The 72089-nt window shown below is 33.5% G+C and overlaps 4 protein-coding genes and 1 long non-coding RNA gene across 5 annotated transcripts; 4 read left to right on the top strand and 1 right to left on the bottom strand.

Moving 5' to 3' along the window:
• Window positions 1–15025: 15025 nt before the first annotated feature.
• Window positions 15026–17650, bottom strand: LOC128164937 (multiple epidermal growth factor-like domains protein 10). Its single transcript, XM_052829049.1, has 3 exons — window positions 17507–17650; window positions 17205–17414; window positions 15026–16584 (listed from the first exon to the last, which is right to left on the bottom strand). Exons 1-3 carry the CDS (start codon window positions 17628–17630, stop codon window positions 15116–15118), a joined length of 1803 nt encoding a protein of 600 aa, XP_052685009.1. The 5' UTR covers window positions 17631–17650; the 3' UTR covers window positions 15026–15115.
• Window positions 17651–35284: 17634 nt separating this feature from the next.
• LOC128164936 (multiple epidermal growth factor-like domains protein 10) lies at window positions 35285–41715 on the top strand. The gene is made up of 7 exons (XM_052829048.1): window positions 35285–35444; window positions 37471–37596; window positions 38826–39014; window positions 39173–39373; window positions 39959–40936; window positions 41042–41135; window positions 41355–41715. The coding sequence occupies exons 1-7, from the start codon at window positions 35366–35368 to the stop codon at window positions 41710–41712; spliced, it is 2025 nt and encodes a 674-aa protein (XP_052685008.1). The 5' UTR covers window positions 35285–35365; the 3' UTR covers window positions 41713–41715.
• Window positions 41716–43690: 1975 nt separating this feature from the next.
• Window positions 43691–46401, top strand: LOC128164940 (GTP-binding protein SAR1-like). The gene is made up of 6 exons (XM_052829054.1): window positions 43691–43883; window positions 44119–44235; window positions 44627–44692; window positions 45162–45265; window positions 45410–45538; window positions 45878–46401. The coding sequence occupies exons 1-6, from the start codon at window positions 43844–43846 to the stop codon at window positions 45983–45985; spliced, it is 564 nt and encodes a 187-aa protein (XP_052685014.1). The 5' UTR covers window positions 43691–43843; the 3' UTR covers window positions 45986–46401.
• Window positions 46402–57578: 11177 nt separating this feature from the next.
• On the top strand, window positions 57579–59243 carry LOC128164942 (uncharacterized). Its single transcript, XR_008241008.1, has 3 exons — window positions 57579–58164; window positions 58303–58366; window positions 59084–59243. It is a non-coding gene; the product is annotated as an uncharacterized LOC128164942 (long non-coding RNA).
• A 5253-nt stretch (window positions 59244–64496) lies between these two features.
• Window positions 64497–66680, top strand: LOC128164938 (doublesex- and mab-3-related transcription factor A2-like). The gene is made up of 2 exons (XM_052829050.1): window positions 64497–65061; window positions 65650–66680. The coding sequence occupies exons 1-2, from the start codon at window positions 64686–64688 to the stop codon at window positions 66351–66353; spliced, it is 1080 nt and encodes a 359-aa protein (XP_052685010.1). The 5' UTR covers window positions 64497–64685; the 3' UTR covers window positions 66354–66680.
• The last annotated feature ends 5409 nt before the right edge of the window (window positions 66681–72089 follow it).

Genomic DNA, 72089 nt, shown 5'->3' with positions numbered 1-72089 from the left:
TACAGTGAATCATAACTCATCATGGTTACAAAAATCGAAGAAATTTCAAAGTTCAAAAAACAAATTGGCCTTTCTGGTGCAGTGGTTCTTAAGAAGATTTTTAAAGACACGCACCCTATACTCACTTTTTCGCAATTATCTCCCTTTTGAAAATGGCTGTGCCCTTTATTTTAACAATTTATAATTCCCTTGTCATAAGGTTGATTTGTACCAAATTTGGTTAAATTTGGCCCAGTGGTTTTTAAGAAGAAGTCGAAAATGTGAAAATTTCACAGACGGACGGACGGACGACGGACAACGGGTGATCAGAAAAGCTCACTTGAACCTTCGGTTCAGGTGAGCTAAAAAAACCTAAAAGAATAGAATAGAAGATGCTCATATTCATGTTCGTAATAATATCTAACCTCCAAAGTTTCGTTAAATGGCCCCTATAAGGAGTTAAGGGTCGGACCCTAAAACAATCTTTCCCAAATACATGTATCTCAAGAACGGTATCGATTTTTTAAACACTTTTTGAACAAAATGTGTTTAAAATTATAGGACCTTTTATTAATATCAAGGAAAAAAGGCTGGCCCCTCAAATTAGGGACCATGGGGGATATAAATGTTTCCAATCAAAGCTCTTATGCATGTATCTAAAAAAAAAAAGGGTTAGAAGTCAAATACATTTATAATTTATTTATATAAAAAAAAAAGATGAAAAGGACATAGAAATAGAAAAAAAAGAGTCTGTTTAAAATCAAAGGATCTTTTCTTCTATTTCCAAATAATGTTTAGCAGTTTAAAAAAAATAGCAAAATAAAGGTAAAACATGTATTTCAACTTCTAAAATTGGACAGAAGACCTCCTCGTTGCTCGCAACGAGATCGTGTCTAGTTATTATTTATTCTTTCGTTTTTTGTGCACGCGATTCCTCAGAAACGGCTCGGTCGATGTGAATCAAATTTTCATATGTGATATATATTGGTCTGAGCCTATTAGCAATTTTTTTTGCATTGATGACGTCAAATCCTTTTTAAGATATTGAGATTTTTCCAATTTTATATGAGTATTTTGTCTGCTGACATTCTCCTAAACTATAAGAAATATTGAGCTCAAATTTCTTTGGTTAATATATTTTATATGCCTAGCACTAAATGCGACAAAGGGTTTATTCCCACGTAGCTAAACGTCTTACATTCTTATTTCCACCTAGCTAAAATTGTGAATTCACACCTGAGTTAGCATTGAGTATAGTCTGTTTTAGGTGTGAACTACTTGAGTGTATAGAATCACCTGTGATATATAGTTACATGTATATATTCTTGACAATATTACAATACAGTGTTTTAAAAGATTAGATTTAAGTTCTATCAATTATTGAAAGGTTTATTATTTATAAATTGAATAAATAAAATAAAATTTAAGCAAAAATTAAATAATTCAATAATTTCAAATTTATAAGGCCTGGTTAACAATTGCTTTAATAAACAACACACCACAGAAATTGGTGGCTTCATTAGATCATATGAAATTTCAATCAAACTATAAATTTTGGTAAATGCTATACCATTAACTATCTTATAAATCAACATTAAATGAAGTATAACAATGTTGTGTTCTTTTAAGATGTAAAGGTTTCCAGCCCAGTCCATCCTACAAACATGATCTAGATGAAATAACTCTAGGCCCAGTAATAATTCTTGCAGCTTCTACCTGTACCTTTTTGAAGCATTAAAGTAAAATAGATTTTCATAAAGGAATTTCAATCTATGTTTCACACAGCGACTTTCTCTGTTTGTGAATATGATTAAGTTGGGGAATAGCTTGGTAGGATGCTACTCGGCTTTCTTCTGGTCGCTAATGGAAAAGAGAAACAATTCCGTAAAATTAAAACAAGTTCTTTATTCTTTAAACGTCGGATGGAAAGTGCTTTAAAACAAAAACATATTTCGAAACACCCTGTAGTCAAACACAGCAATGCGAGAAAGCGAGATCGTTTTTACGCTTATAATCTAAGGATCAATAATTCCGCATAAGTATGAAAATGCATAACGCTTAAAAAATGCAAGAAAACTAGAAAACAAGATATAAACTGTTGTCATTCAATAATTAAAGAGGAAATAACTTACAAATATTACTTAGCTGACGAATTTCTACCGATACGTAAATTCACCTTCTCGCACTGAAGAGTTCACTACAGGTTTACAATAATTACGCGGCGAATTCAAACTTTATAAAAACAGCATTTAACAGCATAGAAACTCAATAATAAAAATCACACATTTAAACGAAATGAAGCAAAATTATGTATCATGGCATAATAAACATTGACGCGAAATATCTTTTATAGAAATGAAAACTAAAATTCTGGAATGACAAATTCATAGTTCCGCCGAATAATAAGAAATTTATAGTTAATCATTGTTCTTAAGTATTTTAAACAAAACAAACTAAAATTTATCAAAATTAGCAACAGAAAAAAAAATATAATAAAATACTGTAATGAAAACCTAAATTACTGAAAAATAGATAACATTTCATTCAAGCTTACCTAATGGAAAAAAGAAACAATTCCGTAAAATTAAAACAAGTTCTTTATTCTTTAAACGTCGGATGGAAAGTGAATTAAGTAAATTCACCATCCGGCTTCATTTGGAATTGCTCTCATTGACCAATCAGGATACTTGATTTAAATGCTAGCGGGCTAATTTCACAGAATTTCTTCTACGAGCTAACACTGATTACCGTAAAGGCCAAAAAGGTGATAAAGTCAATTAGATGAATTTCGATGTACGTATGTTAACAAAGAGAAGAATAAGTAAAGCCGAAACGAGTAAATAAGTTTTCTGACGTAATGAAAATAGAATAATCTTCGCGAGTCGCTGAAGTGTCGCTCTGATAACACAAAGAAATTATCTTCAAAGGTTTGCCTGACGAGGAATTTGTCAGTTTATTTAACAAATTAACTTATTGTCCGACAATCTGTCGTAACTAAATAATTTCCAGAAAAGTGTCAAATTGTTGAGATGCCATGGTTGTACAATTAAAAGTAAAACGCTACCAATAAATTTTCTCGATTAAGAAATAAAGTAAAACTTTTCACAGTGAGAAAAAATACAAAGCATTTAAAATAAGTAAAATTTAAATGATTTTGAGATAAAAATTGTAACTCTAAAATGCTAAAAATAGAAAAATTAACTTGTGCTGAGTTAACACTCAGAAATTATAACCTGTTAGATAGTTTTAAATTCTCTGAATTTTAAAACTTTAATGTAACATATGACATGTTTCAGTAATCTAAGTATATTCAGCCTCTTACATGTCTTTTCAGTCCAAGTTCCATCAACCTGAAAATGAACTCCTACATGTTGTCACCTTGACCGAGCCTCTGATCAGTAACAACAACAATACAATATACACTAAAATATTTATAAACAATATTTACAAATATACAAAAAATGTCAGCAATATACGACGCGAGACGGTCCCTAGAATCCAATCCTCTCGTCTCCGCCATTGAGTCGTCTCCACCAGTTCACCACCTCACCTGCTCCAGGTAATCAACTTCCGGAAACTCTTCCGGTCGTCTACCATAGACCGTCAGTCATCATCAGTTCAGTTTATTTCACTCAACACCATATAATGGTACAAGAGGTACATAAGAAGAACAATCATATTTACATATATACAATATAGTTGTAAAGTTCATGAAAGTAAGTGGGGTGAACGAACAGTATGATTAATTTTTGAAAGAAAGAAACACAATTTTCTTAATGTGATATAATCGACTGAAGACATGATTTCATAGAACTTTTTAGTGTTCGGAGAAGAACAGTAATATGTATCTAAAAACTGACTTCGTAATTTACTTAATGTCTTGCATTCTAATATAACATGAAATTCATCACCAATTTTGTTACAATTACACAAATTACAATAACGTTTACTTCTTTCAACAATACCCCACCTTCCTATTTCAACAGGAAGATGATGTTTGTACTTCTAAACTTAACTAATATTTTTCTTAATTTACTGGGTAACAAGAGTAAGTAGCGTTCACATTCAAAATTTGTTTTATAAATTCTATATATATAACACCCTTAGTCGATTCATGAATATCGTTATGCCATTTTTGTAAAAATTGATCTCTTAACCTTTGGTTAATAGTTGTCTTAATCCAAACTGGGGTTATAATGGTACGATTCATAGTCACACCATAAATTTGAAAGCCCGCATTTATCTAAAAAAATTTTTAAAGAGCATAGCTTTGATATTTGTCCCTTATCAACAAGAATACGTACATACATATATATGATTTTGCTTAACTTGTTTTCACTGCTATTGATAATGTTGGCCCAGAATGAAATCATTCTAGTAAAAATGGTTATATACAGAGGAAATCGTCCAGTTTCACCATATACCATGTAACTAGGTGTACAACTTTTTCAGATTAAGTATATGTTTCAAATATTTTAAATGGACACGTTCAATAATCTCAATATTTTCATAACCCCAAACTTCGCATGCATACAATAAAACTGGTACAACAATTTTATCAAATAAATCTATTTGACAATCAATAGGTAAATTAAAAGCTCTTATCTTCCTTATAACTCCTTACATGGATTTCTGTGCTTGCTTACATAGCCGTTTTTTTTTTTGCTTTGAAAAATGAACCTGTTCTTGAGAAAATTATACCGAGATAATTAAATTCATTAACTTTTTCAATAGGTAAACCATTATATGGAAAGACATATTGGGGTTGACGACCATTAGAAAATACAACAATTTTTGTTTTACAAATATTAACAGTTAGTTTCCACGTATCACAGTATCTATAGAATTCATTAAGGGCAAACTGTAAATCGTTTCCAGACTCAGCTAAAATAACAGTATCGTCTGCATAAAACAGGATAAACATTTTTAAATATAAAAAAAAGTTCCTTTTCAATGCCCTCAGTAATTGTAGACAGTCCAGTTACGTTTTTATCTAACAAATAATCTTCTAGATCATTTATATACAAGAACATATATATATATATATATATATATATATATATATATATATATATATATATATATATATATATATATATCAGAACCTCTCATCAGGCCAACTCACAGAACCTCGCCCATGCATAGAATGTGACTAACCCTGGGCACCTTTAATTATAATGCTTACGTAAGTACAATGTATTGATGACCCTAACCGGTCTCCGTATAATACATTTAAACAGAGTGAACTCTCGACACTTAGATATATGTTTACACACCGTAGAGAACGGCACAGGTAGTTAAACTAAACTATATACTAAATATCGAAACAAAACCTGACACAATTAGACTATAATGCACAAATATTGCGATATATACGTGGCATACACGTGGCACTGTTAAACATACAACGCTAAGGTAACATTCACGTAGCAACTCTTGTCCGCTATTTATAGTAATATAAAGACATATGTTTACACACCGTAGCGAACGACACAGGTAGTTAAACTAAACTATATACTAAATATCGAAACAAAACCTGACACAATTAGACTATAATGCACAAATATTGCGATATATACGTGGCATACACGTGGCACTGTTAAACATACAACGCTAAGGTAACATTCACGTAGCAACTCTTGTCCGCTATTTATAGTAATATAAAGTAGCACTTATAAGCTTTAAGATTTTCAGAAATGAAAATCAAATGAATAAAAGCAAACTTACTTTCAACAAACTTGGAGATTTAGTTACCAGGCAATTACAATACTAAATATACGTGGTCAGGTCCGTGTGGGGAAATCGTGCGCTCTGTCCAGAACTGCAAAAAGCCCTAACAATCACCCCTGCGAATGTGTTCGGAATGTTTTCTTTATCGTTGCTAAGTATGTAATAAATCCAGAGGTGCTCGAATGAAAGTTCACGAGACTTCACCGATATTTGTTCAGTTCCTGTGAAATTTCGAGCGGAAGTACAAGTGTTCGGATAATATTCTCAAAATACGTAAGTACTGGTCGTTTTTCATATCATATCCTACTTTGTTTTATGTTAAAACGGGAAAAGCTTTCAAGATGTATGTCTTATTTCACCATCTAGCAGTTATTTATATTAAACAATAATATTCAGAATAGAGTTATCGTTCGTGTTCAACCACGTGTAGAGTGGTTGAAAATATAAACATTGGGTTGCTTAATAAAATCATAGCCATGTTTGATGCCTGTGGTGTGCAATACGATGTTTTAAAAAAAGTAATGGGTGTCTATTTTGTATTAAAACTTGGTATATCGAGCCATTTTCAAGGAACATTCTGCATAAAATGGTATAGTTTGTTTCACTATTGATGTTATTACTAGGTCAGGCGCGGATCGAAAATTAATCCTCAGGAGAGATCTTTTTTAGGCATGTTAGTTGTTGCAACAGCAGACAAAAACTAATTTTTGTATAGTCACATTTATTTCTAGAACACATTCTATTCACCAGTTAATGAAGATAAAGTTTAAAATCAATAAACCTCTAGATTTTATATATGACTACAAGAACCTAGATCTGCTGTGAAATAGACTTTATACACGAGGTACGATTTTTACTGCGAAACTGAAAGGGTCAAATAAAACCACGTGGTCTAAAATTTGAATGACAATAACATTCGCTGGGTGACAATGCGGGTAGAATGACCCAGGTTGAGTCTATTTTGCTGACTAATGCGAAACTGAAAAACATGAGGCTCCATATGGGATAAAAATAAAATGTCTATCAAAACACTGGGGTTCAGTACGGGATAAATCCACTATATATAAAAACAACTTGCACTACAGTAATTTGATTTGATTGTGACACATGTACATGAGCATTTGATCAACAGCCAAACTTTGGACCATATAATTTTTATTTTTTCAAGATCCTCAATAAGGGACATAGAAGGGGTAACAATTTCATTATCAACAATTGAAAACAGGGGTATTGTATCATCAGCAAGTGATCTAATGTTATTTTATATGCTATCAGCAGTATCGTTAATATATATCAAAAACAAAAAAGGGTCAAGCACTGATACTGACCCTTGTGGTACATTGTATCCCAGATTCATTTTCAATCTCAAAACCACAATGGTATTAAGGGACTATGATATACATAAACATTTAAGATTTTCTAATTAATAAAAATTATCCCAGCATGTATAGTTTTATAAGTAGATGTAAAACCTTCTAAATTCACTCTTTGTTAATTGTCTATCGGTAAGATAAGCTTCAATCCACCCAAGGATATTTGCACTAAAAAGTAAATTATATCGAACTAACATGCTAAAATATTTATGTACATGTATATGATATTCAAAAACAGTTATAACTACAGAGTTTGTTGTTGAGTATAATTGCTTTTAAACTAAACGTTAATGCAACTTTAATGTTTAATGTAAAAGAATAAATATTACGTAATTTTACATAAAATGTTACATAAAAAAAAATTAAGCAACGATCAATCATAGAACAAACCCTTTATAATTCTGAAAATTTACTTCCATTTAATATATTCAATTTTTTTTAAACATAATCTTTAAAAAATTGCCTGTTATTTTTTTATTCAACTAAACATTTACTTAAGGTCAATAATTGAACAGACTATAATTCACCTGCAATTAATTTCCTTTGTTCTTTGACACACTTAATTGTGCACCATTTCCACTTAGCTAAAATCAGTCACCCATAAACTATTCAGAATTTTAGTTATGTGGGAGGACACCCGCCAAAGCTCGGTAATTCAATTCAATAATTGAATTAACAAAAGCGGCGTGAGTTTTCGTTCTTTTCTTTGTTTATCTCTATTCCTGAAACTATTTTGATAGAACATGCAATGCAAAAAAGTTTAAATTTACAAGACCTTTCATTTGATACCAAGAAAAAAAGGGATCACCCCTTAAATTAGGGACCAAGAGGGCTCTGACGTCTTTTATCTGTAACGAGGGATATTGAAATAAATATGTTTATCTTACAGTTATGCAGCCCAACAGTATAATGATTTTCTTTTGTGTTACTTAATTAGGGGTTATTAGGGGTCAACAGTCCAAAACTTTGATCACCTATATTAAGCAACCTTCAAAATTTTGTTCAGCTGTCCCAATAAGGAAATAATTGACCGCCCCTTCAAACGTTCTTTCTCAAATAGCTCAAGAACAGTTACTGTAACGACTTTCTAAACAGTTGTTGAACAAAATGTCCTAAAAATTGAATGACCTTTCATTTGATTCCAAAAAAGGGGCTGACCCCTCAAATTAGGGAACTAGAGAGCTCTAAAGTCTTTTATCTATAACCCTTTACTGAAGGATATTTTGTAACAGATTATAGAAGTAAACATGTTTATCTTACAATTATGTAGCCTAACAGTATAATGAGTTTCTCATATGTTAAGTTATTTTGGGATTAAGGGATCAAAAGTCCAAAACTTTGATCACCTATATCTCAAAAAGAAAAACTATTTTGAAATGCAGTATAGAAGATGAGAAGCTCAAAATGCTGTACTTAACAATATGCAACCTTCAAAATTTATTTTGCTCAGCAGCCCCAATAAGGAGATAAGGGACCGGCCCCAGTTTCTCATCTGTTTCGTAATTAGCAATCCAGACTCTGCAAAGATAGAGATAGTTGTGTAATGTTGAAATCATCTAATATTTATTCGTTTGATGAGATATCGGCGCTTCTGATTGGTTGAAAAATTTCTTTGATACCTGCATCAATAAAAATTTTGCCGGATCTACTTTTCTCAACTGTTCTGATCTAACACTATTTATAGAACGGGAATTTCCAAAATAAACACTGTCAACAAAATGTAAAGTTGTGTCTGTTTTATTGTCAGCAAACAAAATGCAAACTTGTGAATATAAAAACTTGAAAGTTTAACCTTCAAAAATAAATAAAACACATAATTTGATTCACGAAATAGAAAATTAAGCGTCTTCTCACGATTTCGTCTGCTTGAGATCAATCAACATTTACAGCGAGGTTGGCTGTTCCTTTTCCAGGAATATTATAACGAACATATAGGCCTATAAACTTTCACGGTAACACTGCTGTTCAAATTTGGTAACGATAATTTTTAAATTTACACACGTACATGATCGGTCATCAGAATAAGCGTCGTAAAGAAAAGCAATGAGTAATGCATCAACTCCTTCGGCGCATTCCAAGTGGCAGGTATACTATTTAAGTACATCACTAGCTATCTAGTTACCACAACGTTTACAAAAGTTGCTTATACATACTATTCTTTGTCGACATATCAGCTTTTTTCCTCCACGATCGCCTCACCTTGGATGGTTATGTCCAGTTGCATATTCCAGCGATGAAAACTAGTTTTATTACGAGTTTTTCTGCACAGTGAATAATATCACAAGCTATCGCATGTATTTTCCTTTCATTTTCAATTCAGCCGGTTCAGATTTTAGCTCACTATTTGTGTTTAATTCATTAAATTCAGCTCAATAGCTCTGCATCAGCTGAAGGCGCATCCATTTTGAATATTGTTGCTGTTGTTGTTTTGTATTCATACGCGCCGCTTCATTTACATTATTTACATTTTTGATCAATGACACTTCACATTTTTTTTATTTGAAAATGTTTTATCAAATGATAAGAAATGAAGATAATAATTTTTCTATTAATCGACGTATCAAAGAAAAAATTGACCGGAAAACTTTTTCATCAATGCGCTAAGCGTATTGATGAAGTTTTCCGGTCAATTTTTTCTTTGATACGTCGATCAATAGAAAAATTATTATCTTCATTTCTTAAATCAAATTAAGTCTTATTGAATAATCTCTCGGCATATCATGGATTTAAAATATTATTGATGACAAATGCTGTCTCAATAATAAAGCTTTTTAGTCCAAAGACACCTGACAAATCCTCACATATCTTGTGCTGAAAGCTGCTTGGTCCGGTTTCATTATAAATTTATGTACGCTGACATTTAACCAAAATCATTTTCTTTTAAAACATTTCCTTTGAAAAAAGAACCAATCAGTTTTCCTGTTTGACCACCATCAGATAAATCTACTAGTAATATACAGCTCAACTAAGTGTGATAAAAAGTTCAGCTGCATTTGCTGATCTTTAATGAGATATAAAACGCTGATATTTTACCAAAAATCATTTTCTTCAACAACATTTTCTTTAATAAAAATAAAAAATAAGTTTACAACTATTTCCCTGTTTGACCAGCATAAAAAATGACACACAGCTAAATTATGTTCTCTGAAAATCACAGCTACAATTTACCGATCTTTACATAGTAAAGAAAGTAATGGACGAAGAATTTACATATAGCATTCAATTTGAAATGAAACACTGTCAAATTGAAGTAAATTCATTATAAGCATTTAAATGCCTATAAAAGCCTCCCCAAAAACAAAGTAGTGAGAAAATACAAGACATTCTTATAGAATATTTCAACAAGAACATGTCGAATCATTGGATTATAAAGATATTGAGAAAATTGTGAATTCAAAATAATAAAAATATTATCAAAATAAGTACGTTAAAAAACTAAGAGTACATGTACATGTAGGTCTAAAAACTCTGAAAGTGATACATGTATAGCTAATAATCATCCTCTCAATCAGAAACCAGAAAGGCAACAAGTTAAAGCAATATGAGCTGTGTTTTTAGGATTATGTTTTTAAAGATATCGTTAAAATTACAACACTTAGAAATTTTGTATACGACTTTCGGTTCGTGATATAAATATTTCGAACCAAAAACGTAATATTTTGTAAGAAGTACACCATGTAAAGGAAAGAAGCAAACGTGTTTAGAAATGGGGAATTGGAAGGATGTCCAAATTGAAAAACTGAAGCAAACAGAAAATTAAGTTTACCCTAATTTAATCAAATAAAGCAGCCGTCTGAGCCGAATTTCGGGCTGTATTAAACAAATTACATAGAGAAAAACAGGTATATAATTCAAAAGAAACTTTAACGAATATCGTCTCGGGAATTCATTGCATGTTAATCGCTGTAGATACTTTAACGAATGTCGAATCGGGAATTCATTGCATGTTAATCGCATACGTTACTCCTCTTAAAACATTGGGGTTAAAAATACGACAATCATGTTAACTCAAATTTTCTCATAGAGCAAACTATGAATCGCCAGATCTTAGCTACACATCATTTTCAATGTGAAACTTAAATTTACAATCGGTGTTGGATTATCATTATTACAAAAGAGTCATCAGTTTGGATTAAAACAAATATATATTTATACAGCTGGAATGTTTACTGGAGGAACTAAATCGCCAAAGCGGGGTGTGACCCGATTTTGTTCAGTTAAAAAGGGATCATAACTCGCGTGTCGTACTAAATGTACATTACTACATTTAACAATTCCTAATCAAGTGTGTTTCTTAAATCGTTAGATTTCTTCCAAAACATCCGATCCAAAGTATAATATACGTATGTATGTATGTAGCTGTTACAAAACAAATGTCAAAAAATTCATCTGACCCCCTCCCCATGGATCTTTCAGTCTGCCAATGGATGAGTTCATTCGTTGCGTGAACGGTAATAGCAAGATTTTGCGCCATAATGTCTCATTCATAGGTTTTGCGAACCGATTAGTTGACGAGTCCGTTGGGATCATGCGAATACCCCAGAGCACACCATGTGTTTACATCACAAGCACGGAGCATCGGGGGTTCGGGGTGAGGGGGGCTGCTCCCCCCTTCCTACTTTTTTGGCAGCTGACACTTTTCATGGATTTGCGACCCCCCCCCCCCTCCACTTTTGTAGGAGCATGCAATAAATGACACTGCAAATAAGGAATTCTAGTTGAATTGAAGTTACAGTTAGGGTTTTTTTTCATGAATTTGAGAATTCACCCTTTTTAATTGCTTGTCAAGATGAGTTTGATAAAGCTGTCCACACACATTCAAAAGCAGTACGTGTTTGTATACCTTTTCATATTTCATATGGTTTGAAATTTTTAAAAAATGCCTTTCAGTTGATTTTGCATCTTAATATAACAAAGACAATTTTAAAAACAAACGACTATTTACTCTCCAGCTTTCAAGCTTACATGCACTTATATGATATGTGTACATTCCTAAAAAAATTGAGTTAATAAAATAAATGAATTTCAAGTAATATATATGTACATGTTCTAGTTCGAAGAGGAGACTGACATTTCGTCTTAAATTTGCACGTTCCGTTAATAAATTTCTGACCAGCAGCGAAAATTAAAATTCATTTCTGATAAGATAACTTAATTGATACATGCATACTTTCACTGAATAATTTTGTTTAGTCAGGCAAGCTTTTTGGAAAGCTATTACTTGTTTGCTCTATCTTTACCAAACTTAAATGGATGCATATTGTGATACTTGAGCACTCGATGGTTGGATGCTGAATCTGAGCCATAGGTTGTGGATGCCGGAGGAGGGTGGAGTTTTTAGAGCGGGTGAAATTTTTTCGAACGGGTGCCCTATGAGGTTGATATCTAAGTTATTAATGGTTATCTTACTCTATTTAACTTGCATTGAAGATTCACTGGACGGGCTTGAATGATGAATATAAATCATAGATTTCAGATGCTACAGGAGATTAGGGTTTTTGGAGCAGGTCGAATGTTTAGGTAAGTTATAGTACCGACTTATTTGTAAACGAACCGCTTCAGATACTGATAATGATCTTAATCATCCAGATAAAAACAAAAGGCCAGTTTCAGGTACAAAACCCTATCGCCAAACCAAAAATACTAAGAAAACTTGGTCCTACTCAACAGAACTTGTTTGATAAATGAGAGATTGTTATAATATGTCATATTCCTATTCTTATGATATTTCATCAAATGAGCAGTATCATATTGTATCATATCGTATGATACATGCATCATGCATATGAAGGCTCAAACCATTCGGCAAACCTCGGCCGATTCCGTAACCTACATCCTAGATGAGATACGAATCGGCCGAGGTGTGCCGAGTGGGCTCAAACTGAAAGACTAGAAAAAATAAGGGTTTTGAGCTATTCGTGTTAGAGACACTCGTGAATAAACATTGTTGATTAAATCAGATATGCTTTGCTTTTTTTAATTGGTCGAACGGCTTTAGTAAACCCCAATCAAAATCCAGGGGAAAATCACGACTTCTGATACATGTAGCACGATATGCCAAGGGTTTGTGAGAAGCGGTGCAGGTAAGAAAACTTTGGCTAGCGAAGAAGCCTCTCTCACATTATATATTTTTATCAATTTTTTAGGTGGTATCATGTCAAAATCATACATTACCAAACATGACACAGAACATGTCTGTCACAATAATTTTGATATTAGTTATCATCGTCCAAAAATTGTACATCTATGACGTGACTTAAATGGACCATTTCCCAGAATTTGCATACCATGAATATATAAATATAGTCTTATTGTCTCCGTATTTTGCCTTTGCAAGTACAGAGTGCAGGTCTACTCAGGTACTATTTTTACATGTTTTTGTTCATATAATTATACCGATCGTAGAAGAAAAATGGTACTTGAACAAACATGGATTTAATGTTTCCTAATCGATACAACGTCACAAAGCACACATTTTCCCTCAAAAACATTATTTTAAAACATTAAAAATAAGATGATCTATTTATCGTCATAATGATTTCTACGTGATGATGCCATTAGGGTAATATACTTTTCTACATTTACTTTGAATATAATTAAACAATAAAATGCTTTCTTTGGTGATTTATTCGGGATAAGAATGTAGCGACGTTGCAGAAAAAGTACATAACCCGTGTTGGTGGGTTATGTAATTTTTTTTCTGCAATGATCGCTATTGTTTATATTAACATCTTTCTTTTAACTAATTAATTATTTGAGCGTAAAAAGTAAGTAAAATTCACTATACATGTATGTAAATTACTGTTAATGTACATAAGTACGATAGCTAAAAGAAACAGCCAAATCGTCTTCTGTGAGACTTTGAGTCTGGCACCATCATGATTATTTCGTGCAGTCCGTGATTTTTCTTAGGTAAATGTAGGTCTCGACCAATCGATAATCAGGGCGTGTCAATTTCAGTCCTGTCACTTTCTTGTCAGTTTCAGCCGGTGTTCATTTAGACCGATCGATAAACGTACATGTAGCGTATAGATTTCAGTCTCTGTTTCTATAAAGCTACGAATTTTAACTATAAGTTTCCGTAAGAAATAGCTATGTATATAGAAGGAATAATACTTGATATATGTAAATATTTATTATTAACCATATTTTTAAAGGTTTCTTTAGAACTTTACATTTTGGGGCGAAAATGCATAATACAGCATGTAGTCATTTTGCTAGCCAAGTAATAGAACTATTTCGATTGTTTGAGTAACACTACCAAAAAGGGGCATCGTGCTTGTCACTTAACATGATTTTGTCAAGCCATGTGTTTCTTAAACGGTTTAACATGTTGTATATATATAGGCCTATTTTTAGGAGTCCGATTCAACCCGATATTGACACCTTGAATTTCAGACTTCGTTTTCCGATGAGTTCAATATTGTTTTAACTATAGTCTGTCCCAAGTTTTTGCTTCCATCGCTTTTTGATGATTTTTAATAAAAATACACATACCTGTGAAAGAAATACAGTTGAAATCTATATCCAAGATATCTTCATTGAACAATTATCATTTTTCACTCATAAAAGTTCACAGGAACGAAAAAACATTTTTTACGGAGATTTATTATGGGAGATGTTTACATCTTTTCTCCATTCGGAAGTACTCAGGATGCCTCGCGCAATTTTTCAACGTTATCATTCGGGCTTTTTAATGACTGATGCAATGCAAAATCCCGTTAGATTTTCTATTTTGGGATGTGTATTGAAACATGAAGCGGTAAAGGGGGCGTTTCAAAACAGATAATCTGGACATTTTTAATATTAGTGGATGAACGTAGTTAGAAAAAAAAGGTATTTATGATTATCGAAATATCAAGCAAAAAGTGGTGGATGCAAAAACTCGGGACAGTGTATAAACTGAAAAAGTCTGAATTTAATATGTATTATGACCCTTTAAATTCATTTTCAACTCGTTTGAATAAAGTAAATTTGACATTACGATTTTACGACAAATTATGAATATTCTGGCCAGATAAGTTATGAAGAAATTAAATATACTTACTTCTTAAACATACTGTGAGATTGGTACACATTTTGCAGCCAATCGGACATCTTGAATAATTTTCACATTTTTCATAATTTTTTGGACACATTTGACACGATTCTCCAAAATATCCATCTTCACATTGCAAACACATTGTTGAATTGTGACAAGTCTTACAATGTTCCAAACAATTTTGGTCACATCTGACGCCATATCTACCGTCTTCACATCCCTCTTTACAATACCCTGTCATGTCACATGTCTTATTTATACAGGCTGTGTTACATGTTGAGTTGCAAGTCTTGCCATGGTAAAAATTGTTTTTACACTCCAAGCATTCTTCATCTGATATACAAGAAGAGCAATTTTTAGGACATTCGAAACAATTTGTCTCCATTATGTACCATCTATCGCTGCATTGTCGACAAACCGGAACATTTTCTATCAAATCACATTGCCCACAGTTTCGAATAGCGCGGCCACATTTATAATCACATTGTGCACCAAACCATCCATCTTTGCAACCAAACACGCATGATTGATTTCTAAAACATGTTGAATTCATACAATTACTGTTACTGTAACAGTGTTCTGAACAGTTGAGTCCATACCAACCAGCTTTACAGGTTCGACAGTTCCCCGTGCTCTGATCACAAATTTTGTTTGAGGCACAATTATTACTACATTTCTGAGTGCATTCATTCCCATAATATCCAGCAGGACACTCATTGCACATACCTGATTCAATATCACAGGACCCATTTTCACCACAACCGGGGGGACAATTTAACTCACATTTAACACCAAACCATTTATCAACACATCGTTTGCATTCGTAACCGTTTTGACTGCAAATCTCACAGTGTTCCGGACAGCTTTTATCACATTTTTCTCCAAAATAACCTTCCTTACAATTTTCACAATAACCAGTGCCTCTTTTACAAACCCCTGCTTCACAATTTTCAGGACATGTTTGATTACAATAAGTACCATATTTATTGTTAGCACAGGTTCCACATATGCCTTCTTTATTACACTGACCGTTGCAATCACCCAAACAATTCAGGCCGCAAAAGTCGCCATATGTTCCATTATGACATGCCAGGCAAGTTCCTTTTTCTTGATGACACTCATTATTTAAACACTTTGATGGACACGTCAATGAACAATTTGACAAATAGAATCCTGATTTACATGAACATATTCCCGATTTCTTGTTACAAATATTTTGACACCCAAAAGAACATTCTTTGTCACATTTCACTCCATAATATCCAAGAACACAATCATTACAATCGCCTGTGGTAGAATTACACGTATTTTTATCACAAAACGAAGGACATGTCTGATTACAAGAGTTTCCCCAGCGACCGCTAATACAAATACAGTCACCAGTATTTTTATCACACTGTTTGTTACATCCGTCTGGGCAAATTTTACTGCAATTTTCCCCGAAAGTGCCATTTGAACATTCTACGATTGGAATGAATAACAACTGTATATATTATATTGCAGGATAAACAAAACACACGATAAATTTCTTGAAATATCAGCGATATTTAGGCTCGGGTCGAAAACGTTAAGAAGGTTCGGTAATCCTCGCCCTAGCTTTGTCACGTTTTCTTACCCTCGTCCAAATATAGCTTATATTTCATATTCAAGTTTTTACTTTACATTAAAATGGTCGATTTATCTTCGAAATGACGTACTAAATTGAATTGCGCAAGGTCACAATAACCGCTTGACACAACGTTGCAACACCGTTTAATGTTTGGAAAAAATCAATTCGGGTCATATCAGGGGCTGTCTCAAAAGCTCATAATATAAATCTGACTGTATGAGATAAATAGAACATCAATAATTGTGCTTTATCCAACTCGTTAAAATGTTATATTCGCTCGGCAAGCCTCGCGAATATATACACCATTTCAACTTGTTGGATAAAGCAAAATATAGATATCCTCTATTTTTATCTCATGAGTGATATCCGCCGTATATTGAGATAAACATGTGATAATAAATCAAAACGGTATTAGGGATCGTATAGTTTATCATCAATATAACGAAAAAATTATTAGAAGTTGTGAACATACCGAACCGCTCAATTTCAAACACTTGTAGAGTTGTTTCTAAGGGACTCGAGGCAACAATTTCAATGTATTTTCCATGAAGTGGTCGGTTACATGTCACTGTAACAGTTCTCTCGGTACTAACATCGCTGTGTGTGAATTTGTCGCAAATCTCCGATTCAAGAAATTTATATGGAATTTGCTGTACAGAAACTGTGTAGTTTATCCCATATTCTACCAAAATATGTAAATTACATTTACTTAATAAGATGTGAGGAGGTATCTAATAAAATTCACTTTAGTATAAATACTTTATGCATACCTACCTAGCAAAAGGGTTATGTCTAGTTGATCAATTTTTGCAGAAGTATTAAATTGAAATAGAATATATGGGTCATGACCTTTGAATATTTTGGAAGTTTTTGAATCACCGTCAAAGAGTTCATCCATTGCAAGTAATTGAAAGAAAGTGTTCGCTGAAAGAAAACGTAATATTTTATAAAATAAGTTGTACATTTTCGTACGATGGAAGTGCCAGATGAAAAAAATAAAATTATTGGCTCGGACGAATTAGGATTTGTTCGGACGAATAAGCTATTTCTTCGGACAAATAAGTTATTTGTTCGGACGAATTAAGATTTGTTCAGACAAATTAGGATTTGTTCGGACGAATTAGCTATTTTTTCGGACGAATACGTTATGTTTGTATATAAAAACAGAACTTTTTGAGTAATTTACAAGACTATCTGATCTGGCAATATTGAAGGGGGAGAGGGTCTGTGATCAAGATACCCCGAGCCTTTCCTTGAATGTTGTTATTCCTTCAAATGATAGCACCTACATGTTATACATGCACTAGTCACTGGTATATTAAGGATGTTTGAATAGGGGCGGCAAAGGCGGTACCCGCCCCAATAATTTTGCCAAAAAATGAATTTGAAAAATTAAGACTGAATCGAAATCTGATAACGGTGATCTGTATTCATTGGAGCGGCGATGATAATGGCGATTTTTGTTCAATGGAGAGGCGAAGTGTTAACTTTATTGTTTACACGGTCAAAAATGGGGTAAATTTACATGTTTTCTGGCGTATTTTGAGAATCAGCAGTGCATTAGTTACATAGGTTCGACATTGAATAATAACTGTTCTTCAGCTTTGATGATCAATTACAAGTTGTAACTTAGAAACATATAATATGTACATGTAAGCACACGATTCAAGGAAAACCATTAAAGGATTTTGAACGTCTTTGAATATCAACAGAGATTGATAAGTTGAATCAAATTTACGTGGACATGGTGCTTATACTGTCATACATGCACATGCGCGGATCCAGAAAATGTTTCGGAAGGGGGGGGTTCTATGGGATATCTATGTTTACCGGGGGGGGGGGGGGGCTGGGCCTATTTTGGGTAACTTTACCATGTAAATTTAAAAAAATTGAATTTTCTAAGGGATACGGTTAATGCACATAAACTTCTTTAATATAAATGTGAGTTGCGTTATCTTGATTAGATACACATATTATGTCGTCAAAGGTAAGAAATAAGGATAAAGTACAACTTTGCTTGGTTTCTTATATAGTGTCATCAAATAAGGGACCAAATGATATATCAAATTGAAGAATAACTTAACACACTGTAGAATAACAACTTAAATCTGTTTCAACCCCCCCCCCCCCCAATTTATTGATCAATTTCGCTGCCACAGTATGAAACATCTTTCTATGCCCCTATATTTATACAAAATCTGTCATATATTGTTGCCAGAATATAAGCTGTAGTCTTAAAATCTGTAAAAATTTTGCATGTCAATAAATATAATGGCAGGAGTAATATTATTTGTTATGGCATAGCGCGAATTGTTTTTTGTTAGTTACTATAATAAAAACCTGCGCTGCCTAGAATGGGCATCTCCAGGGGATGTATCTCGAGATCTCAAGGGAAGTGGAGGGGGGGGGGGCAAAATTATCTTTAATCCCTCCAAACCCTGACGGGGAAATTTTCCTGGATCTGCGCATGATCTCGTAAACTGATTTAAACTTTTCACATCTGCAAATACATGATTATGAGATTTCTCTCTCTCTCTCTCTCTCTCTCTCTCTCTCTCTCTCTCTCTCTCTTTCTCTCTCTTATTTGTTCCAACAAATAGCAAAATAGCAAAGTCCTCTGAACAAATCCGAATTCGTCAGAATAAATAGCTAATTCGTCCGAACAAATAACTTATTTGTCCGAACAATCCTAATTCGTCCGAAAAATACTTAATTTGTCCGAACAAATCTTATTTCGTCCGAACAAATCGTAATTCGTCCGAACAAATAACATATTTGTCCGAACAAATAGCTAATTCATCCGAACAAAAAATTTCTTCGACCGAACAAATCCTAATTCGTCCAAACAAATCTTAATTCGTCCGAACAAATCTTAATTCGTCTGAACAAATAGCTTATTCGTCCGAACTAATAACTTAGTTGTCCGAACAAATAACTTATTCATCCGAACAAATAAGATTTATTATTTACTCATCTGGCCCTTCTACGCCGCCGTGTTTTCGTTGTTAAACGTATACAAATATGTTTAAACCATAATATTTATCACCATATACAACTTTATTGCTTTGATATATCTTATATGCAAACCCTACATTTTTGACAATAATTTGTTGTAGATCCGCTCCATCCAGGTAAACAAGCGGTACATCCGTTAGTACAGTTTTCACAGTGACAGACACATGTCCCATTGCTAATACATTGACCTAATTAGAAATCAAACACTCAAAAAAAGCAGCAAAAACATGCGATTTGTAAACAATATCCCTTTTATAAATTTGCCTTACACGACATGAAAATGCATACAAAAATAGTTTATGTAAAACTTAAGCTAAAATAAAATTGTTATGCATTTTTTTTAGATTTAAAAACCAATGCACTTACATGTACTTTGATTGTACATGTACCTTTCTTGTAATTGATAATTTGTGTATTAAACTCAACTATGAAATTCTAAATTACTAATGGTCAAATCTATCTTACCTTCAATTAATTTGAAAATGATGAAAAATTGAAGTATAAATAGTAGAAAAGTCAATTCCATCTGTAAATAATATTTTGGTTGGTTGATAAAACAATATCTTTCACAATTGATTATTATAAACATGTCATAAAATTAAAAACTTTCTTTCATTTTAATTTCACGAAAAATAAGCAGCAATTTGTGACCATTGGATATTCAACCTACTAGTATACTTATAAACTAAGAAAATACTCAGGCAGAATGGCATGGAGGTGAAAACATTAAAATAAAATTTTCTGTTATATACGTTAGTGTGGTCTTATACAGATTTAATTTTGAAGGCAGCGATCATACATTTTTTTTGGTTACAATAATCTACAATAAAAACCACGTGTACCTTCATAAACGCATAGGCCAGCAAAAAATAATGTTATTATGTAAATGAATATTGATTTCGCCAAAACAATTATTCAAGGTATCATTAGATCCATTGGAGAATTTATATTTGATATGATAATATGTGGACTATTCTAAACAATAGTGATTGAAGAGAGAAAAAGAGAGAGAAAAAAGAGAGAGAAGAATATCCATCGTTTCTCTTCTGCAGAAGAAGATATGCATTAATTTATAAGTAACTAGCATAATCAGTTTATTTATGTCTTATCAAAATGAAGGGTTTTTTTTTTAACAAATTTGAAAAAAAAAATTGGGACAGACATTAGACCTTATCGAATAAGGTTCTTTGCCTAGTGCTATCAAATACAAAATACATTATGAAAAACATGATGTACATTTTACTAATTAGCAAAGCGGCCACATTGTTATCACAATGACGATTTTCAGTAAAATAGAATATATACAGTCATGTAGAAAGGAATGAGAAAAATAATGAATTTTTAAAAAGTATTTAGGAAATATTTTCGCCTCATTTGGTTTTGTCATTTACTACCTCCGGGATCGGAATGTGTTTGTTTTGTTTACATGAGATGTTAAGATGGCAGTTTCTTTTGAATCTGAAAAATCGAAGCGGGGCGTTGTTTGAATAATGTGTGTTTTATTGATGAAAGACGTCATCAATTTTGTAATTGTTTTTAAAATACATGCCATTTATAGGTAAAGCTGTTCTTCATATATTTATTAATTTTTTAAGTGCAAAATAATTGTATCAGAAATCTTGACTCAAATTAAAAAAGTCTTGTCGGTTCCTTTTAATTTTTAATTTAGCATTTTTCAAGATTTTTTCCGTATGCTATGTGACGTGCAACTAGGCAATTAGGCTTTATATTGAATCAGTATCGCATATTTCTATAAGAATTATCATTATAAATCGAATGAGATTTTTCAGGTTATAATTCTATTTTATTCCAAGCTGACTTTTTTAACTGTTTCTTTATTTAGTTACTCATATTAGCCGGTATAGTCCTACTTTTAGACAATCTTATGGTTAAATAGGCAGGCATTTAAAGTAAATTTGAAGTGTGATTCACTGATTGTCTTGCAAAAATATACACAGATAATCTATGCATTGCCCTAACACGAGTTCTCATTTTTTTAAAAATGAAAGTTTTGATGTAATCACGCAAATTACATTAAAATTAAGGTCTGTAATATTCATTCGTAAGAGACACAATTTGAAGAAATGAATATTAATGAGAACAGTGTCACGTCGAATTTAGCTCATGAATAAAGTGTACGTGAATTCTTCATATATTCTGGAAAATCCAATAAAGACGATCTTGTTTAAACAGAATTCTACAAATACAAACAGCTTGTCCCTTTTTGTGTTAAGTTTGTTCGAAATTGGCTTCGTGGTTCTTCAGAAAATGTTAAATGTGAAAAGTTTACAGACAGAAGGACGCCGGACATAGATGATAAGAAAAGCTCATTTGAGCATTCAGGAGGCTATTAGGCATATTACTAGTACTGATGAAGTAAAAAAGAAACAAACATGTTGACGCCTCTGCAATAGAAAATTGTCACACATTTATTAATTATTTGAACTATTTATCTAATCTATTTGGAACTTGGCGTAGGAATATTGCACTACATGTACATATTTAGTTAATTTACATATTTTGTCAACAGAGGATGCTTACTCCTCCTAGGCACCTGATCCTACCTCTATCTATCTAGAGATCCGTGTTGCTTTGCTTTGAATATGTATTTCGTTTTTTATTCTACCCATTAATCATGCAAGTGCAGATTTTTTTACATTGATTTATATGCAGACATATGCCGAGGTTTGTTTGCATAACAAGAATAGCTGCATTTCAATTTTTGGTTTACCTTTACAAAAATACCTTATCAAAGCAATGCAAAAAAGAAGAAAATACTAGTATTAAAATTTTAATTTCATCTCAAATTGTTCCCATGCCCTTCAAGTAAAAATAATGAAAACCTAATTGTTATTAGGTTGAAGATCCCGTAGCTCGTTTTAATGCATCAATTTAGAAGTGGAAGAAAATTCTCTCTCTCTCTCTCTCTCTCTCTCTCTCTCTCTCTCTCTCTCTCTCTCTCTCTCTCTCTCTCTCTCTCTCTCTCTCAAGATTCATACTACTATCGCTCCCTCGCCTTCGCGCTCTAGCCTTCGCAACTTTGCGCTTATCGCCTTCGCCTTTTTTGATTGCATAACAAGTTTCGGTTGATTACATAGAAAATTCGCACTTTCGCCTTCGCCTTCGCCTTTTCTCGGTCGATTATATTGAAATTGATGCAGGTAACGTACAAGCCCGATATTTACAGAACACTCTCGGATCTTATTGGTACGCATGCGCTAGGCCATCGTACTTACTATGAATGCTTATTTATATTTACTTTGTTATGTGACATACCTTGTATATGTTTACCAGTGCTGGCTATGCCTATTCATAATATATTCCACTGTAATATTTTAATTTCAGACAAATGTAAAGTCTACAAGTTTGTAGAATTTTGACATGACCTTATATGGAAACAGTGACGTCACTGATAGAAAAAGGTTAGCTGCAGGTAAAGGCATGCCGTAATCGCCGGAATAGGGACGGAATAAATAAAAAAAAATATTAGGTAAGCCTATAATCATATTATCTCTGGATAACAACATTTCATAGAGTATTATTTTTCGGAAAATTAAATTATGAGATTGGTGTACATTTAATCAAGAGAATGTATAAAAGATGCGAGTAAAGAATTCGATCGGCTTCAGATATCCTCTTAGAACTGAAAAAAATTACATTTAATGACTTTGTTTGAATACACGTGTATAAAGATATATACGCATTTTTATTCATAGGCGTCTGAACCGGGAGGGGGGGGGGTAGGGGGGACTTAGCCCCCCCCCACCCCACTTTTTTGCCAAGTTAGGCCTAACCATTAGGAACATGGCAACAAGGAGGACTCAACCCCCCCCCCCCACCCCCACCCTACTTTTTCCTCGCAACAAACAAAATTGTTCCTTAAAAGACCTTTAAGAGAATGAATTATTAATAGTTTATTGAAAATTAGAGTCATAGTAGGTATACTAGCCCCCCCCCCACCACCACCACGGATTAGGAATTTCATGATTTGGGGGGGAAAATTGGACAGGTAAGATTGGAGTTATTGGTATACCCTCCCCCACGGATTAGAATTTTCATGATTATGGGAATTCTTGTCAATATTTTTCATGATTAGTTTAGCCCCCCCCCCCCTTCAATTTGCTTCCGACGCCACTGTCATTAGAGTACATGCAGCAAATTGTTAAAGTATAGGCCTCGGCTGAATTAAGAAAATATCTCCAAAGGCATCCTTTTCGCTACCAAATAGTTGTGACAAGACACCCCCCCCCCCCCCCCCCCCCCGCACGCGAAAAATTACACGGGGTCCGTCAGCTGAGTTGCAAAGGTATCGTGAAATTAAAATGTGTATAAATTATTTTAAGAATTGTTTTTTTGCATGGTCGGCAATATATAGGAAAAAAAGCCTATCATGAAGGTAAAAATTGACATTTTTAAAAAATTATTTTAAGCAATTATTACGGGATTGAGTATGACGTCCTGAATGTCGGTTCAATAAAGACTCACTTTGTGAAGTTGGCTGATAAAAATGTTCTGGGGAGCTAGTATAATACAGCTTTACAGCCACTTGTGAACTAGCTGCAGGTCTGTAGCTCCCTGTTTAAAAATACAGATGGACGATCTTTGAGCTACAGTGCCTCCCATAGTAAAACTTCAATTTACGACGCACAAAAATGACTAGTATGCACTAGTTTTTTTTTTATTAGTATTGAAGATTGTGTTATTATTTATCTTTCACTTACACAACAACAACAAGTATAAATACACGTAAAGTAACATAAATTTTTCCGCGAAAAATTACTAAATCCTTGCAGGTCGTTTATTCTAACTAATTCAAAAAATTACAAGAGTAAAAATGGGGTACTCTATATGCAATGTTTTTGCCCAAAAATGACTAAGTTCAACAGCTGATATTTTTATAAATTATCGGAAATCAAAATCCTAGCAATTTGCATACTTCTGGTATATACGTATAAATGATCTGCAAAAGAACAACTTCCTATCTTGAAAACTGTTCGAGGAGTTATCGGTACAATAAGGGTACCTTTTTGACAGCCACTCGCCCGCCTGCAATTTTTACTATTTCAATAATCGGAAACCCGGTTAAAATTTCACTCTCGAAATTCTTAGAATTCAGAAGCAATGGAGTTACATGGGACCTCACGGCGGTCTTCGAACCCCATACCGCTCAAAATATATTTACCCCCTTAGGAAATTTCTTGATCCGTCTCATTTCTAGAAAAGAGTACGCATTTACTTATATTCCAGTTTAAATTACATGTCAATTTTTTTTAGAGATATAAGATATTAGGCATTTCCTTTTATAATACCATAAGAATTATATTACGGAAATTAGCGCATTCGTCAAATCGGCAACGATTTTTTTTTCTACATGAACCTCTTCCTGTTTGGTCCAGTTTCAATCATACCTCAATTTTTTTTTCTAAATATGATACCAGTGTTTTTGGTAGAAAAGGTGTCGTTCATTAAAAGCTTGTTGCAACAGTTAAGCTGAATATTATGTTTATTTTTCGTTCATTCCGGTCCGGCGGTTACGGCATGCCTTTTCCCGCAGCAAGGCAGTTGCCATATAAGGTCATGTCAAAATTCGACAAACTTGTAGACTTTACATTTGTCAATTTGTATCATGTCAGATGTGCTATTGCCGAGCCTGAAGTTACAAACGCAGAAACTACGGATTGAAAGTGTGCAAAGTTGAAGGTTTAATTAACTAATGTAAACAATAAAGTTGCAAAATGTGCATCATGCGAAGGAACTGAGTCAAATCTTACACGTGTTTATGCCCGAGTTTTATAGGTTACACGATCAGAATTACACATATTCATGCTCAGGCTCACACATCAACACGATTACATATTCGGATTCACAAGATTACATATCTGGATTTTTGAACACGATTACCCTCCATATTATGATAATTGCGCGGCGCTTAATCAAGACCTACATGAAAGTTCTCTAAACTCACTCGATCAATTTTTGGAGAAATCGATTACTTTAGTACATCTCAATGTCCAAAGTGTTAGTAATAAAATTGATATTATTCAAGCAGAACTCGGGGGTTTGACATCATAACATTGAATGAAACGTGGCTGGACCACAATACTGACTCCGAAGATTTGATAATTCAGGGTTTTCAAAAACCAATGAGGCGCGATAGAGGTGACAATAGATACGGGGGCGTGATGATATACGTCAATAGTAATATCGTGTGCAAGCGCAGAACCAACTTAGAAATTACCCAGGTAGAATGCATATGGGTGGAATGTATTATATATAAAAAGAAATTTCTTATTGGAACGTTCTACCGCCCTCCTAATTCTGAAACAGAAAAATGGAACTTAATAGCGTATTCTATGGAGAAGGCTAAAGATACAAACATATCAAATATTATTATTACAGGGGATTTCAATGACAACCTTATCAATTTAAGAACTTCCAAAATCAATGATATCATTAAAGATCTAGGATTGACACAACTTATCACAGACCCTACGCATTTTACGGAAAACTCTGAAACATCACTAGATTTGTTAATAGTAAACAATATAGAAAACATCGATTTTTCTGGGGTGGGCGACAACATTCTTCCAAGTAGCACACGCTACCACTGTCCCATCTACTGCGTCCTAAAATTGCCCAAATTATACGCTCGAACTTTCACTAGAAAAGTTTGGTCATTTTCGGAAACCAACTTTTATGATTATAAAATTTGCCTACGTAAACAAAATCGGGATATGAAAATCTCTAATGAAATCAATCAAGCTTGTAGCGAAATTAGAAATAAAATATTAGAGGCTGCCACCAAAAATATACCAAACAAGTTCATCACTTCTCGACCTAATGATCCCCCTTGGATGCATAATGCTGTCATCCGAGCTATAAGGCAACGCAAACGTCTGCACTCGAAGGCTAAAAAATCCCAATCCTCAGTGGACTGGGCTAATTATCGAAAGGCAAGAAATGAATGCGTAAATAAAGTAAGGAATGCAAAGCAAACGTACTACTTAAAACTAGCTAATCAACTAAAATCAAACAATTTATCACAAAAGGAATGGTGGTCATTGTTGAAAAAAGTTACAAATTTAAAAAAATGTAATAAATCTACTTATCGCCCAATTAAATTAAATGATAACAGCACACTTTGAGAAAGCAAATATATTTAATGACTACTTCTGTCAACAATCGCAAGTAGATGATGACAATATCGATTTACCCGTAAACTAAGATAATAATGACCCGTATTGTAACCTAGACAGTATCATTATTTCTGTTCAAGATGTAAAAGACAACTTGCAAATCCTAAATACTAATAAAGCTACTGGTCCCGATAATTTAAATCCTATGCTCCTCAAACAAGCTTCATCAGAACTTGCTTACCCTCTAACAAAACTATTCAATCTTTCTCTGCAAAGTTCTACTGTTCCTAATAAATGGAAAATCGCAAATGTAACTCCTGTATACAAGAAAGGCTCAGCATACACAGTGAACAACTATAGACCAATAATATCCCTGCTTAGTGTCTTTGGGAAGTGTATGGAAAGATGTATTTTTAAATACCTATACAATTTTCTCCACTTAAACAACATATTAACTCCATCTCAATCCGGTGTAATGAAGAATAATGACCCCCGTAGAATAATGACCGGGGGTCATTTTTCGACGTAGAATAATGACCCCCCGGTCATTATTCTACGCAGAAAAATGACCCCCGGTCATTATTCTACGCAGAAAAATGGCCCCTTTGCCTGAAGAATAAGTGTCATTTTCATAAAAATGAGCACACACCACATGAAGAAAAGTGACCCCTGTAAAATAATTACCCCCTTGTACATTAAAGTTTATCAGTATATTTTTAGTATTTGTGAAATAGTCTTTACACTATTGTAATTTTTACTGCTGCAGTTTACAGAAAATAACAGAAATTATAATTCATATTCAAATAAACTTAAAGTGGAAGAAGGGGTATAGCTTAGAAAATAAAAATCCTTCCATTATAACAAGAATTGACGTATTGCATCGGGGTATGGTTGTCATCTTAAAGGGGCATAGTCACGATTTTAGTCCAAAAATGTTTTCCGATCTTAATGTTCACAATGCTTTAGTAAGGCATTTTTAAAAGGCAACCAAAATTTGAGTGTTATTCGTTGAGTTAAAATTAAAGAGCTTGCAATTCTTTGCTATGTAAACAAAGCCTTTGTTTACATTTTGAATGTTGAAGTGAACATTCTAATTTTAGACATAATGAATGTGTTAAACGTAAGGAACTGTTTATTTGTGCTTAAAATGAATAAGAAGATAGACAAATCAGCTTGAAAAAGATCTTTTACTGGTATATTGAACCTATATAAACAACAACAGGGCACGAGCCTTGTTTACATGACAAAGAATTGTGAGCCCTGTATCTTGCTCATAACTTTACAACTAATCCTCAAATTTCATTTGATCAGTAGAAATGCTTTCCTTAAGCATTGTAAATAATGAAAACAGAAAAATAGAATTTGACCAAAATCGTGACCATGCCCCTTTAACAATTACATTTACATATATCTATGGTGTTCCGATAGGGCCACTCCGACCTTAGGGGAAAATGCGAAGTTACAAAGGCGATAGTGCGAAGGCGAAGGAGCAAAAGTGCGAAGATGCGACGACGAAGCGCGAAGATGTGATGCCTAAAGTGCGAAGGCTAAGGGGCGATACTACTATCGCTCCTTCCCAACTTCGCACTCTTGCCTTCGCATCTTCGCACTTTCGCCCTCGCCTTTTTTGATTGCATTCAGCAAGTCTCGGTCGATTACATAGAATTTAATGCAGGCACCGTACTCGCCAAGGTTTTTCGATTAATCCAGGCTATTATTGGTACGCATGCACTAGGCCATCGAGCTTACTATGAATGTTTATAAATATTTTAATGTGTACATGTGACATATATGATTACCAGTGCTGGCTATGCCTAATCATTATATACTCCACACAAAATTTAATGTCCACCATAATGTGTACATATGCATATCCAGACTCATGTCACTTACCAGCCGTCTGTTTACCGTGGACCAAGCACAGTAACATTCTAATTTCATTATGTGACACTTCTTGCTCATGCATGGATCTAGAGGGGGGAGAGGGGGTCCGTCCCCCGGGAAAATTCAATATTGATAATTCCAAGCAGTAAAAGGGGAGAGGGGGTCCGGACCCCATCCCCCTGGATAATTTTATTTTATTAATTTTATAAAAATAAAATTTCCAAAATATGCCTCGGAACACTTAAACGATAGAGAGCTCCGTAATTATAAAACATAGGTAATCACAGATTACAAAGCTCACCGAGACGAGGCATCACCTTTATAAGGCATCACCTTTATGAGACCACCTTTATCATATTACATGTATATGAAAACCATCCTTTATGATCTTGGATATTCATGGATTCTGTTTTGACACATTATCGTATATCATCTGTTAAAAATTGTATTATAATCATATGATCATATGTTAATCAATACAATAATATAAAATTAAAAATTGCATCCTATCATACTTACAATATATATTATATAATTCCATAAAATACCGTACAAAAATTGTGAGATATGATATTGTAACGTATAATACAATATCATTAAACCTAAAACAATATAGTATTATATGAAACAATATCATAATGCAATAATACATCATAACATTGACACATGTGTTATTATATTGTATAATATAGTATGATATTGTATTGTATGATACTCTATCATATTTGATCAATAATATGTTTATTGTATTATATGATACAATATAATTTGATACACCATTGTATCATTTCATTTTATATAATTCTATATTACAGAAACAAATATCATATCATACAATACTGAATGATACAATATCATAGAATAAACAATATCATATCATAGGTAGCAATATTATAAATTGCAATATCATATGTAATAGTATCATGTGATTAAATAATTGATTAATAAAACAATATAATATTATACAATATTGTATCATAAAATACAATACAGAACAATATCATGAAATATCATATCATTAAATAAAATAAAATGATACAATATTATATCAAATCATATAATGTTTTACAATATAACATATGGTATTATATTGTATCCTATTAAACAATAGTGTTTCATAGCATACAATAATATTGCATAGGAATCATGTTATATCATTTAACAACAACAACATCTATCTATAAAGCAGGTTTGAGTGAGGTAGGAGATTTCTTTAGCATCCTTGATAATGGAGATCAGGCTCTGCAACTGAAGCAACATCTGCGTTTCATTTATAATATAGTTAAATCAACTATGTAAGCTATCATCTATAAAACATGTGACCTGTTCCGAAAAACTAATCCTCATCAAGCATCAAAAACCTATGGCTCGGACTCAGCATTCAAGCCTGTCAGGTACACCTGTATCATAAGACGCACCATCCATGCAAGCTTGGTGAAGTTAGGACGAGTAATAACTAGTAAGATATCATCATGAGAGGGCACCAGCAATTAAAACCTTTACCTCCTCAAGCATCTCCAACCTATGGCTCTGATTCAGCATCCATGCCTGTCAGGTGCATCTGTATCATAAGACTCATCACCCATTCAGGTTAGGTGAATTGAAGTTAGCAAGTTTGGTGAAGATAGGACAAGTAATAGCTTAGATACAGGATCTGCACCAAAAACTTTAACCAGCTCCGGACGCCGACGCCGGGAGTATAGCATAAGCTCCCCTTGACTTCGTCTCGGTGAGCTAAAAAGGCGAAAGCGCGAAGATTCGAAGGCGAGAGTGTTAAGTTGCAAAGGCGAAGAAGCGATAGTAGATTAATAAGAAATAATTTAATGAATATTTTAAAGTACTGAGAGTACTCGTACAGAAAATATATTTTACTTTATCGTCGGCATACTTTAGTAAGTTTAGTTAATATCAAGATGAATAATACATCAATAGTTTGTATGAGCATTAATAACTTTGGATACAATAAAGATCGTGTGATCAAAATCAAGGGGGATATAAACCCCTAACATGGGCCCTAACCTCTTATCAACGCTTTTAGAAACAATCTTTTCTTATTATAATCGATCAGTGTTTAATTAGGCCTATCTATTAAGATTTACTTTAGTCAGGTACTCTTCACACATTTGCTCTAAAAGAATAAAGTCTATTCATGATCACAAATACAACATTACAACAAATGTTTAAAATATTGATGTTCATGTATTACGTAGAAGAAAAAAAACTAACGCAAAATGATTTTTTAAAAATCACTTTCCTCAAGAAATGTAAATAAGAATTCATATTCCTACGTTACCTGTCCCCTTAGTCTTTTTCCATAAAGATATATACATGTATCATTCTAAGATCGACAATTCATTCACCAATGAATATTGCTAATATTATTACAACAATTATTTTTTCATGATTATTGTTTGTTAATTATAACACAATATCCTCATTGTGTACGAATCTTTCTTTATTTGGGTCATTTCCCGCCGTATGTCGATGAGAGAAGTGACGTAACTATTAACAATCAATTTGTGGCAATGTATGTGTGTGCCTGCTACTGATATGAAAAACTATATATAGCGATGTATTTACAAATTCGGTGTTATAACTTCAAAATCAGTTGAACAGAGTGAAAAATTAAGTAATTTCAAAGTCATATCTCGGATACGGTGTAACCAATTTCTATTTATGGGAGGGGGGGTCATTTTTCTTCATGTTTAACATGAAGAAAAATAACCCCTGGGTCTTTTTTCTACAGAAAAATCCAATTATTTTTCAGTTAGGGGGGTCATTATTCTACGTCGAAAAATGACCCCCGGTCATTATTCTACGGGGGTCATTATTTTTCATTACACCGGCTTCCGGCCTAATGATTCTACTGTCAATCAACTGCTTAGTATAGCTAGTGATTTTTATCGAGCTATTGATCAAGGCAAAGAGATAAGGGTAGTGTTTTTTTTATATAAGCAAAGCGTTCGACAAGGTATGGCATAAAGGTCTCCTATATAAACTTAGTAATTTGGGAATACGTGGCAATTTATTAAAATGGTTTCATAGTTACCTTCATAATAGAAAACAATGTGTCGTTATTAATGGTACCAAATCATACCTGAAAAACGTGCAAGCTGGTGTTCCGCAAGGAAGTATTTTAGGTCCACTCCTTTTTCTTATCTACATAAACGACCTAGTGGTCAATATCGATTGTAATATTAAACTGTTTGCTGATGATACGTCAATTTACATAACAGTTGAAAACCCGTATGTAAAAGCATCTAGGATATATTTATACAGGGATGTATTTCATACATGTATTTCCTTTGTGTTGTTCAAATTGTTCTGAACATAATTGTATTGTTTTCCTTATAGTATAACATAAAGTTATACGTTCGTGGGTCGATTAGCTCACTAGTTTAAAAATAAATACACTTGTAATTTCAACTCTCAAACTCATGCATATGTCAAAATGTCTAGTCTTAATTGATACATAAACTGGATGTCTTTATCTCCTCTTTTATATAAGCTTTCTGATGATTGTTTATTTAATCATACATACATGTAATTTGCACCTCTCATATTTTTTCTTATCTAAGAGAGGGATTTGTATGTTTCCCAATCTTATTGTACTTTATGCCAAATACATGTACCTGCTATTGTAAAATATCAATAAAATATTGTTTAAACTAAAAAGGCGAAAGTGCGAAGCTGAGACTGCGAAGGCGAGGGAGCGATTGTAGTATCGCACCTTCTCACTTTCGCCTTTGCATCTTCGCGCTTCGCCTTTGCATCTTCGCGCTTCGCCGTCGCGTCTTCGCCTTCGCACTCTCGCCCTATAGGCGAAAGTGCGAAGGTCGAAGTGGCCTCATCGGAACACCATACAGAGTACCTTCCTAGGGGCACAACGCCTTCACAGACCGAATCAAACTGGCAGGGCATTAGCGCAGAGCCTCTGCGGAGTTACTGTCAACGGACGGACACCTGCAGCCAGGTCCGTCTCGATCGGAGCAGACGTCCGTAATGACTACAGAGGATCGGTGACCTTTGAGTCTTCCTTTCAAAACTTCTCCACATACATGTAGTAAGGTTTGGCAAGCGAATCCGACCTACTTAGGGGGAGAAAATGCAAATTTCCCTCAATGGATTCCTTGATTGTCTCAATTATTAGTAAATTTGCCCAGACAAGGAATTTATCCATAAGATTTGTTACAAGATGGTTACAAAATTAGGCCATAAGGAAACTCGTTTGATGTTGACACCCCCAAAGTAGCTCTGTCAGACAATATAAAATCGTGCGAAGCTTCGAACAACACAGTGCGGCATCACTGCACGGTTCTGTCTGACAAACTGCGACAGAGGGATATAAGACAGAAGAACAGACCGGACAAAATTGTATAATTTTGACATTTTTTTATCAAGGTTATTTCCAGAAAAAAAATATGCCAGATATTAAGGTACCTCACTACACCTAGACTTATACTTTTTAAGACACTACGTCACAAGATGGCGATTTAAACGTTTTGTCAAACTGTTTTTATTGTTCGATTGGGTTGTATAACGTTGTAGCTCAGTGGTTAAAGTATTGGGCTTTCTGAACCGCAGATCATGAGTTCGAATCCGCCTGGAGCTTTTGTTCATGTTTACTGAATTTAATTTTTGAAAATGTAATTTTTCATCCAAAATTGCACAATTTTTTGCATATTGGACTAAAATACTTCTCATCCATTATGATATCTATCTTAATCAAGTGATTTTCTGCTGATTTGAGAAAATATTTCATGGTGTAGTGAGCCAGCTTAAATAAAACAAAATTGACATTAAATATTTTTAACGATTTAAATAAGAACAAAACAAAACTTACATCAGACAAAAAATTCTTTCCTTGCTCAACTATAATATGCGAGTCAGCATTCTGATTTGCTAATGAGGAAATTTTTCTAATATTTAAACGTTTATTGTATAATTACACTTAGTAATATGTTATCGATTAAGTCAATTAATGAAAATCAAAACCTGTAGGCCATATGCACATACAACTAGAAATACCTCAGTTCAAAGAGACTCTCTCTCTCTCTCTCTCTCTCTCTCTCTCTCTCTCTCTCTCCAAGAATGACACAATAACATTGTCTCTATACACTCTGTTTAGTTACTAGGATTTATCGAACATTATAAAATGAGTCTTTGTGGAGTGTTCGTTAAAGACTACAAAAATTGGTGGCAATCCTGTTTGCAATTTCAATCGGCCCGCTTTAATTGTGGACTTTTAGGATGAAAAAGCATGCGCATCCAATATCCAACAAGTACTTAGTTAGACCCGTGTAGTATAAGGCAGGTAGGGTCATGACAAGGATTATAAACAGAGGTTTGATATGACGTTGACCATTGACTGTTCAAGGTCACTGCATGTAAATACAGTCTTGTAATAAAGTCTGAGCAAGATTGGGCCAAGAGAAGAACAATGAAATTATTCTCGTCTTAAACTTAGTTCAAATAGTTCTGCTAGTACCCGGTACATGGCTGAGACACTAGTTAAAATTCACTACGTCTTTCTTGCATTAACTTTAGGGAGTCTTTGGCAAAAATTGCGCTGGCCCAATGTAAGATATTATATGGATCGGACACCAAAACAGATGCAGTAAGCGGGGTCCTACACTGTAACTAATTTTGTTTCAACGAGTCCGATTGTTCCTTTGTAAAGAGACTGTCGCGGAGTTAGGGCTTGAACAACTCAGTCGCGTTTTTATAAATAACTATTGAATGAATGTGTTCAATATTCACCTATTAAACATAGCAAGCGTCTTTATGCCTTACGTGGGCCGACCTTACCGTCGAGTATTAGCACAGGGCACCTCCCCAGAGGCACAACGCCAGCACAGACCGGAGCAGACTGCCGAACATTACCGCAGAGCCTCAGTCTGCGGAGTTACCGTTAACGGGTGGACACCTGTGCATGCACGGGCAACGGGATAATTATCCCGGTCCGTCTCAACCGGAGCAGACCCCCGAAAGGGCTACAGAGGATCTGCGACCGTTGAGTCTTCCGTTCCAAACTTACCAAAATAATCAGATTAGGCATACAAATTCGACCAACTCAGAGGGAGAAATGTATACTCCTTAAATTGATTCATGTATGATAATAAACTTGGCCATGTAGTGAAGGAATAATTATTGTGTATGTTGTTTTCATATTATAACCTTAAACTTATCAATATGATTTGGTTTAAGATTATATGTCTCAAAATCGAGCCATAGGGAAACTCATTTGATGTTTAAACTCCCAAAGTATCTTTGTCGGGAAATTAAGATCGTGCAAAGTTTAAAACAACACAGTGCGGCATGACTGCACGATTGTGCGAAACAAAACTGCAGCAGTGGTAAATCATGCAGAAGAGCAGACAGGACAAACATATCATTAAAACTGATTTTTGGTAGTACTCATTAAATGACTCTTTATTGGTCATTGCAGAATTGAAAAAAATAATATATGTTATAACCTAAAATATTTCCTCATTGTTTAGACTTTGCTCATCGGAAGCAACAATTGTCAGTGTTAATATTAACTTGTATAATGCGGAAAGTACCAAATATTCTTTTTCGGAGCAAATAACAAAAGTAAATGGATCGGTTTAAATTAATGGTGGTGTTTCAAATCGGTGTTTTTGGAATTATCGTGCTTAAATGCCCTGAAGTAGAAGGTAAACAACATTTCTATGTAAACGTTCGTAGTCCTCTGTTTTAAGTTATACTAAAAGATGTAAAGCTGATCAAGTCTATGGAATGCAATAAGGGGAAATGTCACAAATTTTATATTAACTTATCAAGTCGATAAGTACTGTATTTAACCTTACTTTCGAGTTGATGTTTATGTGGGGGGGGGGGGAGTAAAAATCTGACAACTAGAATCCACTAGTACTGTCTAATTACGAGCATCGGAAGGAAACTTTGATACATGTAATTTTAAATGCATCGTACAATCCCCTGTAGTTTTTTTATATTTGTAAAAACTCCATCCCTCTGATTTTTTCGTTTTGGATTTTAGGATTGGAAATTGATTTTTTTTTAATAGAAGTTTTATAATTTTATGTTTGAGTTCTGTTTTGAAAAGGAAGTACGTGTAAATGAAACGTGTTTCAGGAACTAAATACTAGAAATTTCCTCATATGAAGCCTAATAATTATAACAATTTCCTTGTATGAAAGCAATTTAAAGTATTTTTAGCAAATATTATATTTTCATACACAAGCATTATGGCACAATTTATGAGGGCAATTACACAATCATTGATTTTGCTTTGGTTTTAACCACGTATCCAATTTTTAAAAAATAACTTAAATAACATAATAGCACGTCACTTACAAAGTCTTCCATAACCTAAATGTATACTTAGTCTAACATTTTTTTTATCCATACCATTGTAAATGTTGTTTTCAATGATAATAAAAGAGAAGCAAAATAAGATAACGTGAGAATTTGCATTTCTTTAATTCGATTATCATTGTTTGCACAGATTACGATAAAAAAAAGTATGAGAGACAAATCAAAAATAAAATAAAATATCTTAATTTCTCCCTAGTACTAGTACAATTGAAATAAAATGTAAATACAATTATTGCTATTTAAAGGGTACATGTATATGTGGCGTATTTTTAGTGAAGAACAATTATAAGATCTGATTATATGCTTCATTACTTTATTTAGAGATAGGACTTTCACATAAATTACGCTGTATACGTCAATCGCATAACAAAGATACAAGAAATACAAAAAATATATATATATATTATTTTATTTTTAACGTGCCGGTAAAAAAATACAAAAGATTTGAATAACCCTGCCTCAAATGGGTCACGTGACATACATCCTTGTCTATCAACAACAATGACGAGAAAAAGGGTAGACCGTAATAAGTTTGACAGATTTGGCAAGGAAAGACAAAAAAGAGACAGACTGACAAGGATAGCAACAAAGAGAAGATTGTCATCACAGACCATGTAGATTGATGTAATAGGAATTTCAACCGAATTAAACTTAAGTTTCTATCATAAGTTGTAGGAGTTTTGCAAGTCAGGTTCGTGCTCCATGTGTTCCGTGTCTTTACTTTATAAATTATAAAACACACAAGAATTTTCGTTTAGAGGAATTTTTTAATAAAGAATAAATAAACACTCTCAGTAAATGTACATGTATCCCTCAGGAAGAGGGGTATTTACTCTGTTTACCGTGTCGATGATGCTAAAATCATGTTCCATCTTTATTACACATTATTAACAATTTATATCTTTCTACAATAATGAATATCTGAATTAATAGTTGTCGAATATCATCTGATTTAAGAATTATCTAATATAAGACATGGAAAACGCGATTCTAATTTGTAAACAAACTGTTCTTCTATCGTGTTTTCAACGCTGGGTTTTCCCTTACTTATGCGCAATAGCATTATAAATGGCGAATCACATTAATATTCATCAGACGTGAAGCAAAGTTTAGAGACAAATAACAATATTAGACAGTTTTACGGGCCTAGAATTTTTTGAAACGTGTGATTATAAGAAGCATAATGTATATTTTTACTCAAACTCATGTAAAAATTTTTACTCCAAATACGCCACATATACCTTTAAGCAGTGATATTACAATAAATTTAATTTATGAATATGGTTAAGTAATCCTTATGTAAAATCAAGTTTGTTATTATTGTGTACATGTACATGATTCCAGGTCAGTGCCGGATCTTTCCGAATTCCACCCAAGTATGCATGTGCCACTGTGAAGATAACTGCAGACAGGGCTGTCAGACATGTGACCTAGGCTGGAGTGGATCAAAATGGCTCAATTGTCAAAAAGGTTACAAATTGATATAGTTTACATATAAAAAATATTCATCTGATATTTTTTTTTGTTATTTCGAGAAATGATCTTGTTATTACGAGAAAAGATCTATTTAAAATGGCGCGTTTCATTGTTCTTTTCTCTTTATGTAAATGTATGAACTACTGCGATGTCCATAATTATAAACAAACTAACCATAATCATCGATTAAAAGCATACACAAAATTTAATATAAAATCGGACCAAGCACTTTTAAACAAAATTTCGAAGAAGGAGCAAAGCAGATTGATTAATACAATTGAACTATTTATTATTAAGAAGGATGCATGTTATTGTTTTCAGACTCCAAAATGTTAATATACAAAATCAATTTTGATATACATAAAAAAATTATAGTTTGTGTATGAGCTTATAAAACACAATTCGGGTAAATCCTGTATATCCATGATTGAAACTATGAAGTCATTTAAGCCATATGTACCAAACAGAATTGTGTTTTACGACTAGGACTACCTGATATTTACTGCGGAGTGGGATTATAATATTTAAGATGAAAAGTAGAATTACATAAAGTTTTTTTGATTTATTCCTATAATTTAAAATGTCAAATCCGATCATTTTATATAAAAATTAATAAATAATGGCCGTTGTTATTTAAAAATTATTCAAAATTGAATCAACGTTACTGGAAAGAAAAAGGTAGACTGAAAGGGTGAACCAGTCGACTCGGATGTCTTTTCAGAAACGCACCATTTTATACAAATCTGTTCTCGTTATTACGAGATCTTTTCCCGTAATAAGGAGAAAATTAACTCGTAATAGCGAGATCTTTTCTCGTAATTACGAGATAAAAATATTTTTAATGCGACCCTATTCGTCTTTTGTAATATATTTATAATACAGTGAACTTGAGCTATTATAAAAATAAGGCTCCTTTTGAAAGTATGTGTACATGCATTTACAAAATTTATACTGTACATGTACATGTATATATTTCGACACTTTTTTAATGTGTCTGCGATATTTGGATATTTTGAACCATTACTCCGAAGCTCTTCACTAACTATAATTTTTTTTTAATGATTCAACTTTCAAAACATTGTTTGAAAATATTGTTATTTTATTTAAGTATCAATTCATTAAATTAATAAAACTGCAACATTTGCAATTTCCAATGCATTATACACTTTCATAGCAATTTTCAATTGCATTTGACATGGTATTTTGATAAATTTCTTTTCCAGAAAACATAATGTTAGGGAGACCCACAATTCAAGAGAATTCTTACGCTAGCTCATTTAATTCCGGAAAAGCAGTTGACGGTAGGATAGAGACCTTCAGTAAAGTACAGGAGAGGGAACATAGTGTGTGGTGGAGAGTTCGCCTGAAAAGATACCAAACCATCACTGATATCAACATAACGATGGACACAGGTACAGTACGTTCAAGTACCTGAGTCGATGCTTTACAATGGCTGCATTGTGCCATATTTTACCCAAGTTTATTAATGATGTTTGGAAATGTATGCAGATCGTTGCAAATGTGATGAACGAAGTAAGTATAAGAGACTTTCTCATTTTTGTGTTTGTAGTTAGCGATGCTCAATACATGGTGTATGTCACGGACGAGTCGCTAGTAAATAACAACTACTCCCTCTGTGCCTCAAAGGGAGCATCTACCACAGAGCAAAGGAATTTTGTGTTAAGTTGTTCGCGGGCATTAACAGGCAAAATAATAGAAATCCACGCACCCCCGCACATTCCTTTGAAGATTTATGAAGTCAGTTTAATGTGTAAGTATTCATGTATTCAATAAGTATAATTACACGAACTTAACTTAATGAATATAGCCGACGTTGTTCGTTATAATTTGAAGTAAAAAAAAAAAACAAGGGTATTAAAGGTATTTATAGCGAACGGCCGGCTGAAGTCGATGTTTTGAATGCAAATCCACGTACTAAACAGATCTTTGCATCAACGAAAAAAAAACCCAATCTATTTTATTTTGCATTTGTGTGTTTATTTTTTGCTGCTCGTTTTGTCTTTTTTTAAATCTATGACCCTGATTGACACATCAATTTAAAATCATACTTTTCAGATAGTATATGTATAAAAGCTGCATGAGCTTACATTCTAATTTTTTTTAATCATTTTAATTATAAAGTTAACTCAGTCATAATGGATTCCGAAAGCTCATTGATTTCATACTAAAATAATCTATAGTATCCATAATTATAATAATTTACAGGTTTTATTCCAAAGAACAAAATAATAATTTTCAAAAAAATATGAATCATAAGATAAGTTTGGCGTATCTCGTGTATTGCAATGTACCTTAATATTAAAGCTACATGTAATCTGTAAATCAATCATTATAGCGTGTGCCTTCGGTACCTATGGAGAAGACTGCAATCGTCTCTGTCCCAGCGAGTGCCATAATACTTGTAACAAAGACAGCGGACAATGCGACCAATGCCCGGTGGGCTTCACGGGTGAATTTTGTAATGTGACGTGTTCCAAATTTTGCGGAGCCAATGGATGCGACAAAACAAACGGACAATGTTTCCAATGTGATCATCGACTTTGGAGCCAAGACTGTACTAGGTTTTGCCCTAAGGGCTGTAATTCATGTCAAAGAGAAACAGGGCACTGTAGAGATTGTTATTCCGGATATATTTATAATGGAACAACATGTGTGCAATGCCCAGCTAGGTTTCATGGGGAATCATGCACCTTGTCTTGTGGATCCAATTGTAAAGCTGGTCTTTGTGACCATGAAAATGGTCGATGCATTGACTGTAAGCATGGATATTTCGGAGACCATTGCTATGAAAACTGTTCAGAAAAATGTCTGAATTTTTCTTGCTCCGCTACAACAGGGCATTGTTCACATTGCGAGATTGGACACCATGGTGAACAATGTACTCGATGCGACAGGGGATATTTTGGGGAAGGATGTAAGAGCACATGCAATTATTGCAAATTAAGAGTATGTAACAATGTCAATGGCACATGCTTTGAATGCGAGAAAGGTAAATACGGCTCTTTCTGTAACCAGACGTGTTCTTCGCAATGCGCAAACAGGACATGTCACAGGAATGGAGAATGTGTATCCTGTAGAAATGGAAGATATGGTTTACAATGTGAACTACTTTGTCCGCCCATAAAATGTTCAGCTTGTGACAAGGAAAGCGGAGTTTGTTTGGAATGTCATTTAGGGCGGTACGGCAGTGAATGTACAGAATACTGTCCGTCTGAATGCCGTAATGGGTGTCTTATCAATAACGGAAGCTGTGAAAACAAAGCTGTGACCACTTTTCCATCTAAAATCAGCGATACTCCAAAGTTCAAAAATGGTAAGATGTGTTGATTTTTATTTCTATAGCAAAGAGTCGCTGTGACATGTTGCAGATTTTTTTTTATCAAAAAGTAAATGCCACAAACATCTGTTTTTATTACAGGGATGCAGAACTTTTTGATATTGGCAGGAACCACAATTTTAATTGTATTTTCCATAGTATTCCTCACAAAAATTTGTAAAATGCAGAAAGAAAGGTAACAAATACATAGAATACCGGCAAGTGAATAATGTTATATATGGTATATAATTCATAATACAAATGCAATTACACCAAGATCGATCGAACTGGAAGTAAACTTAATATATTGTTTTCATTTTAAAGAACAGATTAATTGCTTATGCCCTAAAAAGAATCTGAATACTTTATACAAAAAAATGATTGTCAGTTTTGTAAAGTCAACATACTTTTGTAGACAAATATCAACGCGAGCCTCAACCCACTACAGGGGGGTATCCTCAATAATTGAGAACTCTTCAGTCAATCGTTATCACTCCCTCATTGAAGAAAACCCGTATGAAAACGTCACCATGGAAAACCAGACGATAGAAGCATCGGACTATGCAAACGAAGGCGCATGCGCTACCACCACCGACGACCTAATAGATAAACATGTGTTTGCAGAAAAACCTTTTAAAAAGTACGGCAGATTTGTGTCTTTTGACGACGAGGCTCCAAGACGTCAGGAAAGTCGAGATTCCGCGAGCTCTACTCCCTATGAATCCATTGTTATAAAAGATGACTCCATGTCAGTGTCCTTTACTAAGTATTGACTGCAGATAAGCTTGATTTGTTTAAGAGTCAGAATTCCAAAAAGTTAAGATATTTATTGTACATGATTTTTTATTTCATAAGATAAAAACATACAAAATCAAATAGAAAACTATTTAAAGTAATATCATTGTTTTGATAATTTCATTGATGGTATATATGTATGTTGTTAAAAAAAAAACATGGAACAGTTTTCATTGAATTTTGATAACAAATAATTAAAAATGAGTTCAAGAAATGTTTATCTCTAAATAATTATATACACCCATCTCCATGTACGAAAGTTCTCATTTAACGATTGGAATCTAGGGTGTTCATCTACCTCTGATGATCTGATCAAAGGAAAGTTGGTTAAATGGTGTGTATTTTATATATACGGAGTTATAACAAATGCAAGTTAGTTTTGCACTGCAAATACAGGAATTATGGTAAATTTCACAACTATTAAAATATAAAAACTATGTGGACTAAGTATTGGCCATCCATCTTCCCTCTTTTTGTCACCTGTTGCGGTGCAAAATTTTGCAGTTATAACAGAGGGCTTACCTAATAAGCTTAAATTACATGCAAGTTAATCAACAATATTAAGTATATACATGAATATTATTACTTTGTATCTGCAATGACCTTTAGAGATTACTCATACATGAAGGTACGTGTAAATTATGTCATTCTTTTTTGTTTGTATTGGTTGGTTGAATGACCTCAATATATTGGTCATCATCGATATCCCTTCTACTAGCCTCCCCGAGTTTTTTCAAAAGCGTCTCTTCCAAGATATGTCGTCTTTTGTTGTGACTTCCAAATCCGGCATCCTTGAAGCAGATTTTTGCAATGACAATCAGAGTGATGCCGATCAGCGTTGCATTTAACCCCAGAATAAACAGCGGATCACATGGGATGTACGTCATAAATATGTATGATAAAACCATAGAACACTCCCTGACAAAGGGAGAGAAGTCCGAGTAGAGCCAGGAAAGCAGATGGGCGATGTACAACATCGGTGATGACTGCACAAGACATACTTATCACCTGTTAAACAAAGTTTAGGAATAAATTCCAGTATTGTTATCAAAATACATGTTTGATTCTTTTTTTTCTTTAAGTTGGTTGATGAATATATATGCAGTAATGAAATCAATTTGAATGTTTCATATCATGTTTCACAAATATTAAACTCGTTCAAAAATATATTAATTAAATGTTGCATGAATCACGTTTAATTTAACACCCAGTGGCTTACAATTCATAAAAAAAAAATTATAGAAAACTTCATCCTCTCGGTCATCAAATTATCTGATAGATGCTTTTCGTATAGACAAGAGTTTTTAAAAAGTAATGCATTTCAATTTTTTACAAATAAACGTCCGCTCAAGAACAAAATCACAGATTTTACTAAAAGCTGATTTGAATTTCAAACAAACGATTGAAAACGGCCTGCGAAACATTAAACCCGCTGTCATGTATAACAGTAATTTACAATTACAATAATTCATTTTCATTATTATTATTATTTGGTCAACAAAAATGTATTGCTATAAATATTCAATAAGCATATCTTACCTTTGATAGTCAGATTATACTATCAGTGGCTGCATGTATGACGACAAATGTAAATGATGTATTTTTTCTTTAAATTCAATTTATTCCTCACAACCTTTACTGCAGTATTATCAATAAGTAAATAAAAATTTCAATGGAATCTTAAATATCGTAATAAAATTTGTACTTTTCAACGCGCCAAGATTTCATTGGTACACGTTATGTATACACGGTTTATATTTACATGTATGACATCAGAGCTGGCGATCCGTGTAAGTTTAATTTTAATCCGTCTTATTTTACTTTTACAAATATCAGATATGATATTGTTGACTTTATTTTTATAAAACACGAATTAGTCGTGTTGGCTTGTTTACAATTTTGACCAATTAAAAAAGTTCAGTATTTCACAACAATAACAAAGGAACGATAACTCTAGCGAAGAAAACACGTGGATTTGGACACCGTGTGCCCGACAAAAATAAAATCCGTTTACGAGGTCGTTATTTGCGTGGCATTTTAAACTCCGACTATAAATACAGCTAGAAAATATATTTTGTTTATTGATCATTCTACTAACTAAAAATCATAATGTTTCTCAACTGGATATGGGATATTCTCTTTTATTTTGGTGAGATTTGTTTTGAAAATAAGTCAGCTTGAAGTAATTTCAAGTATTTCTTGAAATAAAATACTTTTGTAATACCTTCACTCTTAAAAATGGAAAATTGTGTTTTCTTACGTTAAGTTTTTCACTTTTACCACGTTTTCGCAGATAGGAGAAAAGAGACAGCTGTGTGAGGATACATGAATATTACTTAAGATATTCAAACTAGTATTTATTACGTAAATATAATTTTTAACAGGATTTTACAAGCGGGCCAAACTAATGATAGTAGGGTTGGACAACGCTGGAAAATCAACTATGCTGTCTCTTCTTAAACATGGGAAACTGGTTCAACACTCACCGACCGCCCGACCGGGTATGTACATATAAATAATTCATTTAATCGCATCTTCTTATAAATCAATATAGAATTGTCAATATAGAGAAAAAAATAGAATCTAAAGAAATTATGAAGAAAAAAAACCGAACGATATCTTTAGCCAAGTACATTTCTTTTAGCACGGGCACGTGTGGGTTTTTTCTCGTGGTATTTTTTTTAATGGGGGGGGGGGGTATTTTCAAGTTTTCTTCTTAGAAAGTTTGTAGAATAAATTGAGTTTTTTTTTCTTTTATTGTGTTTTTAGTTGTTTATCTTTTCGGTTAGATTGCAGTGATACATGTAACTACATGTAAGAGAGGTCGGATCAAAACAAGATCGCATAAACAACAATCATACGTTTATAACCAATCTATTAATTTTGATTCAGTTTCAGAGGAGATGACACTTGGCGGGATCACGTTTACAGCGTATGATTTAGGGGGTCATGAAATGGGTATGTATAACAGGTGCTTTTTACGTATTTTGTAAGTGTATACACATTATACAGTATTTAGTAAATGAATCTAGTAGACGTATATATTTAGCTACCCAAAAATAAATCAAATTAAGAATTCATGCACACACGATAATTGTTTTATCTTGATCATAATGAAAGTTATATTAACATATTTTAAATAAAACCATATACATTTTACCATCTGGCATATTGTAAATTGTTTATTTACTGCGTGGATGTAAACACAAAATTTATGACTTGTAAACTTTGTATTTACACCCCAGTAAATTCAAAACTCACAGTATGACCGTTTTTTCCATATCAATATACTTTTAATAAGTTAAGTACATGTATTAAGTAAGTATTCTATATAAAAATCTCTAAAAATTCCTTATATTTTACTTATTGCTTGTGTTTTCAATAAGGTCGTTATTTATATGTAATCTGGGATTCAATCAAATTGCAGCCAGAAGGCTTTGGAAGGACTACATGCCTGCCATGAACGCAGTAGTGTTTATTGTTGATGCGTCCGACAAAATCAGAATATCGGAAGCGAAAACACAACTAAAGGTGTGGTACATCTATTCTTGCATTGGTGTCCTCGTGTTGGCACGACATCCATTTTGCATAAGAAGAATGATTATATGAGAAGAATGATGTTAATATTATATTCAAGGCCATATTTAATTAACAATTTCTATTATTTAATTCCAGGGTATATTAGAGAGTGAATTGCCAATAGACGTTCCCGTAGTTATATTGGGGAATAAAACGGATAAACCAGGATGTCATGGCAGGGTAGAGTTATTAGAAAATCTCGAAATACAAGAAGATGTTCAGAAAGTAAGAACATTTAATTACTAGTACATGTAGTCTAATACATGTCCATGAGACAGTTTCTATTCCTTTGGTATCAACCTTTATTAATTAATAAGTTTGTTTTTTTTATCTAGAAGCTTGTTTTTTCCATAATGTTAGTTATATGCAATAAAAAGAGCAATGAAATGTAATAATTATCTATTGGCTCCTACATATACCAGTGACATGATTAGTCTACAGTGTTGGTACGTACAGCATTATGAGGTACCTTACTATGCAAGAGTATCTTATCGAGACTTTAGGAATCCTTACCTATTCATTATATATAATACTTTACAATATCTATTTAATTTGATTTTTTAGTACGGTGAAAACAATCAGCAGGGTCGACAATGCCAGCTATTTATGACCAGCATGCTCTACCGTCAGGGTTATGGAGACGCCTTCCGGTGGCTCGCTGCTCAGCTATAGGATGAACAATTTTAAAACTGCTACTAACTGGATAAAAGACTTCTTTGTGCGAGTGATTAGTAGCAAGATTGATATGAAATGTTAATAGAGTTTTTCATTGAGATAATAATAAAACGATTAACACTAAACCATTTATTTCATCGATCATAAAAAAAATAATGCAGAAATAAAAAAATAATGCAGAAATAAATGCATTTAATTATCAGTTAAGCCTGGCGGTACATAAATTTGTTAAATGAAATATTCTTTATTTCGTCATAGTTGTTTATATACATTATATGCGTGTACTACTTTATGTCGACTTTGCGACAAAATATGAATGATAACGTTAGCCTCGTGTGGTTAATGTTGCCTATTTCAATATATATGTACTGTTGATTTGAATAATAAAACCTTACTGCAACCAAGGCGGTAAAAGTCATTCCCGTCTCCTTATACTTCTGTCAATCAATTTATTTGAATCAATATAACATCTATGGTTATGTTCTTTATACACAATACAATATATTTATAAATAACTTCTTGTGATCACTTACAAGAATTATAAGTCAATTACAAGACTCTTGCTTTGACAATTAGAGCGATTAGAATTCACCTTAGAATTCGATTCAATTTTGTATTTTGAACCGGTCATTGCAAAAACTCCGATCCAAATGTTTATCACATTGCATTTTGGTTATTCTACTTTATTTTATATCAATATGAAGATTAACAGATGAGAATTAAGTACATGTTAAAGAAGCGAATATTATTCACTTTCAAGAATGAATGATTTCTCAATTTTGATTTATCATTGTCATCTTGTTGTGTAGTTTCTTTGTTACCACATTTTCTTAAGCTTTGCTCGAACAAAATAAATTGTAGTCAGCCAGTCTTATTTAACATTAAAAAATGATTTAACTAACCGGGATAACAACAGGTAATCCAAAAAATCTTTCAACAGAAACTATATTGAAAGCTAGAGTTATTGTTCTTACACTGCAGAACGGAATGATTTAACACTGAAAAATGTTGTAACTGTAATTAGCTGTCCAGTTTTATTAGAATTTTAAATTATTTTTGTTTTGGCCTGTGAAAAAAGGCATGTGAAGTTATTTTGTGAAATGAACCCATGGATAAAATTGTGTCAACAGCGATTTTAGCACACTACTCACAATAAAGGCTTAAAAAAATCGGGACAGGCGGTGAGTGTAATTACATAGAATTTTAATCAAACGTGTTGAGTAAATAACTTATTATAAAATATTTCAAAACAAAAGAGATGATGCTATCAACCGTGTCCTTTTGGAATAAAGACAAAAATTAAATATAAATAATTTTCCATTGAAGAAAGAATTACGTTTGAATATCACGAGAAAGCTTGTTTTTTTAACCGGGTTTTCCAACGGAAAAATCCGGTTATTAAAATGGTGAAAATGGCGGGCGAGCGGGCGGGCGGGCGGGCGGCTGCCAAAAGGGTACCCTCATTGTACGGATAACTCCTCCTACAGTTTTCAAGATAGGAAGTTGTTCTTTTTCAGATCAATTTTACATATATCAGAGGTGTGCATATTGCTAGGATTTTGATTTCCGATAATTTATTGAAAAAATACCAGCTTTTGAACTTAGTCATTTTTTGGCAAAATATTGCATATAGGGAACCCTCATTGTACGGATAACTCCTCCTACAGTTCTCAAGATAGGAAGTTGTTCTTTTGCAGATCAATTGTACATATATTAGAGGTGTGCATATTGCTAGGATTTTGATTTCCGATAATTTATCGAAAAAATACCAGCTTTTGAAGTTAGTCATTTTTTGGCAAAATGTTGCATATAGGGTACCCTCATTGTACGGATAACTCCTCCTACAGTTCTCAAGATAGGAAGTTGTTCTTTTGCAGATCAATTGTACATATATCAGAGGTGTGCATATTGCTAGGATTTTGATTTCCGATAATTTATGAAAAAAATACCAGCTTTTGAACTTAGTCATTTTTTGGCAAAATATTGCATATAGGGTACCCTCATTGTACGGATAACTCCTCCTACAGTTCTCAAGATAGGAAGTTGTTCTTTTGCAGACCAATTGTACATATATCAGAGGTGTGCATATTGCTAGGATTTTGATTTCCGATAATTTATCGAAAAAATACTAGCTTTTGAACTTAGTCATTTTTTGGCAAAATGTTGCATATACATGTAGGGTACTCCATTTCACTGGATAAGGGTTGACATGGATTATGGATACAGTTTACATAAAAGAAAACCCGGTTTGCTGTCACATTGACAGCTTTTCACTTGTTAATAATTTCTATGCTGGTGATGATGAAATATTTATAATTCAAAGTTGGTCAGTCGTTGCAGTTTTTAACCGATCAACGGTTATACACGTACAGTCGGACCCTGGGCCGGTTTTCAGGGACACTCCTATCTCCATGGTCTGTCCTAACTGTCACGATCCGATCATCACCAAAATATCGTTTGTGACAGGCAGTATGACTTGGATTATCTGTGGAATTCTTCTGATTTTCGGGTAAATGATTGATGAACCAAAGATTATTAAAAGAAACTTAAATAGATTGTCTTTTTTAAAATGAAAATAAAAATTTATTTGGTTCTCTGATTAATGAAATATATGAATTGTTCTTTAATACTCTACCTTTTCTTACTTCCTTTTTGATTTTTTTAACACCAATTGTATTTATCTGTTACTTTAATATCAATACTGTACCGTTTTGGTTTCTGTCACAGGGGTCAAGCCCTAATTTCAATGTAACCATAAATAAGGAAAGTCTTTATTTATGGTTACATTGAAATTAATGTCAAAACGGGCTAGGCCCCTGTGGTGTCTGTGACTGTTCCTCTGTTTGATGCTGCAATGTTTCACCCGTTTCAGTTAAAGTAGCTGTTTGCTGTTGTTACATTTACGATACTGTTTTAATTTGTCTTCTATTTTTAGTTATCCTGTACTGGACCTCTTATTCTATTACCCTTTCTGGTACCCCTCGATACCTGTATATATCCACCTGAGTTTAGGTTTTTGGCTCTCTTTGGACCGGGTAAAATCACATGCACGTTCTTCCTGATATTATCAGTATACAGACACGGCTTCTGAGGTCCCGAATATCGAATACTGAGTAGTGTTTGTGTACAGGAATGGAGTGACCTGTGAAGTTTGGTGTACCAGTGCCCAGACGACGACTTTCAGCCCATGAATTTGTTTCCAAATTTCGTGTAATATAAATTGTGAAAACGTTACTTTTGATGTTTTTATTTATCAATTCTGGAGGTGTTTCGAAGCCTGTCGGCCAGCCCGCAACAGCTGTATCACAGTTTTGTATTGTAATATTCCACAGTTTGGTTACTGTGTAAGTGGGTTTTATCTATATAGATACTGTAATATTGTACTGGTTTATGACAGGTGCTGGCTGGGATGTTGTTAGATACCTTTTTACCTGGAAGGCTGCAAGGACTGCGTTCACACCTGTCCAAAATGTCATAAGGTGGTCGGAAAATACATAAAGCTGTAAACAAAGCAGGAACGACGTTGGATCAATCTCAAATGCTTAATATAAATTGAAAAAGTGTTCAATATTTTATTTTATTTGAGTAATGTTGATATAAATAAAACCTGGTACATGCTACTGTATTAATGTTTAAAATTTTCAAGTGTACGTGGAAAATGAAAATGGTACGCTTACGTATGATTTCATAATGGAATTGCAATCATTTATAATATTACATTCTTTAAAGGTGGTGGCTATTGAACATAGACAATAACATTTTTAAGCTAATCTGAAGTGAGACTGGTGTCATTGATTATTTTGGTTATTTATGACAAGTCCGGAAATAAGATGCAGAGCGAGCAAAACTTCTGCACAGTACAAAAAGTTCATTAAAAACTTTTTTTTACAAAAAACTATCAATGAATTGTAAACATCACATTTTCGAGAGCTTAAACAAGGTTCTTTAATTTTCAATATTTTGTAAAATGTATGTGAAAAATGTTTTTGAATCGCTATTGATGCCAAGTTGTGGTACTATGATCTTGCATGATTTTACTTACTCATTTTTGAATTGCTTGTTGGTCGCGACTTTTCGTTAAAATTGTACTACTGATAAGGCGTGTGTTAATCGTGTAAAACGTGCATCATATATAGTTTAGATAATAGTATCTAATATAAGATTGCAGCATAATTATATACAATGTCAATAAAAGATTAGGTGTTATTACTAATGAAACAAACTTGTTATGTTTCTTATTTACAAAATCTTACCCTTACGAATACATCAAAAACATATACCACGCACATAAATTTCGGAAACGTGTTGTAAATTGTCTTGTGCTTCGTCAAATTTGTATCATAACATCAGACTTTGGGTAATGCTAAATGTAATGGTAATGCATTGCAATGCATTACATGTTTTCAAAGTAATGCAAGTAATGTGTAATGCCACAAAATTAGCATTACAAGTAATGGTAATGTAATTCATTACTTTCCAAAATTTAGTGTAATGCTGGCATTACATGGCATTACTTTGCATTACTATGCTTATTTATGCATGTTAACTTTAAAAAATGTGATGAATAAATGAATAGTTGATATTGAATTTTATTAAATTTATTTTTAAAGAAGAAAGAAATAATTATTGAGATAAAAATGTTTTAATTGTATTATTAAAAAGATTTTTAAAGATTCATTTTTTAATTGTTAATATTACTAAATATAACAGCACAATTTCATAACATTTTCAAGAGTGTTGTTATTAAGAGTTTTAATCATTTAAACAATTTACTCTAATTAGTCTGCACTTCAATAAGAAATGTGTCAACAACACACTTTGCCCCCCCCCCCCCCCCCCCCCGGATAATCTAAGTATCAAAACAATCTATTGTTATAAGAAGTGCTAAACACCCCAATCCCCATCCTTTCACTATGTCCCAAAAGAATAGGAGACAGACGTGCACCTTTAAAAGCAAAATGAATGCACTGTCCATCCATGATGAAAATCAATATCACTTCCAGTATTATAACCCATTTGAAAATATTTTACTTACTTATTCTCTCTCTCTCTCTCTCTCTCTCTCTCTCTCTCTCTCTCTCTCTCTCTCTCTCTCTCTCTCTCTCTCTCTCTCTCTTATATTAAGTACATTAGTTTGGACTGATAGAAAATACAAGATTCATGTATTTTTTCTATTATTGCACTTAATATATCCTAAGATAAAGATCGTCAAACAGTCCTTTTCAGTCCAAGCTTCGACTGCTCCTGTAAAATATTTATCTAGTATAGCTGGGAAGATTTTCAAACTAACAGGATGCAGTTAAAGATGAACCCTTTAAAACTTTGATCATAAAGTGCAACAGCAGTCTTTTGTCTTAAAGTGTCCTCAGAAGAAAGAAATATGATTAAAATACCGTATCTTAAGAAATATAACTGGGAAAAACCATCTGTTTATGAATTTATACAATTAAGTGTCCAAAATTATAAAGATTTGTGTAATCTGGGGAAATATCTCTATTTAGCTTTTGATAACCGCAACATTATTCCATAAATTGTTTTTTTGTTATGCATGTAATTCTGTGTCTCTATTTCGTATCCTATATTGTATCATGCCAAATGTCTATAAATATCATTTTACTTATGTAATATGTTGTTCATAATGCCACAAGATAATTATATATTGAGCAAATAAAGAATGACTCTTGTATAGTCATTGAATTTAAACCTGATACTGAACATGAAACTGTAGATATGTTAAAGAGTGTTTTATATTTGAAACATTTACAAAAACTCTTTATTAGCTTTACTTTTTAAAACAAAGTAATGGTAATGGTATTGCATTACTTTACTCATGTAATGGTAATGTAATGCATTACTTCAAGAAAATCAAGTAATGGTAATGGTACTTTAATGCCCAAATTCATGAAGTAATGGTAATGTAATGCATTACTTTACAATGTAATTCGCCCATACTACTTACATGTTATGATAACATGTATGTAGTATACAATGCAATTTCAAGTCTGTTTTGGTTAGAGTTTATTATGAACAAGATAACAAATTAAACTATTTCAACGTTACTCGTAACAGGAAGTAATTTGCCGTCATCATGTACATGATTGTGTGGAATATCATTGGCGTACATGTACACGTGTTAATGGGAGATAGTGCATTCTGTGTCTTCATTTTGTTTAAATCATTTCAGTACATTGTAAAAAAAGCAAATACGCCTGAATATGTTAAAGGAATATTCAGTTAATAAACAAAAACAAAAAAACGATCAACAATACTTAGTCTAGTACATTAACACAAACTCGGAACAAAACTTTTGCCAAGTTCAACAGTTGGGGTTATTTGGACTAGAATGGGTGAGAGCATATGTCAAAACCCTAACAAATCTAAAAAAAAAAATAAAAAAAATTAAAATTAATGTCATGTTTCCCTACTGACAAGCAGCTCTAATATCAAAACATGTCGTCATCACTATTGTCATCAGGACTGTACGCGGACACGGAAGCTATTTCCGGATTTTCGAATCCGGAATCTGCATCCTCACTTTTATTTCCATGCCTTGAATTCCGGAATACTGTAGGATATTCCGGAATATCGTCCACCTCCTGCCTCTGTATTACGTCACTATTCTGAGGCGTGGCCCTTTCCTTGTTGTTCGCCTTGTCCATTTTATGTTCCTCTTTAGGCAACTCTTGCTCTGATTGGCTAGTCTTTGCAATGTTCGTTGCTTCCTCTACATTATATATCACATTTTCGTTCGTTTCTGGCCCGTTATAAAGCTCTATAGACTCTTCAGAGCGGGATCGTCTTCCATCGTCATCCGTGACATTATATACCACATGGTTGTCCGTTTCTCCCTGCTCATTATAAAGCTCTATAGACTCTTCAGAGCGGGAGCGTCCTCCATATGAATCAGTGTCCTCACTTTTCAAGACAAATACATCTGGTTTGGTTTCGATTTGTGCCTTACCCTTGAACTGTTTTTTAGATGCCTCTGGCTCTATCAATGACCTATCCTCGTGAACTCGAGACTGTTCATGCTTTGGCGGAAGTGAAGACGCATTACTTCGCTGTCTGTTTTCAATAGTCACAACGGTCGGACTTGCTTGTGCCGATGATAAACATCCCATGTCAATTTTACCAATCTCGTCCAAACCAAAATGGCGTCGGCGAGGAATTCCAGGTACCGATAATGTATATATATATTTTAAAAGCCTGTTCAATACGTCACAAGAATACCTTATTTTGAAAGCATTGGTCTTTGCTCTTTAAATGTACTTATCCCAGGTACGAATTGGATCAATGGTAACGGACAAATATGTACAGTCAGGGAAATGAATATCGATCGATGGACGATTTAAAATTTAATCTTCGACATGCTGAATACCTGTATTCATTGTGAACTGAAAGACTTCGGGCACGTTTTGAAAAAAATAGCAAATGCTATCAATTGATATTAAAACTCTTCATGCGTGTAGACAATGTTTTTAGCCAATCACGTATTTTGATTTAAAAGTTAAATATGTTGCATTTGTACTAATATTGACTGGAAACCAATGTCACCGTTGCAGACCAATATATGATGATGGAATTGGCCTTACAATGTATTAGATTATCTCAATATCGAATTAAAAGTAGATGAAGATATGCACGTAAAGGTTGCATACATGTAAGAGCAGCTACGGGTAGGAGAAGCTATCCGGACTCCGTACCGTGGTCTTAGACGATGAACTACTGTTTACATGACATATTCTAAAGAACATGTAATCCGTCAGTATAAAGATACTGAGACCCAAAATACTTGAGTGACAATTACACATCTGTTATCCGGCCACGGTGACAAAAAGCTACATGTAATTGGTAATTTTATGGAAATTAGATGAAAACTCATTTTAATTCAAAGTTTACATTATACCTTCCTCTTTGTTTACATTAAGTTGCAAAGGTATGATCAATCTTCATCTACTTTTGACGCGATATTGGGATAATCTAAATTAAATACATTGTAAGGCTATATTCTATCATCGTCTTATCCAGTATCCAATACTACAGGTATATAATAAACTATCATGTGACCGAGATTGATAATTGAACATATTTATCTCGAATCTGGGTAAAGGTACATGTAGGTAATAATTTGAGCTTTAAAAGCAGGATTATTTTGGTGTGGGTCTTTGGAGGCGGGCTCAACACCCCCCCCCCCCCCCCCACACACACACACCCGTTGATCTGTTGCTGTTCCTTCTATATCGACTATCGAGTGAGCTCCCTATCAGCTGTATAAAGCTCTTCCGAAGGGTAAAGGTTAAACGAAATCAAACAACGCATTTGCTTGCGTTTTTTAAATAATAAATCTGTCCAGATGCAGTCTTATAGCTTATATACATGTAGCAGTGATTATTTAATGAAGTACTTCTATATGGTAAGTCATATTTCCTTGTCGGACATAAGATTTAAAGGTGAGTGGTTATTGGTCGGTCGGTTGCATTCAGATCGTACATCGCACTGCAATTTACCCAGTAAGTAACATATATATCTGATACACATGTATATCATTTATCAGTTTGAAAATCAAATTTTACATTATACAAAACAGATTTTAAAACTATATCATTATGTTGTTCTTTGAAATAAAATTTCATATTGCTACTATACATGTAGAATTGTGTTTTTAAATAAATTTAATTATGATAAATTATTGAAAAACAAAGTCAAAATGTTTTTGAATTAAATGTAAAAGAATTTAAAATGTAATTTTTTTTTTAATTATAAGCAAATCACCTTACCTTGAGTTTATATGAAGTTGTCGCTCTTTAAACGTTTCTTTAAAAAACGCAGATCTTGTACAACCAACCAATGATCTATTTTAACGCTGGCTATTATTTGAACAAACTCTAAGATAATGAGTAGGTGTAAGGGCCCGGAGTTGGGATGAAGGCGCTGGGTTGGGCTTCTGACACAAGTAAGAGTTGAGATAGGGACACTCAGTGGAGGACAGGCTACTAACACTAAATTGGGCTAAAAATAATGAGTAAGGTTGAGTATTCTTAAAGGCAAAAATAAAACTTACGTTGATAGACCAATTCAAGCTAAATTGGCAATCTATTCTTCAATCATCCCAAAAAGTTCTAAATTATAGAATTTATTAGGAAGAATAAAATTTGCACATTATTTTGATACATTATAAAAAAAAAAAAGATGCAATTACTTTTTGTAGATTTCGAACATGTAATCACCATCCAACCATTGAAAGTGGACGCTGGGCATGACATGAAAGACATGAAAGATTCTGTGCTCTTAAGCGTACAAATTGAATAACGCGCTAGCGCATTATGAAAATTTATTTGCATAGTACATCGTTGCAGTTATGAGTCCACATCTTTCAATATATAAGGATTCAATGCTTAAGGCAAAATGTCTGCCTTATTCTACGAATAATGCGCAATTAACGGATGAGCCATTGGAACAGCCGAATTATGCTGAAAAAAATAGTGCACAACGCTATAAATTCTAATTGCACAATTTTATTTTTCATTCTGTTATTCGATGAATATAATCTTTGGTATAATAATAAATTAACAAGAGATATGTGTGAAACACTTATCCCCCTTCCTTAGAAACATCTAAAAGAAAATGAACGTAAACTGCAAATTTTTCTAAGTCCAAGGGCCACAACTCTGTCGAAAATTGCTCTATGATACCCAAAATCAAACTTGACCTAGTTATTATTTCGAAAAATCTGTATACCAAATTTCATTTAAATATGTGCACCCTCTGCGAAGAAAATAAGCGGAAACTGCCAATATCTGGAATTTTTCGACGTCCAAGGGCCATAACTCTGTCGAAAATTGCTCGATCGTACCCAATATCAAACTTGATCTAGATATTATCATGATAAACCTGTATATCAAATTTCATTTCAATATGTTTATCCTCTGCGAAGAAAATCAGCGGAAACTGCAAATAACTTGAATTTTTCTACGTCCAAGCGCCATTACTCTGTCGAAAATTGCTCGATCGTACCCAATATCGAACCTGATCTAGATATTATTATGATAAATCTGTATACCAAATTTTATTTCAATATGTTCATCCTCTGCGAGGAAAATGAACGGAAACTGTTGGCGGACCGACCGACAGACAGCAGCAAAGCAATATTCCATTACATACTTAGCTGTATCTCGTTGCAACAAGAACGCATTCAATGTTTATCAAATAAAAATATCAAAATTTTAAAAAATTCTATTAGTTTTAAATCTATAATGTCTAGTACAAAACACTGTTCTTTCAGGAAATTATGTGTTTTTATTAGAAAAATAAATAAAACATGATCCTAAGGTTAGAACTTTTATACTTCACATTTGTATTAACGAGTCGGAGTTGATCTTCTACACACACACACACACACTCTCTCTCTCTCTCTCTCTCTCTCTCTCTCTCTCTCTCTCTCTCTCTCTCTCTCACGCATGCGATGTCGATTAGTAAGAAATATCAAATATTATATATAATCTCTGAGTACCATTGTACAATGGTGTTGAGATTGAAATAAATAATGAATGCATAATGAATATTGGAGCAGCACCGTGTTGGGCTAAGCTGGAATGAAGACAGTGAGTGGGACTTCAAACGGGCATGGATTGGGGTGACACCTTAAATATAGCTAATACACTGCTTGCGGATAAGGAAACAAGTGGGGCGGGGGGAGGGGGGGGGGGTTGGTTGTGTAACACTGAGGGTAACCCACATACGATAACACTGTGATACCAGAAACTTGGGGACATTTTGTGTAGCTATACAATGACATTTACAAACCCGACCTCCATTTACATTATTGCCAATGCTAAAAATAATCCTCATAATTTAAATGTGCAATGAAATTATTTTTTTTCTTAAATCACTTAAAAATAACTTATTAAGGCTTTAATAAGTACTAACCCAATTGATATTGTTTATGTTAACGTTTACCCATCAGATACATACATATTTTACATACTATGTACCTTTCGTTGATTTCATGGTTACATATATAACACCAAAAGACAGAAATTTCCAGGTTGGGGGAAGGGCTCAACAAGACATCTAAGATTCCGTCTTGTCGCGATCACTCTGTGCGCTGTGATTTCCATTTCGTTGAAATAGAAAATGTCATTTACAAGCGAAATGCATACAGTGTGCCCTAAATGAAAACGTTGACAATATAATGCAAATACCTGAGACGAATGTGTATTTCATAATATGAAAGTCAATCAAAGTCTAATAATTTTCTGTATTCAAAGTCAATATGGCTGTTTGCTTAGTAAGATTGAGTAATGTTATATTAACTTATAGATGCTTTGTCGACTGTACGATAAAGAAAAATGTCGTTTACTCATTCAGATCAACTTGAGAACCGAAAGCTGAGACTGCATCTTTTTTTTACTCGCGACACAATTAAAGTTATAAATAAATATATATGTCATTTCTTGCGCTTATTAGACATGAGTTTGACTGTACCAATCAACAATTATACATGTAATATGCCCTGGATGTTCATAAATACGTAGTATTTTAAAGCAACTTTGGAAAAATCTTTATAGCTCTAAGAATGATAGTCAAACTCTATAGTGCGTATAATTATGTGAAGTTAGTTTCCTGAAAAATGAACTGCATTATTTGTGTTTAAAACATTAATATACATGTACATCTCCCAAAAATACATTTAGTATATAGTACTACAAACATGTACAACTGAGGAGAGTGTTAACACAGAGGGGGATCGCTATGCCAGGTAGGATTAAGTAACAGGTTTTCAATTTTTTTTCTCAAACTTTCCATATTGAATTCAAGTCTATCAAATTTAAGCAGCAATTAAAAGTTAAACAGAGATAATGAATCGATCACATTTATAAAGAACCCATACACGATGCCATCTCTTGAAAGTACATTAATTACGTTCAACAAGTTTTAATAAAATGTTCGAGTCCTCTCGAATTTTCAATGTTCATAAGCAGAGGGGTCGCTTTGGAAAGCGTAGAAGACTCACGGTTTGGTAGGACAGCACTTGAAGAACAAATCGCTCTCACTCTCCGTTATAACAGATACTTGGCACAGACCTGAAGTACGTGAAAGGCTCTATTTCAACACTAGAATGCTACAACACGTTTAAGCCAAGGGTTGTGTAAAAGTATCATTCAGCATTGATTGTGGTGAGATACTTTTTCTCTGCATTTACCCCACAACAAAAGGGGTGTTTCAAGTTAAATATCGATTTTACTCATGTTGCGATTCTTTCGTTCTTGCTCTCTATGGCAAGATTTCTAATTTAATAAAATATATTTAAACAGTGGTTCTGAAGATGATCAACTACAAAAGCAACAGGCTAGAAATGCAAATAACCAAAGCTCACAGGTGCGTTAATATATTTTTAATTTGACTTTTCTTTGTTAATGGATCACAACTTTAAATTGGAAAAAATTACATTTCCCACGAAGATGACGACAATTGTGCACTATTTTTGTTCTATTAAAATATATACCATTCATTGTTCAATTGAAATATACATCATTTATTGTTCCTTTCCAATATATACATTTTTACTTTCAACAAGGTGCAAGAGACTTTTATTAGATGTTGCCATTAATATATTTCTAATACAATGTTTTGTTGAATTCATTGCGGTCTTTTTTCTAGAGAGGAAAAAAATTAATATTATGACATAAATTTTCAAAATTGTTTTCCAAAGCTGACACCTCGGCAATCATCCTTTTTTGATATTGTCACAACTTGAAACACCCAGACAAACACCGAATATAATAAAAGATATAAAGTTTAAGATGAAAAAAAAAATTATTCTTGCGAAGATGTTCGAGTGAAAAGCGTGACAGATCGTAAATGAAAAATGCCCCGTAATGTATTGTATCAGAGACAGAACAAAATCTATTCCAGTCAAATTCGCAAAGTAGAAAATGTAATGTTCAAATAGTGAAGTTTTCTACCAAAGAAATCGTTTTCAATATGTTGCAGACCGTCATTGCTATGGAGAAACAAACGATTTGAGAACAATTAAGAGAGAGATTTGTCTGTAATTACTGTTTACAAATGCTCCTTATTTTGTCGGTTTGTCAGATTCACATGGGGGACTTCTGCATGAATTAGCCCTGTGCCGAACCTTATTGAAATCTGTCAAAAAGACCGGAGAAAGAAATAAATGTAGAGATCGTCCCTTACCAAAGAATACGGAAATAAGACCTCCATCTGCAAGGAGAGTTCCATGTCCGAATTTTTGATTTTGGTAAGGACTGCATGAAAAGCCTATTTATATTATATTGTTGAATGGGCATTGACGTTCTTTATCAGAAGCAGTGGTCGTTTATTACAATACAGAGTGACCACTCTAGTGGTTGTCCAACATTTTGTGCATGATAAAGGGCTTTACAATCAGGGTCCAATAAAAAGATTTCCATGGCCGTAAAAAAACCCATCGCATATCATTTCGATCATTAAAATACTACCCAACATTTCAAACGTTATTTTCCAACATTTTGAGTATAATGCACTGTACTACATGCATCACGTTTTCCATTATACCCAATCAGTTTTTAGAAAACTTAAGGTACTTCACTACACCGAGACTTATACTTTTAAAGACACTACGTCACAAGATGGCGATTTAAATGTTTTGTTAACTGTTTGTATCAATCGATTCAGATGTATTTCGTAATAGCTCTGTGGTTAAAGTATCAGGCTTGTGAACCGCAGGTCATGAGTTCGAATCCGCCTGGGGGTTTTGTTCATGTTTACTAAATGAAATTTTTGAAAATATCATTTTTTATCTAAAATTGCACATTTTTGCCTATTTGACACATATACTTACTATCCATCTTGCTATCTATCATAATCAAGAGTTTTTCTGCTGATTTGAGAAACTTTTTCAAGGTGTAGTGAGGCACCTTAATGAATCTGTGATCCATGTCAGGATATTTTGTCACATGTATTTTGGGACACAATAAACATGCTGTTTATTTTACCAATGGAAAGAACAAACTTCGTTCGATATTTATCGTGGTTGGCTAAGTTACTATAAATAATCTTTTTGTTACCTTTTGAATCTTATAAAAAATCGATAGTGACTGTTGCATTTCAAATGTGCTGACCATTTGACTTGAATACTATACATGTAGTTTGTACTCACTCTCAGCTTACATAAAATTTAATGGTCTTTTGTACAATATTACAAATACAGGTACAAAGTAGATGCTTTCTAATTTAATTTAAATTCTATTAACTTATTTTTTAATAAAACTTTCGTAAACTTAATAGATGGATGGATGAATGAATGAACGGACGGTGCGGGCGAATGTAGCTACAAAACAGGAGATATAAGATTTGTTGGTGTTCAAATATTTAATGATTACCGTTCCTGGACGTGGAATAACAGTTCTTCTTGGTACCGAAGCAATGTACACTTGATTAGCATTTTTGGACTATAACAGTTAGACCTTGATGGATGAGTGTTCAAAAATCTTGAAACATTATCCTCTAAAACACTTCTGCGGATATACCTTCTTATAAACGTATTAAATATGCAACGAAAAGAAATAAGTCTGAAGTATTTTTAAAATACCGAACGACCATTTATCAAATTGTTGTTAGATGAAATAATTCATCATCAAAACTTAGCCTGACAAGAGGGTTTAACAATATCGTTTTTGCAAACACTATAAGGTTTTTTAATTTGCTATGCTCTCAAAAGTCAAACATTCAAAACTTCAATGTCTAGAAGACACAGTAGACAAACAGAATTGTGTATAATGTGTACACAGACAAGATTGAAAGAAGAAGTTCGAATTAATGACCTTTAAAGCCAAAACGGTAACTATAGATTTTTAGATTTTATTTTTTTTAACTTCACAATTCTTATCCATTTTCAAAGTATCGTGAGTATGGCATCAGTAGGTCTTTGGTTTTGAAACGCAGACAATGATACGGTAACATAATTAATCACGTAAGGCGACGTTTGAACCTCAATTAGGTATTTTATCATATAAAATATAGTTACCATATTTATACTAGTTATCATTCTGAGCCTGAATCCACTCTGGATAACCACAGCTAATTTCCTACAAATTATAGTATCATATATATTCATTTCACCGAAGTTAAAAAATACCTCTTTATTTAAAATAAATCGGGGCCACTTTTCTATCTTCAAGACGGTTGCGCTAAAAATTGTAACAGTTTCATATATTTGACACATATCTTTTGTCATATTCACCCACTAGGTAGGTATCACTTCTCGTATACTCAGAATTCATGATAAATGGGTATGGTTTGAAGATTAAATTCCCCTCCTCCGGTTACCTGCTTTCCTTTTGTGGATAATGGTGGGAGAAAAGCAGAATAGAAACACTTGCAGATGTTATCAAATCTAAACAAAAATGAAAATGATTTTCCTGTCGTTTGCGTTTTTATACTTGTTTAATTCGTTTATATCTGAAAAAGGAGATGATCCCCTTTGCCTTGAGAATTTTTTATTGAAGAAACCAAATACCTTCGCAAACTGAAGACAGGAAACGCATATTTCATTGCAAAAAATACGACCATTTAAAGCGAAAATTTATTACTTTTGGGTGTACAACCATAGCAAAATAACCATGTTAATACGTAATTTCTGAAAAAGGACCCCTTGTAAGATGACTTTGTCCACAAGCAATTTATGGCGTATTTTGTATTTCTAATTGATTTTTATATATTCAGGTGTTGCCTTTATGACGTCATTTCATTCACTCGGAAAATCTGTTCGAGGACCTTCATCCCAAAAGAGAATATAGAAACTATCTAGGTTATCAATAGGTTTTGCTTGGCTGTATAGTTAAGAAATGTTGCAAACGACAGAGAATCAAAAAGGTTGTGGTTTATCAGGGTGTCGGATCGGGTGAAACACAGCGGCTACAGACTGCGGCCGATAGTTACTCATAATGAAATGTGTCCTTCCTGCGTCACAGCCTGGAACCTCATTATCATGGCATAATTGATTGACGGTTGCTTTTTTAATGTAGCATCTATAAGTTTTTTTATCACTACCTGATTTAATGCAAACTATTTTGTAATTGTTCACCATCACTGCAAGGCGCTCTCTTTCCAAGGCTGCACCCTGCAACATCTTTTTGCTGGTAGTCATTCATTCGTATCACTCAGCTCCAATCTAAGATTAACCCACGATAACGTCCAAAACGTGTTCTATTAAACAGAGACAGCTAATAGATATATTCGTTCAACACTATTCACATATCTTATATATGGATAGCACACCAATTCTGAAAACTATCTTGAGTTTTATCAATAACTCGCGTAATTTTAAATTGCTAATGTTTGAGTCTCAATACCTATTTTGGGTCGTTTTATAAGGATTTTTGCATATCTTATATACAAGGAGTTATACAGGCAGACGGCCAGCTATCGGATACTTTGTAATTTGTCCCCTGCCTGGAGCAAAAATAATATAGAGGAGACATGCTTCCTCTTCGCTTTTTATTTCTGCCATATTAATCAGCAAAATTGGACTGGTTTCGGGGTTAATATTTTTCGTTTTGTTCTGGGGCTTTTTTACGATTTGATTTTTCTTGTGTTCCGTCTGTAACACTGCCAGCAGTACACAGATCACTAGGTGGTCATACCAGGTCTTTATCTTTGACAATCGAGAGACATATTCCTTCTGACAGCTACCCCATCAAGTGGGATGACTTCTAGAAATAATCACAGAGTGTCTTAAGAGAAATGTAAGCTTTCCGGACTGCCACAAAAAACAGAACTAATAATGCGATGCGGTCTATCACAACTAAACAGATGTAGCTTTTGGTGGAGCCATTATTATCGATTCCAATGGTTTGAACACTTTGATGTAGATATTAATTGGCTATTCAAATATTGATCATTTATCTGTATCACTGTAATGTTTGCGTATTAATTAGGTAATATTCTAAAAATCAGATCTTAGAAGTGCATCACGCCTTGTTCACAGTTTACTGTTTAATTTTTAAATCTTCTCATACAAACATTTTCCCTTTTTTCTATAAATATAATTATTGGAATTTTACTAACGTATGAATTTAGGAATAAATAGAAAGTTTTAGAGGTGAACTCATTTTTTTCTACAAAAATCAAAATACGAATATTTGTCGCCTTATGATATTTTGTAGTCGCTTGTTCATGATACTGTGTATATTTTCGATTTTATATTACGCATTTTTTAAGGATTGAGATATAAGTCGGAATCATTTAATGAATAGAACTGACATGCTTATTGTGGACGTCAAAGGGTAAGCTTAACCATTAATTATTAGATTGGTCTTCCGAATAAGTGGAATTAATTGTCTCTCACATGTTAAAATGATTACCAATAAAACAATACACTTTTATTTTTCGTTCAATATTACTATTGGTATTCTGTGCGTGTAAAAGGCACACATAGACAAACAACAGCCAAACGAAATTTTAAGGACAGATAGTAGTCATTGTCGTTGATGCTACACCAGGAAGAAGAGTCGTGCGTTGATATAAGCATCGAGACTCAAATGTTATTAATAGTTTAAAGGGGCTTTTTAAAGAGGAAATAATCCAAGAGCAATATCCAGTCTTAAAGGAAATTAATTATTTTAGTTCTCCGTACGCATTATTTGTAAATAATTTCTTAACATATATAAAATTGAGTTATTTTATCTCAGAATAAAATTTGTTAGCTTTTTGTCTTTTTTTAAAGTTACTTTTTGTAAGATTGTACGTTTCTAACACAGACTTATACATTAAAAATTATGTATGTATTTTTTACTTGCATTGTACATACATAATATTTTTTTTTTAAATTTCACGGATACTTTTAGCAAAAAGGGTATATTTTTTTTAAAAAGATGTTTTTCTGCGTAGAATTCCATTTTTTTAAAAACAAAATCAGAGGTGTTTTCTAATTCAATAACATTTCGAGGTTTGCTAAAAGTAATGAACTTCTATAGAACAATTTCAAAGAAAAGGAATTATCTAGAATAATTTTGCTCTCAAATTAAAAAATCATAACGGCATTTTACTTATGTTTTATGAAAAATTCGTTGTCTCTCGTTGTCTTCTAATCAATTTATTAAATCAACGGAATGAACATTCCTATACTTATCTGTGCTACAATAAAAAATTATTTGCGGTTTTAACTTGAACAGAAACAATTTTAGATCAAAATTGAATTATATATCTTGTTTTCTTACTTAAATATCTGTATTAACCAATGGTGGCAGAATATGTCGCCTAAGTGAAGTTTAAATTTTTTGAATCGGATTTCAGCGTCGTGTGTGAAATTTCATTTACAACAAAATAAACGTCTTTCGCACACCCTTCAATCATTTAATGAAGTAAATACAGGAGTCGGACTTCTGACAACATTTAAACCAATCACAAGGCGACAAACAGTTAATAGTGATTTTTCACTAGATAAAAAAAATCTAATCGCTCCTAATGGGCGGGTACTTTCCGGTACATAATCAGAACTTTTCAAATAGAACCGGGAGCAGACGACAACCCTCAGAAGACTCGTGTCAGCGAGGGATCAATATCACTTACAGTCCTTAAAGGAAAAAACACAAGAAGGGGGTTTTACAACAACCAACGAAATCGGCAAACACACAGGGTTTTTTTTAACGTAAGGAAGTCTCTCAAAGAAAAAAACCCAGAAGAAACTTGCAAAATGAGTTCGGACGAAGAAAAAGGTGATTCCCATGGCTCCGTTTTCATGCGAGCATCCGATAGATACCCACGCACCCCAAAATGTGCAAGATGCAGAAACCATGGAGTGGTGTCCGCCTTGAAAGGTCACAAACGGTACTGTAGATGGAGGGACTGTGTATGCGCAAAATGCACCCTGATAGCAGAAAGGCAACGCGTGATGGCGGCTCAGGTGGCGCTCAGAAGACAGCAAGCCCAGGAGGAGAACGAAGCCAGGGAATTGGGGATGCTCTATGGACCTAATGGTCTCCTCCAGCTGAATCCTGAAACTATCACCATGTTTCCTGATGCCAAGAAAGTGGTTGATACAAGCGGGAGTGACAGAGAGGATGGACCAGGTAGGATTTGTTTAACTTTTTTTCTATTCAGGCTACACAAACATTCTTTTAATCATTATAAATTTAAAATGATTTTCTTTTTAATAATACCTGTTGATAATTTTGAGATTTTTTTCTTTTTTCTTTCTTTTTGTTAAACAAACTTAATAATATGATGTTATAATTAAGAGAATAAACCCCCCGATTTTGTTTTGATTACAAAATAAGACTTTATGAAAAAATATAAGCTAATTTTTAATTTCACAATTAAAATCAATTGTTTTTAAAATAACATATAATTTCTTTATTTGAAACATACAATTTTAATTTAACTATTAAGACATTAATAATACTGAAAATTTAGGAGTTTAAATCAAGGATGGTCTAATAATTATTTATTATTTCTTAATAAAAGGTTCAAATCAGTCTTGTTTTCTTAACAGTATATTTTATAAATACGAAATTTAAGAAGTAGCAAATCACTGCATTGTGCATAATATTTATCTCTTTTGAAAATCTGTAAATGACAAGAAACTCTATTAAAAAAATGGCAATAAAATTTCATATATTTTCGTCATTTATTCATGATTCACTATGCTTCACTTTCAGCTACAAAACGACAAAAGCTAGACTCTTCCAGAACCGATTCTCCGGTTTCGCGGTGTTCATCAGAAGATATGAACGAGAGGACGCATTCACCAGCCGATTCAACATCGCCTCCGACATCTCCAAAACTTGCAGATCCGCCCTCACCAAGCGATGACAAACCGGAACCATTCCCAAAGTCCCCCTTTGAGGAAGGTCTTCTGGCAGGTAACTCTAAAAAGAATCCCATAGAAATGCTTCAAAGGATTTTCCCACACATGAAAAGAAGTGTTCTTCAGCTCATTCTGCAAGGCTGCAATGGTGATGTTGTGCAGACGATAGAACAAGTCTTAAGTAACCACGGCACAGACCAATCATCGGCGACATCTACCTCATCTAGTTCATTCATGCCACATCCTGGCCTAGTGTCTACCATGACAAATTCATCCCTTAGATCAGCATTTTCTCCAATCTCCACACTTGCTAACGCACATACATTAAATTCGATGAGGTATGCATGGGGAAGTATGGGTGGAAGAGGACTGCTTGCCATGCCCTACCCTCCTGTTTTACCGGGGCTAACCCTGGGCGCTGCTTACTCAAATTACAGTGGTTTGAATTCATCTTCAAATGGCGCCAAACCTTTTCATTATGCCATGTGTCCTTGCTGCACCACGAAACCATTTCCCTCATCCAACTCGGAGAAGTCAAGCTGCATCGCTGAATAATGAGATGACATAAACTATCTTCATGCTGTGGTGATCGCATTTAATTATTTGAATAACATTACACTTTGATGTAGGAAACACCGAGATTGTTTCATATTGTATCTGTGCTTTTGGTCGTGGCATTTGTTGCAAGTCGCTCTATGTAGAGACGTCTGGACTGAACAAAAGTCGTAAACGTCAGTGCTTAGAACTACACATTTATATTAGCATAGATTAAATTGTAAATAGTATTACGATATTGTTAAATTATTTTCATCACCTTGTGTATATTGTCATGGTTATTTCACTGACATTATATGTCAATAAATGAAAAGAACAAAAAAAGAAGATTGTAGTTTCTTTTATTATTATTTTTATTCAAATGTACGTCGTTCTTTTTTTAAAGATATATCACTTACGTCAAACTTCCAATTCTCAAAGCAGAAGAGAAAAATGACATTGCACATAAATGACTAGATACAAGTTTACAGTTGCAAAATCTATGAATGGCATTCTTTTTTCGTCGCTCATCTTTAACTACATTTTAATCTGGTAATGATATATGACAGTTTATAAAGAAACATTATACCAACCGCCTCTATGAATAAGATGATACATGGGAAAGAAATGGTGTGAGATATCCAACTCCCTAGTTCTCCTCACCTTTGTTCTGATTGTATCTGAAGGTTTATCTTATATAACACAGACAGTAAAAGTATTTATACAAGTATTAGATGTTGCAAAATAATTTAGGGTATTTTAATCTTGATATGATAGCTTATACTATACGAGCCTACATTAATTGTGAAACACCTTGAAAATGACTTTGCAAATATTCGTATTAATAAAGAATTTTGATGTGGTTTGAAATGTCTCAAGCTTTTTTTTTTCTATTAAAGGGGAACTATGTTAATAAAAATACTATTAAATTATACCACAGGACCTGTTTACGCTCCGATTTGACGGTTCACATCATTCTTATGGGGTTTTAACGTTGTGTGTCCTGCTGTTCCAAGCAAAAGATACAAACATAACATTAAATATAATTATTCTTTATTTACAAAAAAGAAAATATGTAAAAGGCTAGTAAAATTGTTTCTTTTTAAGTGTCAAAGATGTCACCGTTTTGCTTGGTTTTGTAATCATAGCCTAGTAGATAGGGAGACAAAATGAACATTCACTTTATTCATTTTTCACATTTATTTCAGAAAAGATTTTCACAGTTTGCGCAGTTTGTATAACAACAGAAGGGGTATAATTAATTGCATAATATTCCAGTGTCAACGTACATCCCAGCACTGTGTAATGTACACAAGGCGAGCACTATTAATAAAACAGTCACGCCCAGACCTCTAAACGCCTCAATACTGTGTCTTTTTCCATTGTTAGCGTTATTGACAATTGGTCTACCTCGTGATGCCTTATATAAAATATGTTGCTAGTCTTTGACGACTTTCATACGATAATGATCGACAGATTTAAAATCTCGGCACTTCTGTTCTGGAGAGGTTTATCAGACTGAAATATAATCTTAATGTAAATTCAAGTTCGTGTTTAACTGACCATTCTAGACATTGTGCAACAGAAGGTATTGATAAAATTTATCGAATGTTGAAAAAGATACTGAGTTTTTTCTTAGTAACTATCAAATGAAAGTGATATCATGACCTTATCTTTGATCTCATCTAACTGATTTTTTTAGTCTAAACTGCCTTAACTGCTAAGGAACTGATTGAGGTAGATAGATAAAAAGTTTATTGCCAAAAAAGGACAAGTTTTAGGCATACCATGTTTGTACATAAGTACTTTTTACAGTTGGAAATTAAAAGTGATGAAAATTTCGAATGTAAGAATTTAATAATTCAAGTAGCAGTGTATGTTTGCGTTTATGTACAAAAACTGAATTTTTAACAGGTTCGGTCTAGCATTCTGAGCAGCTGAAGTAATTTTAACTTGTGGTATTAACTTGTGGTATAAAGATATATCTAACTGTTTCAATAAACAATTGATGAGGTAAATAAATGTTCAAGGTGTGTAAAATTATTTTTATTTTGTTATTTTTCAAGTGCTTCAAAAAAAAAAAAATCTAAAATAACACTTTTTTTTCTTTGTTCGCCTAGAGATATTGACTTCAATTCAAATTCCATATTTATTTTATTTTTTTATAGTTCAGCCTATCGTGTAAATATACGGGGTAAAACCTGATGACCCATGTGCGCTCAACAGGAGATCAACTAGCGATCTGGTCAGCGGAAGTTGCAATGCCTCCCATCCGCGTATCTGTATCTTTTGAATGTATTCCCTGGTTGTCACCAGTCTTTAATTCTGTTCATATAATAGAATACCCGACGACACTTAATAGTGACCTCAGATACATTTAGAGAAGTTTAGTTTAACCAGCCAGAAAATGAATTTGGATAAGGTGAACTCTACGGCCCTGGCCGCCGTAGGACATTCCAGCGAATTACTGGGAAGAATAGCGGATACTAATCTTATAAAATCACTGTTTTATTTAAAACCACGGTAAGATGTGTTTCTGTTTCGTTTGTGAAGGGTTCCATAAAAGTGAACTACAATCCAGGTGTTGAAACGTTTGTCAACGCTAGTGCAAAGCCACAGGGAGCGTTCTCTGACCACGGGTAGTGGGGGTAGCCGCCATCACCTTTCTACGATTTTATTTGAACCATGGTCAGATTATTTTTTTTATTTAACTGGACAATGCTCTTTCCTTTTCTGTAGAACACCTCTTTCGATATAAAAAAAAAAGTTTCAAAAATGCTTCTTAAACGCTGCGCGCTGACGCTGCAGTCGTATATCAAATCATTGAGTCGAAAAATATGATTTATTTTGAACTCGTTTGAACAAATTATTTTATGGTCAAATGCATTTGAGTACTAAGGGCACAACCTCCACAAGAGACAATGGTTATGAGAATGTGAGCGGAAACAATGTTATGTTTAAAACAAAGAAGATGGGAGAATAAGGCGTGTAAACTGCCCATATGGGGAAAGATAAGATACTATAAAATTAAAATATGAACAAATCTCTTTATAGATTATTGAAAACAATGTATATTTACCATATCATCGATTTATAACCTTTAAATGTGTTTAATATTTAGAATAGGTTGATTCAAACTGGCGTATGCGTGTCAAAATCTCCAAATAGTGTCATTTTTAGAACTTTAATGCCTTTTATATTATATAGTGGGTCTGGGCTCCATATTTTTGTCATAGTCTGTATAAGGTTTAAAGGAAATCAAACCGATTTCAGTCAACAAAAACGTGGAGAGATGACCCACTATAAAAATGTCATTTCATATCCCAACAATTTAACGTTTTAGAGAAATACTACAAGTCCGTAAATTCGTGGTTGAAGTTGCATTTAGCATTTCACAAAGAAATTTGTTGTGACTGAAATGGCTCAGTGGTTAGAGCACCAGACATTAGGTAACATTATAGAGCTATGGTTTTTAGGTTGTGGGTTCGATACCACCAAAACTTTATTTTTAGGGTCTTCCGTCTTCAGCGGAAGACCCTTCTATTATTCTTCGGTTTCTTTTTCACTTTTCTTATTATTATTATTATTATTATTATTATTATTAGGGTCTTCCGTCTTCAGCGGAAGACCCTTCTATTATTCTTCGGTTTCTTTTTCACTTTTCTTATTATTATTATTATTATTATTATTATTCTTTTTTTGTCTTACAAATTTTGTGCAGGCGATTTCTCAGAGATGGGACGATCAATTTCTCTCAAATTTTCAGGACTAAAGCCTCGTTATCTGAAATTTATACCGCTGAAACAGATTTTGAAAATTCACTTCCGGTCGGAAGTTATCGTCCGTTTACGATTTTAAAAAGTCAATTTTGTCGCTCAGGTTTTTCATAAACGAGCAAAGATAGAGAGCTGAGAATTTCAGAGATGATAGATCTATCGATTTCCTGGTGCACCTCGGTATAGAGAATGTCCGCCATCACTTCCGGTCGTCACCGGAAGGAAATTTCAAAAATTGAATTTTTCGACTTTTTTATTTTTTAATATTTTTCTTTGAAATTTTAACACCTTATAGTGACCCTTTTACTGATTAAGAATATGTAATTAGTTTAAAAATCGATCAAGGCATTCTCGAGAAATTTAGCGTCAAAGTTCTGAAGCGGAGTCCGAGTAGCTCAGTCGATATAGTCGTGGACATGGCCCAGGCGACCCGGGTTCAAGCCTCGAGTGCCGCAAAATTTTTTTCTCTCTTTTTCGCTTAGATCTACGATTTTATCTTTGAATTGATAAGTTTAATCTTATCTTTTCAAAAATTGGACGGAAGACCCACTCGTTGCTCGCAACGAGATCGAATCTAGTTATTATTCTTTTTTTGTCTTACAAATTTTGTGCAGGCGATTTCTCAGAGATGGGACGATCGATTTCTCTCAAATTTTCAGGACTGAAGCCTCGTTATCTGAAATTTATACCGCTGAAACAGATTTTGAAAATTCACTTCCGGTCGGAAGTTATCGTCCGTTTACGATTTTAAAAAGTCAATTTTGTCGCTCAGGTTTTTCAAAAACGAGCAAAGATAGAGAGCTGAGAATTTCAGAGATGATAGATCTATCGATTTCCTGGTGCACCTCGGTATAGAGAATGTTCGCCGTCACTTCCGGTCGTCATCGGAAGCAAAATTAAAAAATGAAAATTTTCAACTTTTTATTTTTATATATTTTTTCCAATAAGATGATAGTGACCCTTTTACTGATTCAGAATATGTAATTTGTTTCAAAATCGATCAAGGCGTTCTGGAGAAATTAAGCGTCAAAGTCCTGAAGCGAGAGTCCGAGAAGCTCAGTCGATATAGTCGTGGACATGGCCCAGGCGACCCGGGTTCAAGCCTCGAGTGCTGCAAAAAAAAAATTTCATTTTTTTTTTGCTTAGATCAACGATTTTATCTTTGAATTGATAAGTTTAATCTAATCTATTCAAAAATCGGACGGAAGACCCACTCGTTGCTCGCAACGAGATCGAATCTAGTTTTTTTTCTGATCGTTTGTTAAAATATTCAAAATTGAATATAGTTAGAAATTGTGCTTTTGTAAACTTGTAATATAACATCATCTAGTATATTTCGTTGGAAATAAATTAATTTGAAATTGTTTTTAACGATAAAACCAAATGTGCATTTGCGCTATCTTGTTCCCCCATCTTGTTTTAATAACATGTTTTACGGATACCGATTTTCTTTCTTTATGAAAAAGGTTTACCGTAGATGCAAATGCAAGGAGTCATCTGCAAATTACAGTTATTATACAAAAAGCCTAATATTAATGTTGTTTTATTGAACACTATATATATGTTAACATGTACTCGGTATATTTTAAACATAACACTGGACAGCTCTCAGACTATTATATTAATGCATATAGTAATAAAATAAATCTTCTGTAAACATACTTGGTTAAAGAATGGGCGAATCTCAGCAGTTTTTGCCATGATGAAGCTCCAGCTTTACCATAAAAAAGTATTCATTTTTGTTTCTAACATTTCTAAAGACTGAACTTTTCTGATTTCCTCTGTTTCAGTTGAGTCTATTTTCTTCTTGGTATGACGTCTTGGGCTAGGCTCATCATGATCAAAAGATGACCAGGCGCTTTCGACAGATATTTACTTGGAAAACAGAAAATCAATTATGTATCTTGTTTGATTTACTTAAATAAATATTGTAGACTTTATATCAAATATCATTCTAATGCTATTGTGATAGATAAAAGTT

The sequence above is a fragment of the Crassostrea angulata genome, chromosome 10, assembly GCF_025612915.1.
Source record: "Crassostrea angulata isolate pt1a10 chromosome 10, ASM2561291v2, whole genome shotgun sequence".
Taxonomy (NCBI): Eukaryota; Metazoa; Mollusca; class Bivalvia; order Ostreida; family Ostreidae; genus Magallana; species Magallana angulata.
Note: the sequence above shows the minus strand (reverse complement) of the source record. Positions and strands in the feature narration are given on the sequence as shown.

Excerpts from the sequence above, each read along its gene's own strand:
- LOC128164937 (XM_052829049.1), bottom strand. The coding sequence starts at position 17,630 with ATGGATGAACTCTTTGACGGTGATTCAAAAACTTCCAAAATATTCAAA. Across the intron at positions 17,415-17,506 it reads AGACATAACCCTTTTGCTAG|AATATGGGATAAACTACACA; the intron begins GTAGGTATGCAT and ends ATATTTTGGTAG. Across the intron at positions 16,585-17,204 it reads GTTTGAAATTGAGCGGTTCG|AATGTTCAAATGGCACTTTC; the intron begins GTATGTTCACAA and ends TTCCAATCGTAG.
- LOC128164936 (XM_052829048.1), top strand. The coding sequence starts at position 35,366 with ATGGATCGGTTTAAATTAATGGTGGTGTTTCAAATCGGTGTTTTTGGA. Across the intron at positions 39,015-39,172 it reads CAACATAACGATGGACACAG|TTAGCGATGCTCAATACATG; the intron begins GTACAGTACGTT and ends TTGTGTTTGTAG. Across the intron at positions 39,374-39,958 it reads TTATGAAGTCAGTTTAATGT|CGTGTGCCTTCGGTACCTAT; the intron begins GTAAGTATTCAT and ends CAATCATTATAG.
- LOC128164940 (XM_052829054.1), top strand. The coding sequence starts at position 43,844 with ATGTTTCTCAACTGGATATGGGATATTCTCTTTTATTTTG. Across the intron at positions 43,884-44,118 it reads GGATATTCTCTTTTATTTTG|GATTTTACAAGCGGGCCAAA; the intron begins GTGAGATTTGTT and ends AATTTTTAACAG. Across the intron at positions 45,539-45,877 it reads TACAAGAAGATGTTCAGAAA|TACGGTGAAAACAATCAGCA; the intron begins GTAAGAACATTT and ends TTGATTTTTTAG.
- LOC128164938 (XM_052829050.1), top strand. The coding sequence starts at position 64,686 with ATGAGTTCGGACGAAGAAAAAGGTGATTCCCATGGCTCCGTTTTCATG. Across the intron at positions 65,062-65,649 it reads TGACAGAGAGGATGGACCAG|CTACAAAACGACAAAAGCTA; the intron begins GTAGGATTTGTT and ends CTTCACTTTCAG.